Below are 72,089 nucleotides of genomic sequence, written 5' to 3'. Positions count from 1 at the left end.
GGTTCAAAATAGCATCGAAATGCTCGTACTCCCTGCCCCCCTCCACCATTTCTGAGGGTTAGAAGCTGGGGTCAGTGGGGAGTGACTCTGCAGTAGTGTCTCAATGTCCCCCTGGCCCCTCTGACTTTTCTCTACCAGACCACTGAAATGGGTGAAGGGGGTGACATCACCTGCAGCATCGGAGCTGAGGAAACAAACCAGTGGGGCCAGGAGAGGAGAAAAAGGCCAAGAAGAGATGAGGACTCTGCCCACTGCCCCATGCCGTCTGATCAGATGCAAATTCCTCAAGACTCTACCTTCTACCCTGCTCACACACTCACCTGTCTATCCCTTTATTCCAACGGCCTCCCACTGAGCTCCCCTCATCTGGCCCCTCTCCTCCCACCCCCAACGCCTTGGCTGCAGTGTTTCTCTTGCTCCCTTGCTTACCTCCTGTAAGACCAAGTCACGACTTGTGGGTTTAGCACCAAGGCCCTTCCCACACCATGGGTAAGGGTCCTGCTTACCCCTGCTTACCCCTGAGGCCTCAGCTCTCCCCACTGCTCACCCCACCTGCCCCCAGGGCTCCATCAGTGGAGCTTTTCTTAATTCCTCCACCAGCTCATGCTGGGCTTGAGACACCTTCTGTATCCAGCTAATTCACGTAGAATCACAAGTAGGTTTAAGCATCCCTTCTAGGAAAGCTTTTCCAGATTCTCTCCTTTATGACTGAATGAATAGGTCATTCAAAATTAGGTAGTTCAGAATTTAAGAAAGAAGTGTAAAATGGCATCCGTGAACAGTCCCTCCTTCCTCTTCTCCTGTATTCCTCCCTGGAGAAACCAATGTTAACTGTTTCTCACATGAGCTCTCAGAGATGTTTTATGCAGATACAAGTCAACACATATAAACATCCTCCCTCTTTTTACACAAATGGTAGCGCTTCATGCTGTTCTGAGCTTTGGTCTGGATTTCTTTTTTTTAACCTAGCTGGACTTCACTTACCTTTGGTGTCTACATGTACTCCTGAGCCTATAACCTTTCATTTTAAACTCTCCTTTAGTCTTCCATTTATTTATTTATTTATTTATTTTTTTGCGGTACGCGGGCCTCTCATTGTTGTGGCCTCTCCCGTTGCAGAGCACAGGCTCCGGACGCGCAGGCTCAGCAGCCATGGCTCACGGGCCCAGCCGCTCTGCGGCATGTGGGATCTTCCTGGACCGGGGCACGAACCCGTATCCCCTGCATCGGCAGGCGGACTCTCAACCACTGCACCACCAGGGAAGCCCCTAGTCTTCCATTTATTAGTCAAGTTTCAAGCTCCTTGAGGGCGAGGGGCAAATCTTTGATTTTTGTATTTCCAGCACCTAGAACATAGTAGGTGCTCAACAAATGGGTGTGAAATGACTGAGTGATTCCTCTTTATAGGCTTACTATGCGCCAGGCATTGTGTATTGAATATACACTATGTCATGTACAAATGAATAAACCAAAGATAATGAATGGACAGCCCTGGGAATCTAGCACAATGGAGGGGCCAGGCTAGGCACAGACCCGGCTTCCCTGAAGGTCCTGGTGTTCTGCCCTCTGCTGGTCACTCCAGGCAAGGACAACATCCTGCAGGCGCTACCTTCCTGACAATGCTGTCCCTGGGGGCCCTTCCGTGAAATAAACCCACGGTAGGGGCTCCTCAGACTGTTGGCAAGGAGGAGAGGTTCTCCCCTCAGCTACTGGGGATGGAAAAGGAAGGAAAGGTGGAGGGGGGTCTCAGAGAGAGAAGTCTCAGAGAAGCTGAGCTGGGAGGGGAAGGAAGAGGGGATGGCGGTGGGTTCAGAGCCATTAGTGAGTAGTTGTGAAATCACTTTAGTAGTTGTGACCAGATTTTTTTTTTTTTTAGTATTTATTTCTTTATTTATTATTTATTTATATTTATTTTGGCTGCGCCAGGCCTTAGTTGCAGCACACGGGATCTTCGTCGCGGCTCATGGGATCTTTAGTTGCGGCACGCAAACTCTTAGTTGTGGCATGCATGCAGGATCTAGTTCCCGAACAGGGATCAAACCTGGGCCCCGTGCATTGGGAGCGTGGAGTCTTACCCACTGGATCACCAGGGAAGTCCCGAGACCAACTTTAAAAAAATAAAAACATAGAAAATATCAGAGTGCAATTTACATAGAATAAAGGTGAATATTGTTTCTCAAACTTTTATTTCAGTTTTGTGTATGTGTGAACTGGTTTGTGGTGTAAAACAGATATCTTACTGAGGATCTTTGTACAAACAAACAAGCAAAAAATGGTGAAAGCCACTGGAGACAGGATGAGAAAGGTCCTGGGGAGTAAGTCCCGAGTGGGTGTGAGGATTCCCAGCAGAATCAAAGCTCAGAGAAAACCATAATTCAAAAAGACACATGCACCCCAATGTCCACTGCAGCACTATTTACAATAGCCAGGTCATGGAAGCAACCTAAATGCCCATCGACAGATGAATGGATAAAGAAGATGTGGTACATATATACAATGGAATATTACTCAGCCATAAAAAAGGAACGAAATTGGGTCATTTGTAGAGACGTGGATGGATCTAGAGACTGTCATACAGACTGAAGTAAGTCAGAAAGAGAAAATATCGTATATTACCGCATATATGTGGAACCTAGAAAAATGGTACAGATGAACCGGTTTGCAGGGCAGAAATTGGGACACAGATGTAGAGAACAAACGTATGGACACCAAGGGGGGAAAGTGGCAGGGGGGTGGGGATGGTGGTGTGATGAATTGGGAGATTGGGATTGACATGTATACACTGATGTGTATAAAATTGATGACTAATAAGGACCTGCTGTATAAAAAAATAAATAAAATTAAATTAAAAAATTAAAAAAAAAATCAAAGCTCAGGGCAGAAGGCAGGGCAACTTTTGTGGAGCTCATCCTCTATCTCAGTGCAGAAATCTTTCTACACCCCATGTGACAAAGACCTTTGACCTCCCTGACTCCAGACTTCCAGGCACCAGAAGCTCAAAATTTCTCAAGACTGTTCCATTGATGGACAGCTCAGACTGTTAGAAAGTTCTTCCCATTTGCCCCTCTAACTTCCAGAGACTCACAAGTCTCTGCCTCTGTTGCAACCAAGACTAGGAACAACTAGGCAAATAAATTGACCGCTAACAAGTGCTCTATAAGGTTTATTTTCCTTCCCATATAAGCATTTGTTTTTTTCTCAAGAATCTGACTTTCCATAGTCTTTATTATTCTGGTTATCTTTCTAGCAGTTAACATTATTGAGCCTATCATGGATGGGACACAGAGAAAAGGACTTTTTGCTTACTATTTTATTAAGTCTTACAGCACTGCCACGCAAAAGGCACCATTATTGTCATTTTACAGATGAGGCACAGAATTTTTTTTTCCAGCTTTATTGAGATGTAATTGATACATAACATTGTATAAGTTTTAGGTGTACAACATAATGATTTGATATACACGTATACATTGCCAAATGATTACCACAGTAAGTTTAGTTAACACATCCATCACCTCACATAGTTACAATTTCAGAACTTTTATATTGCTTACCCAAATGCACCCACCCAGTTAGTGGCAGGATGGAATTTATCAGTGTCTTTGTGTGATCCCTAGAATTGAACCTGATCCTCTGAATGTGGTTCGGCTGGCTCAGAATGGAGAGAGGATCTTTATCCTGACTCCCTCTCTGTGGACAACTTTTGATCTCAGATTTCTCATCTGTGACCATGGCAGAAACATGTCTCTAAGCAGGTACTTTTTGACTTTTGTTTGTTTGTTTTTTTGTTTGTTTTGCGGTACGCGGGCCTCTCACTGTTGTGGGCTTTCCCGTTGCACAGCACAGGCTCCGGACGCGCAGGCTCAGAGGCCATGGCTCACGGGCCCAGCCGCTCCACGGCATGTGGGACCCTCCCGGACCGGGGCATGAACCCGTGTCCCCTGCATCGGCAGGCAGACTCTCAACCACTGCGCCACGAGGAAAGCCCTGTTTTGCTTTTTTAACTTATTGAAGTATATTTGATTTACAATATTGTGTTAATTTCTGCTGTATAGCAAAGCGATTCAGTTACACATATATATATACATTCTTTTTCATAATCTTTTCCATTATGGTTTATCACAGGATATTAAATATAGTTCCCTGGGCTATACAGTAGGACCTTGTTGTTTATCACTTTTTGACTTTTTAAATTGACATTCAGAATAGCGCATACAACATAATGCACACTTTAACAAAATTTTGTAAAGTGAACAATCAATGTAACCTCCACCCAAGGACAAGAAATACAATAGTACCAGTACCCCTGGAAGACTGTTGCTGGCCCCTTTCTAGTCATGGCCCTCTCTCTTCCCCAAAGTATTCCATATCCTCACTTATATGTGAATTACTCCTTTGCTTTGTTGGATAATTTTACCATCTAAGTTTGCAGCTCTAGACAATATACAGTCGTTAGTTTTGCCTGTTTAGAAACTTTATTTTTTATTTTTAAAAATTTATTTATTTATTTTGTTTTTGGTTGCGTTGGGTCTTCATTGCTAAGTGCGGGCTTTGTCTAGTTGCAGCGAGAAGGGGGCTACTCTTTGTTGTGGTGCGTGGGCTTCTCATTGTGGTGGTTTCTCTTGTTGCGGAGAACGGGCTCTAGGTGCGCGGGCTTCAGCAGTTGTGGCTCACGGGCTCTAGAGCGCAGGCTCAGTAGTTGTGGCTCTCTGCGGCATGTGGGATGTGGGACCTTCCCGGACCAGGGCTCAAAGCTGTGACCCCTGCATTGGCAGGCAGATTCTTAACCACTGCGCCACCAGGGAAGTCCCAAGAAACTTTATACAAATGGAATAATTTATCATTTATCCTTTTGTATCTACCTTCTTCTGTTCAATACTTTAAAAAAAATTCACCCATTTCGTTACATGTAGTTGTCCATTTGTTTTGTTGCCGTGTAATATTCCATTGTGTGGCCTTACTGCAAATTATTTATCCATTCTACTGTAGGTGGACATTTGAGTTCCAATTTTTGGCTATTATGTTGCCCAAAACTCTTACACATGTCTCTAAGTGCACAAAAGCACACATTTCTGTGGGTATATGTACAAGAGTGAAATTGCTAGATCATAGGGTATGATATCTTCAACTTTAGTAGATATCAAACTGCTTTCCACCAATTTACGCTCCTTTGAGAATTCACATTATTCCATATTCTCGATAACATTCAGCATTGTCATTCTGGTGAGTGGTACCTCAATGGCATCTCATTTAGCATTTAATTTGCATTTTCCTGATGACTGATGTGTTGCATCTTTTCATGTGTACTGGTTATTTTGGATTTCCTTTTTTTTTATGAAGTGCCAGTCCCAGTCTTTTGTTATTTTCCATTAGGTTGTTTGTCTTTTTTCTTACTGAATTTTAGGAGCTTTTAACATACTCTGGATACAAGTTGTCAGTTATGCATTACAAATATCTTTTCCTGTTCTATGGCTTACTTTTCACTTCCTTATTGGGGTCTTCTGATAAGAAAAACATAGAATATCATATTAATATGGTGACATATATCAAACTTTTAGAACCTTTTGTGTCCTGCTTAAGAAGACTTTCCCTACCCTGAGGTCATGAAGATATTCTATGTTGTCTTCCAAAGCTTTATTGCTCTTTTTTTCTTTTTTTCACATAAAGGTCTATAATTCACATTCAATGTATTGCTGTGTTAGTGTAAACTGGGAGGAATTTGATCTCATATTTTTCCATATGGACACTCAACTGTCCCAGAATAATTTATTGAAAAAAAGGTCCTTTTCCCCACTGTTCTGTTGTGCTATATTTGTCATAAATCACTGGTCCAAGTATGTGTGCAGCTCTATCTGGGCTCTCTATTCTGTTCCATTGGTATGTTTGTCTTTCTTTTCACCAGTACCACACTGTCTTAACTCCTATAGTTAATAGTTGATAATAAGCTTTAATATGTTAGTGCAAGTCCTCCCACGTCTCATGTTTAGGTATTTTGGAAGCTGGGATCGCTCACACACACAAATTCATTCAAATGTTTAAGGAGTGTGTGGGGTGGGGTGGGGAGGAAGGGTGCTCAGGAGAGAGATGGGGAGAGCAGAGCGAGGATTCTGTTTCCATGGCATCCTCCTAAGGCGCCGGGCCGTATAACCACAGTGCCAGTCACCCTGTAGGGGGATCACAAATGCGTGAGCGGGCTCCCTCGTCACTTGTCCCCGAGAGACAGACAGCTCTCAAAACCCAGACACCAATCCAAAGAAGACAATACTCCGTGTACGTCTCTTTCCCGCTACCCCCAGAGGTAGAGCCTTTCCTGCAAATCACGTGCGCTTGGTCAGCACCCAAATCAGCGACCCTGGACAAATTCGCCAAAAGAGATTCGCTCAGCCCTGCGGGTGAACCCCATAGAGATTCCTATCGTCTGCTCGGGAGAAATAGCCCATCGATACGGCGAGAAACCGCCGCCAGAGATACCCTGAGCGGCTGAAACGGATTGAAGAGTGGATTCCTTGACTAAGGGATTTTTTTTTCCGACTGAAAGACAACCTCGCAGTCTACTGCCCGAGTAGCGGACAACCCAGACAGACACACTTCAGTATCTGGCCGACTTCCGGGCGGACGGACCCCCCAAACACACGCCCTCCTCCGCAGTCGGTTATTCCCTCCCGCTCCCCTCGGCTCCGTTGGGCCATTTCGTTCGCGGTTTCCAGAGCAGAAGTGTTTGGCCCTTCTGCATGTTAGCCAATGGGGAGAGGCATTCCCGGCAGCTTGCGGGGCAGGGGTGGCGGTGGCGGTGGCGTTTCCTAGACCAGAAGGCTGCCACTGTTCCCCGCCCGAAGCGGAATCCTCGGGATCCCTCGGGCACCTTCGGGCGTCCCCGGCAAAGCTAAAGTCACGCTCCAGCTCCCACAGACACTTACTTTTCCGCCCCGAGTCTCGCGCATGCGCACCGCGACCTTCAGGCAGGCTGTGAAATGAAAGCATCTTGAGAAAGAGGGAGGGACCCTAAATCTCGGTCAGGTAGGTCACGGGGTGGGACGCCGGCACAGCCTGAGATGGCCACTGCCGCCAGGGGCCTCCAAAACAGGAATTGTAGAACCAAAAGGTTTCGAGAGGTCCCACCGAGATTTGAACTCGGATCGCTGGATTCAAAGTCCAGAGTGCTAACCATTACACCATGGGACCTGCTCGCTGTTCTGGCCAGCCGGGAGCCTCCTGAAGCCACATAGCTGGCGCGCCGGGCTGCCTTTCGAAAACGGCAGTGGATGCCGGGTTTACCGGCTCTGGGTCCTGGGCTCTGGTCCCCAAGCCGAACTGGCAGGCAGGAACGGGGCAATGAGGGCTTCAGCGTCCCCGGCGTCCTATACGATCCCGGTCCCAGGGTGTCATTTCTTGCTGCCTCTCTCCCTGCTCTCCTCCAGGGGTCCTCACCGGGTTTGGGGAAGCCCGGGGGCGCGGCAGGCTGGCGGGGTCGGCCTTAGCGGGGCTAGGCACGCGATGCTGGGCCGGAGAAGGCCGGCTCCGACCCATAGACCCCGAGCAGGAGGCTCGGCGCTCGCATCCTGGGCTTCGTATTGTTTATTTATTTATTTACACAGCGACTACCCCGGATAGGTTATTTTGGCTGAGTGGGGAGGGAAGCTGACTGGCACGTCGAGGGACAGCCGTTCAAGGCCCAGGTGCCCCAAGCGCGAATCGCCGCTAGGAAGTGCGCCCCACCTGATTCCTTGGCGTTCCACGTAGCTAGAGCCACCGAGAAATCTGCCCAGAAAGTTCCGCTTCCATTTCCCTCTCCTACCTTAAACGCTACTTGGGGCATGGTTCCTTTTAACGTGTAGATTAGAATCAGATCAGTGAAAGAGACAATCCCTTTTGGACTTTCTCATAAGTTTTAGTGAAGGTGTAAAAGGATAATGTTTCTTCAGGTCAATCTGGCGACAGATAAAATTTTATATGCCGTTTGCTCAGCAATTGCACTTTTGGAAATTTATCCTAAGGGACTACTAGGACGAGTGCCAATTGGTCAAGGATGTTCTCAGCCGTGTGGTTTTTAATAGTAAAGAATAAAAATAAATGTCCATTGAGTGAAACTTGATTAAGTAAATACTGACAATATCTATACAATAAATACCGTGCAGGAATTTAGGGGGGAATTTATTGTATTGGCATGAAAAGATATACTGTCCTAAAGAAACCAAAACCAAAACAAAAATCTACTTGCCAATTAGTGTGTATAACAAAATCCAGCTTACACACAAACAGAAAAGCTGAATGAATACACATGTAATGAATATCTGCCACTTATTCGTCCTCGGCCATCTGATTGACTCCGTCTCTTGAGACTCAACATTGCATGGGACTGGGTGGTAGCAGAGCTGTGCCCCAAGGTAGACACGCTCACTCTCCAGGCTTTCGGCAGCCAGAGTGGAAATGTGTGTCCTTAACCTGGCCAATTGGATTTAGAATCCAGAAGCAGGAACGTTTTAGAACTTAGATGGCTGCCGGTGGTGGCTGTGCCATCCAGAGTCTCAGGGGCAGTGACGGCAGCCGTGCCATGTCCTCTGGCAGCAGAAGTGTCATCCTAACTAGACTGTCCAGGACCCTGACCTTGGCTGGGTTCCTGGTTGCCTGGTTCCCCTTCATTCTTGCCCATCTTTCTGAGTTTCCTTTCCCTCTGGTGCTGTGAACTATATGACGTCCTCCTAATAAGTTCCTTTTCTATGTAAGGTACCCAGTGTCCCTTTCGGTTGCATATAGTCAAGAACCTGCTTAGCCCAAATCCGAAAAGATCTGTTGATGACATTTATCTCCTGGGAGTACACTTATGAAGTCCTGTTTTTTTGTATTGCTTGAAAAAATCGTTTATAATTATTGTATATTGTCAGAAGAAACATTAATGATTCTCCATTTTGAAGTATGAACCAAATTCCCCTTCAGCTCCTATGAGATAAGGGTGTCCCTCTCTTAAGGCTGGAGTGACTTAATATCAAATTGACTTAACATCAAATGACTTTAGCAGCTCTGGACCTCAGCTTTCCCATCTATTTCCTTCTTACAAGGGTTCTGTACCGGCTAGAGGGTATCAAACTAAGTTTTCAAAAGCTACTGTAGAAAGCTACTAAAGGGTGATGATTATATCCTTTGAAAGTGTATGACAGTTTCTCTGTCCGGTGTGCGGGACAAGGAATGACTGCCCTCCTATTCCCACTCTCCCTACTCCACTCCCAGGTTCTTCTTTGCAGTTCCCTCCACTTTCTTTCTCAGCTTGAAAAAAATCTTACCAGCCCAAATGAAATCCTCCACTTGTTCATTCCTCAAGGAACGTAAAAGGACCATCTCCCTTACTGCTTTTGTCGTGACTCACTGGAATTATAAGAAATTGTGTTCTGCGGCTCAGTCTCTCCCATCTTCCCTCTCTCTTCCCCTTGGTTGGGCTGTGAATTCTTTGGGACTTGCTTATCTTTATGTGTGGCTAGTGCCTTAACAGACATGTTCCCTGAACCCCCTTAGAGGGCACAGGAGAACTTAGGAGGAAGAAACAACATTCTAATTTTGTGTTCAGAGACCCTTTAGAGCATCATATTCTATATATATATATTTAATGATAACAGAGAAAACGGAGACAATATGTAATCTCCCTGCCCCGGTGTGACTAGTTTCTTTTAATATAAATCCACTGCACATGACATCCCAAAGATGGCATCCCATGACGTCTTTGAGAACAGACTCTCAAGCTTCCAAAAGGTGGCTCCTGAAGCTGGGGGAGTCCAGGGCTCTGCTGGAGGTGGGGTTAGTGTGGCTTCAGCTGTGGCATCCTAGCTGAGGGCTGAACTGGGACAGAGTGTACCCCAGAAAGTACAATGAGGCCAAGGGTTAAGAAAAGAGGGCTGAAATCCAGGATTAGGGGCTTTAAAGATATTCTCCCAAGTTTCTTATGAGCCTGTAAATATATAGACAATGGAGTAGGGACAATAATGCTTTGAGGAGTCAACATGGAAAGTATTCATATTCACTCTCAAGGCTGTGTTCAGACAGTTTCCTGTATCCTGCTAGGCTGCTCACAGCTGGGATAGAATGGGCCTTGTTCTGTGTCCTCGCCACTCAGGATAAGTGAGATCTGGGCTTCCCTGGTGGCGCAGTGGATGAGAGGCCGCCTGCCAATGCAGGGGACACGGGTTCATGCCCCGGTCTGGGAAGATCCCACATAGCCTCGGAGTGGCTGGGCCCGAGAGCCATGGCCGCTGAGCCTGTGCATCCGGAGCCTGTGCTCCGCAACGGGAGAGGCCACAACAGTGAGAGGCCCGCGTACCACAAAAAAAAAATAAAATAAGTGAGATCTGCCACAAGTCCCTACTTCGCCTTGGGAGCACTGGTTTTGCCAGGCAAGCCACCACTTTGTGCAGGGTGACAGCTTGCCCCTACCCAATCACTCCAGTCCAGGCCCCCGCTCTGGGCCTGGCATTCCCCAGGGTCTGATGGGGAAATCTGACTGCTTAGTTTTGTTTTTTTTTAAATTGAAGTATAGTTGATTTACAATGTTGTGTTAGTTTCAGGTGTACAGCAAAGTGATCAGTTATATATAATATATACATATATATATTCTTTTTCAGATTCTTTTCCCTTATAGGTTATTACAAGATATTGAATATAGTTCCCTGTGCTATACAGTAGGTCCTTGTTTATCTATTTTATACATAGTAGTGTATATCTGTTAATCCCAAACTCCTAATGTATCCCTCCCAGGCCACTTACTTTTTTTGAACAACAAAAAAAAGCAGCATTCATCTTTTATCCTTTTCTTGAGTGTTTTCACTTTCTGTTTTTAAAATAACTATCTTGGGACTTCCCTGGTGGCACAGTGGTTAAGAATCTGCCTGCCAATGCAGGGGACACAGGTGCGATCCCTGGTCCAGGAAAAGCACACGTGCCGCAGAGCAACCAAGGCCAGTGTGCCACAACTACAGAGCCTGTGCTTTAGAGCCCATGAGCCACAACTACTGAGCCCGCGAGCCATAACTACTGGAGCCCGTGCTCCACAACAAGAGAAGCCACTGCAATGAAGATGGAAGGCAGCCAAAAATAAATAAATAAATTTAAAAAAGAATAAAACAATTATCTTTTCAGATTACAAGGTAAAACATTTATGGAAAATGTAGAAAATACAGTAAAGTAGAAGGAAGATTTTTAAATAACTGCAATTCCAACAAGCACTTTTACATTTGATATTTCATTTCCTTTTTTTAAATGCATTTTTAGTCTCACTGTATATATAATTTTATGTTCTGCTTTTGCACTTAACATAATTAAAATGTTAAAAATATTTAAATGGATAATACATGAGAATACAAAATTCAAAAGGTATAAAAGGAAAACACAGATAAATAAAACTTCCTGACTAAAATTTTTTTCTGATCTCAGAGGCAACTTCTGATATGGTCCTTCTAGAGATATTTCATTCTTACACAGATATACATGCATATGCATAATCCTTTTCTAGAAAAAGAAATCAAAACATTGTTCTGCACCTGGTTTTATTTATTTAGCACCATATCTTGAGCATTGTTCCGTAACAGTACATATGAAATATACCTCACTTTTTAAAAGGCATTTTATTTTGAGATATTATTTACATTAAGGAAAATGCACAAATCTTAACGGAATCAATTATTTTTTACAAATGTATACACTTGTGTGATCATCACCTAGATCAAGATATAGGGCATTTCCATCACTCCAGAAAGTTCCCTGGTGCCTTCTTCCAGTTTTTACTGAAATCACTACTCTGGTTTCTATCACCAGAAATTAGTTTTGCCTGTTATTACAGTATATGTATACTGTTTTGCAGTATCTATTGCGTGTGGCTTCTTTTGCTAAACATGTTTTCGAGATTCATCCATGTCACTATATATCAGCAGTATGTTTTTCATTGCTGAGAAGTACTCCACTGTATGAATATACCACAATTTGTTGGTCCATTCTTCAGTTGATGGACATTTGGGTTGTTTCCAGTTTGGGCCTAATATAAGTAAAATTCCTTTACAAACCTTTTTTGGTCTTGGGTATATGACTAGGAATGGAATTGCTGGGTCGTAGGGTAAGTGTACATTTACGTTTATTAGGAACTGCCAAACAGCTTTCCAAAGTGCTTGTGCTATTTTACACTCCCACCAGCAGTGTATGAGAGAGTTCCAGTTGCTTCACACCTTAGCTAACAAGTGGTATTATTAGTCGTTTAAATTTAGCCATTCTAGGAAGTGTATAATAATGTTTCCTTTTGCTTTTAATTTGCACTTCCCTAATGGTTAATGATGTTGAACATACTTTTTTACATGCTCACTAGCGATTTGAATATCTTCTTTTCTAAGTGCTTCAAGTATTTTGCCCATTTAGAAAAAAACAACTGTCTTTATCTTATTGATTTATAAGAATTATATATTTATACATACTTATATATATATATATATATATGGACCCATTATGGATATATATATGATAATTATATATATGGATCCTTTATCAAATATTTGTACTGCAGATATTTTCTTCCAGTCTGTGGCTTGTCTTTTCTTTTTTTTTTTTAATTTTGCTAATTTAAAAAAGTATATTTATTTATTTGGTTGTAGTGGGTCTTAGTTGTGGTAGGCAGGCTCCTTCGTTGCGGCATACATGCGGGATCTAGTTCCCCGACCAGGGATCAAACCCGGGACCCCTACATTGGGAGTGCAGAGTCTTAACCACTGTGCCACCAGGGAAGTTTCTTCACTCTCTCTTTTTTTTTTTTTTGCAGTACGCGGGCCTCTCACTGCTGCGGCCTCTCCCTTTGCAGAGCACAGGCTTTGGACGTGCAGGCCCAGGGGCCCAGCCACTCCGCGGCACGTGGGATCCTCCCGGACCGGGGCATGAACCCGTGAACTCTGCATCGGCAGGCGGACTCTCAATCACTGCACCACTAGGGAAGCCCTCTTCACTCTCTTAATAGTGTCTTTTGATTAGCAGGTTTTAATTTCAATCAAGTCAAATTTATCTTTTTTCTTTCCTTTTATGATTAATGCCTCTGTGTTCTTGCATGCAGAGATCTGGGATATTTCCAAGCACACAGGATAGAAGAGGGGCTTGTGCAGTTAATACAGATTACTCAGTTATACAATGAAAACTTTGATAATCTCTTGGTAAAATTTCAAGAGGGATGTAGGTTTGGTTTTTTTTTGTTGTTTTACTTATTTAATTTTTAAATTTTATTTATTTATTTTTTATACAGCAGGTTCTTATGAGGGATGTAGGTGTTATATGGGAGAGTTGTCTGAAACTGGAGCAGGGAGGCTGAAGGGCGGAAAGGTAGCTGGAGCATCCAGGCAAAGGATTAAGGAAAAGAGCCGTATATAGACATGAATACTGTGAGGGTCATTAGATGTAGGTTTGAGCAGAAGAAATGGGGTAGAGAGCAGAGACTTGCTGGGAAGCTGGTGATCCTGAAGTTGTTACTGGTGTCTGAAACACAAACTATGGGCCTATCAAGACTGTAGAATATCAAGAATGGGAAATGGTAGGAAAAAATCAGGATGTTGACATGTGTTAGTCTTCATGTTGGTCCTATGAGAGAGAGAAGTTTTAGGCTGAGGCAGCCTGTTTTAAAGCAGGTGTAATATGGTTTTGCTGAGAGTGTCTTGCAATCCACGTTTACTGGATGTCCTATGACTTGGAGGCTTGCAGGACCAGAAAAGCTAAAACCTCCAACCCAAGAGAACGCACTGGCAGAAGCAGCACACTTCGCAGACCAGTTTGAGTCAAAGCCCAGCCGACTACACTGCGATGCTTTAAACATTTTCGGCCCATTAAGAGGAAAAACCCGGGGGCAAAGAGCAAATTGTAGATGGTCTTTCTGTACCTTAGATGACTGTTTTGAAGAGCATCAAGGCAGAGGCCAGGTGCAGAGACCTGTGGGCTTGGAATCCCTAATACATATTCCTGTCGGTCATAGGACACCTGTGCTCTGCCCTACCTCTGGGCTTCAACCTATATATGACAGTTTAAGACAGTTTGGGTCAAGTTTCTGGTACTTGCAGACAAATGCATTCTCATAGGTACACTTGGTAGTGGCTTGTATATGTTGTTAGTCCTATCAACAATCAAAAAACAGTTGGGGAGGTACCTTCCTGAGTCAGGGAGAGACTATCCAGAATGAGGCGGACCCCAGTCCCATTTCCACTTCAGCCACAGGAACTGGACACGCCCATGCACACACAAAAAAGGCCACTAGCCCAGTAGCCAATAGGATCCCTCCTTTCTGAAAGTCTTAGGGATTTTCCTTTCCTGAGCAGGAGGGTGGGACTAAGTAGAGGGGAAACAGAGAGTGGACTTGAGCTCCCCCTGGAGGCCCACACGATTATCTGCACCAAGTTGTCCAGGAATTAGGAGTTTAGCCGCAAGTATCAGAGGCCCTTCACTGTCCTGGAAGGATACCTTTGTCATTGGTTTGGTCCAGGCTGCTCAGTTGTGTCTGAAATTGAAGGTTGGAGGGAGGCCTGTGCGGCAGTTATTTTCTGTGATCTGATTTTTGCTTCCAAACCACCCAAAGAGAAAACCTTTTATTTATGCCTTTCTGTTTTGAAGACACACAGACACACAGAATGGTTGTATTATTTAGGACACTTTGCTTATAAGTCACAGGAGCCGACTGAAATTCGATTAAGCAAAAAAGGAGAATTATAAGGGTATAGTGTTTCACAAAACCCCAGGGAAGGAGTACAGCCAGACCCCAGGAAAGATCCAGAAGGCCACCAAGGAGTCTCTCATTTCAGCTCCTTTTTGTGCTTATGTCGAATTCTTTTTTTATTTTTAAAATTTATTTATTTATTTATTTATTTTTGCTGTGTTGGGTCTTCGTTTCTGTGCGAGGGCTTCCTCTAGTTGTGGCAAGCGGGGACCACTCTTCATCGCGGTGCGCGGGCCTCTCACTGTCGCGGCCTCTCTTGTTGAGGAGCACAGGCTCCAGAACACGCAGGCTCAGTAGTTGTGGCTCACGGGCCTAGTTGCTCCGCGGCGTGTGGGATCTTCCCAGACCAGGGCTCGAACCTGTGTCCCCTGCATTGGCAGGCAGATTCTCAACCACTGCGCCACCAGGGAAGTCCATATGTCAAATTCTTTTCTCACTGCAGACTGGCTTTCTCTGCTCCCGGGTCTGCACCGTAAGGGGCTGCCCCGCTGCTCCAGAGTGTGACGCCTGCCATCCAGCCACCCACAGAGCCCCACTGGATGTTCTCAGGCCCAATTCAAATTCCAAGAGAGACAATCTGCTTGGCTCTTGGTACAGCTTCTCTTAATCCAATATATTTGGACTAGGGAATGGAGGCACACACTCTCTGGGTAGTTGATCTATTCCTGGAGAAGAATTCTTGGAGAACTGGCTCACAGTTTAGGCAAACACCCTCCATTTTAAGAACTCCTCCCTGCTGGAGTAGAAGGTTCCAGTTCTTGGGACAGGGAAGAGGATTTTCCTGGAACTTACCGATGGTAACCACAGCACATCACAACAGTCCCTGCTGGGGGATGTTTTAGGATGCTACAATTGCCATGAAAGCACACACCTGTATCTCCCTGTCTCAGGAATGCAAGAAATTCACCAGGAAGGCAGACATTTTTTTTTGGAACCAGGCCTGGGACAAATTAAATATTTGTCTAAATATTTAATTTACATTTTAGCTATGTTTATATATTTAAATATTTAAAAGCTATTTTAACAAATTGTTAAAATAAATGTTCTATCCTCTTACCTTGACAAATATATCTTTAAAAAGGCAAAATCCAAAATATTGTAAAGCTGTGATTTTTGTAGTTATTTTATTATCCCCCCTTTTTTTAAAAAAAGGTTTCTTTTTTGGCCGTGCCCTGAGGCATGTGGTATCTTAGTGCCCCAACCAGGGATTGAACCTGGGCCCCCTTCACTGGGAGCATGGAGTCTTAACCCCTGGACCACCAGGGAAGTCCCTTTTGTAGTTACTTTAATTTTTAAAAATTTAAGCCATTAAATATTTTTATAAAAATAATTACAATTTTTGCATTCAATAACCACTTAATTCCCAGTGTAAAGAATTGGTATTGGAACTTCCCTGGTGGCACAGCAGTTAAGAACCCACCTGCCAATGCAAGGGACGTGGGTTCGTGCCCTGGTCCGGGAAGATCCCACGTGCCGCAGAGCAACTAAGCCCAAGCGCCACAACTACCGAGCCTGCGCTCTCACCCCGCGCACCTAGAACCTGTGCTCCACAAGAGAAACCACTGCAATGAGAAGCGCGTGCACCGCAATGAAGAGCACCCCCGCCCCCCCCACAACTAGAGAAAGCCCACGCGCAGCAATTAAGACCCAATGCAGCCAAAAATAAATAAATAAATAAATAAGAATTGGTATCACACTTCAAGCATGATACATCTAGAACTACATGTATAAAAATCAGAGTAATAGGGCCTCCCTGGTGGCGCAGTGGTTGAGAGTCCGCCTGCCGATGCAGGGGATACGGGTTCGTGCCCCGGTCCGGGAGGATCCCATATGCCGCGGAGCGGCTGGGCCCGTGAGCCATGGCCGCTGGGCCTGCGCATCCGGAGCCTGTGCTCCGCAACGGGAGAGGCCACAACAGCGCGAAGCCCACATACCGCAAAAAGAAAAAAAAAAAAAAAAATCAGAGTAATAAAAATTGCTTCTATTTTTATTTTTTTAAACTATCCAATTTAGGATGTTTATTTTTGGCACGAGGCATTGAGGACTCTTTTACATTAAAAATTAAGGTAGGGCTTCCCTGGTGGCGCAGTGGTTGAGAGTCTGCCTGCCGACGCGGGGCACACGGGTTCGTGTCCCGGTCCGGGAAGATCCCACATGCTGCGGAGCGGCTGGGCCCGTGAGCCATGGCCGCTGAGCCTGCGCGTCTGGAGCCTGTGCTCCGCAATGGGAGAGGCCACAACAGTGAGAGGCCCGCGTACCGCAAAAAAAAAAAAAAAAAAAAAAAAAATTAAGGTAAGATCTTACTCCAATAAAGATCTATTAAAAAAACAAAACAAAATGTCTCATAGTATGTTGTTCAGAGATCTTTCTTTACTATTTTTAAATGTTCTTAAGCCACACGTGCAATTGTTGTGAACAGCACACTAATTTTCTAGTACTTTTGGAACCATGAATTGAATGGCAAGAAAATAAACACTAGGTAGTGGGCAAGACTCTATTGCTATTTATGTTATCAGAGAGGAAGAATTTGACAAATTTAAAAATGTGTCTTTTTCTTTTACCTAAGCACTTTGCTGCTCAAATCTTAGCAGCATTCCAAAGCACTGTCCACAGACAGTGATGCTGGAGATGATCTGTGATATAATTTCCACCAAATAACCCTCAAGGACCCAGCAGCCATCTTTTTGACTGAGGATACCAACCCATCATATACTCTTTCGTGTGAGATGAAATGAGATAATGTGAGATACTATATGTACACATGTTTCATAAATGGTAAGACATCATACAAACAGTAATGAATACAGTCTCCATTGCCCTGATCAGTGATTGGTCCATTTCTAATGACCCACAGCTTTTGATTGATATTTCCAGTACCTGAGCCAGACCCATCTGCCCTGTCCGTCTTATCTGGAGTTCAAATTTTGATAGCCCATCCACCAGTTCCTCTGTTTTAGATACCTGCCACCAGTCAGCATAGCGCTTTTCCGGTGCCCGGACAACCTTTATGTGGTACATTGGAGATGGTTCTTAAAGTAGTGGAGAGCCAACTTGAACTGGATCTGAGCTTTGGTGTTGGTCCGGTATACGTTGTAGCTCCTCTCCAGGGCTGCCAGCTCTGGGTCCGCCGCTGGAGAACGGGGCTGGTGACCTATAATCACATTTGAGCAGGACCCCACAAGCAGGCTCCCGAGCCCATCAATAAAGAACTCTGCCAAGAGAGGGAAAGTGCAAGAAGGACATGTGAGCTTCCGCCAGAGACCCAGGGCCATGCTGCAGGTCTGGGAGGAGAGTCAGGGGGAGGGGACATAATTTATACCCCTGGGGAGCTTCCCCCCCTGTGAAGCCACCTGCCCAGGCTACTGAGTTGGAAGGACAGACAGTGATATGGGTAGAGAGACACAGATTGGCTTCCAACTGGACGGAACTGTGGACTCCAGGACTGAGGGGAATGAGAGGGAAGGTCACCAGCTGCAGTTACACAGGACAGGATGTCTGGCAAAGGAGCGGGTGGGAAAAGAGGGAGGGGCCAGAGCTGTAGGCAAAGGAAGGGGAAGGGTGTCTTGGAGAAGCAGAACAGCCTGGGGGAGGCAAGAAGGCAGAGAGAGTGGAGGGAGGCAAGAGAGACCATGAGGTCTCCATTTTAGGGAGAAAGGGTGAGCTCCCCATTTTGGGGAGAAAGAAAGCTCCCCTGAGCAGTGGCACACGGCCCTCCCTCCTTGGGCAAAAACAGGCTTCTGAGAACAGTCCACAGCACAGCTCCCTTCCTCACTCTCCAGCCTCCCCACCTGAGTGAGCCACTCGCTGCAGGCGGGGGTCGAAGCCAACTCTTTGGAGCCGCTCTGTGTGGGCCAGGAAGAAGTTGACAACACCACTGGTCACCACGCAGCTGGGGAAGCCGTCCAGGGGCCGGAAAGACCCTGATCGCCGGTGGAGACAGTCCCCATTCTCACTGTGCTCCAGGAAGAGCTTAAACTGGAACAAGTTTCCAAGCACACTGCCGCCTACCTAGCCGGTGGGCAGAGAAATCCACATTAGAGAATAGACTCAATATCCATGTAGCCGCTGTCAAGAAGCCTTACTGGACCGAACCTCGGTTATGACAAGAATCACACCCTTTATCTACCCTTCATACTACACTTACACCTAGTGCAAAGGGCAGACATCTCTGCTCCGATTACCCTCCAGTGAGCTCACTCCTTCCAGAAGGTGACTCACTCCCTTCCAGTACAAGGAGTGGTGTTTAGAGGCAAGCAAGAGGCAGCCTGCTCGTGCAGGGGTCCCTGTGTGGACTTCCTGCAGCCAGTAGTTATTCTCAAGCTGCCTTCCTTCCATTCTCTGCTCCCGGCTCACCTGTCTGGGCTGCCTGTCCCTGCACTCGTGGGAGATGCATGCTTCTAGCTGTTGGAGCCCGAGCAAAACAGGACAAGCAATTATATCTATTCCTGAACCATCATCATCACCCAGGGTGGCACAGCAGTCTGATTGTCTGCCATCACCTGTTCCTTCCCTCCCCAGTTAGTAAATGAACCCTCTTGAGTTTTAACTGGATTAAATTAAAGTCTAGCCAATTACCCCACTAAAGATGAAATTTTCCCACTTCCCTTGCAAGGTCTGACCATGTGTCTAAGTCCTGGCTGAAAGGAGGTGATCCAGAACAGATGTCTGCAACTTTTATAAAGATCTCAATCTTAAAAGAGAACTTCTTGTCCTACACTTCCCCTCTCCCCATTTCTTCCGACTGTGCAGCTGAGGACCACCAAGATGGACAATGGGGAAGGAAGCTGGTCCAGGATGACCCTGGAAGGAGAGTCGAGTGCCAGCTTGCATTCTTACACGGGTGGGAACTGCGCTTTCTATGTCATTTACGCTATTGTGATTGGGTCTCTAGAGACATCTTAGTCAAGCCAGATGCTTTGGGGACTGTCCATCTGGAGTATGAAGTAACTGTGGTCACTGTGTTACTTCTTATACATTTTCTTTCTTTTTAACAGCTTTATTGAGATATCTTTGACATATTAAAATTGTATATATTTAAGGTGTACAGCTTGATATTTTGATATATGTATACATTGTGAAAAGATGACCATACTCAAGCTAATTAACAAATCCATCACCTCTACCTAGTAATCTCTGCAAATTTCAAGAATACAACACAGCATTATTAATTATTGTCACCTTTTTCTTCTCTTTTCTATATGTGGCTTGACTTTTGATGTTTTTGTTATTTTTTTAATGTCCTTAAGGCCACACAGTCTTTTACAGCCTTGTGCCATTTTCATTTTTGTAATGGTGTGTGACACTGCCAGAGCCCCGCTTGCTTTCTCCGGCCACTCCAGGGAGGAAGGTACAAGTAATAAACACACCATTTTAAAAACAGAACAACGGTGAGTTTTGCGCGTGGGTGTTGGTGTAATTTGCTCAAAGAAAAGTAAGAACAGACGCAGAAGCAGAACTCGCGTGTCTGATTTCCCGTGTGATGGTCTCAACCCCAGAGCGGTGCTGCATCGCCTCCTGCACCGGGACCTCCCCCGCCCCTTCCGCCCTCCCTTCTCTCTTTCCCTCCTCTTCTTTTGAATACTTTCCTCTCTTCCTTTCTCCTCCCCTTCCCCTCTCACTTGTCAGATTGCAATGGGGTAGAACCAGCAACTCTCCCTTACCACGTCCAGTTCCGTCTTCTCTAGGACATCCACCAGCACCTCAATCTTGGTCTTGTCGTTGAAGAGAAAGTCATCGTCCACCCAGAGAACGTATTTGGTTGTGACCTGAGATATGGCCAGGTTCCTACCAGCAAACCAACCCTGTGAGTAGAGTGAGGTTAGATGGTGGTTGCCTGCCCTGCTACATATCAGCGTCACCTGGGAGCTTTCTCAGTTCCCAACAACCAGGCTGCACCACAAACAGTGGCTGAGAACCTCGGGGTTAAAGGGAGTCCATGTCTCAGAGACACTGGGAGAAGGACAGGGACTCTCTGGATCAAAGACTGAGACAAAGGCAGAAAGTCCTTCCTTGGCCCTGTGGCTAATATGGACAAATGGAAGTCCCCTTTCACCCGAGAGAGTCTCTGTGGCTCTCCCGCCCTTTCCCCTCATGCAGCCTGGACGGTGTTGGAGGGGGGACACTCTGGTACGTATAATATCCACTATTCACTTCCTCCTGTGTGTGCTTGAAAGATGGTGCATGGGGGAGAGAGACGCTCCAGCGAGGGGGGAATTATAGGGATGAGAGGTTTCTCTGCTGTTGGACCTGCATGTCAGGAAACCTTAGACGGTCAGACACCTCAAGTCACTTAGAAGGCCCTCAATCAATTTCCACACCAAGTGTGAGGAGAGGCAGATTAACCACCCTGTTAATGCAGAAAAGGGAGGGTGGCCTGATTTCTCTGTGAATTGGGTATCAGCAAGGGGACACCCCTCCCATGCCAGGACCCTGCTGCCTTGGGAGGGCCGCTGAAGCAGCCCCATTCAGGGCAGAACCTGACGGTGGGCCCTCTTGTCCCGGGAACCAGGTGTCTCCCCATCTGGGAGGGACGTACCTTCCCATAAGGCATGGTGTAATACTCCACATGGCTGTCATTAATTTTCAGGGGCTCCTTGCTGTCATCAGCCACGATCACGGTCAAGTCTGGGTAATACTCACGAATGCTCTGGAGCATGGTCATGAGCTTGTGGGGACGGAGGAAAGTTTTGGTGGCAATGGTCACCAGGTCTCTGAGCTTCCTCTCTGAGCAAGAAAGGGTAGATGTCAGAGCTCTGTCTTCAGGAAGCCTCACTGTCCTGACTTGCATCATTCCGGGGGCACGTGGGTCGTCTGGTGCGGTGGGGTCACATGAAGTGAACGCATGCTGAAAGCTACACCCTCACCTGTTGTTTGTGGGTGAAGGAAACAGAGCCCGACTGCAGAGCCACTTCCCAGAATGACAGAAATCAGAAACCATTCCATACACCCTTGTCTGTACATGCTGCAGCATTACCCGGCTTCTCCTGAGCCTGTGGGAGTGAGTGGGAAGGACACAGGGAGCCAAGAGCACAGCCATTGTGGGAAAAGACCGATCTGGGGTAAACAAACCTTGCAAACTAAAGAACAAAGGCCCTGGGGGCCTGAGTCCCAGAGGAAAAAAACCAGACTCACAGGAATAAAAGATTCACTTTATCTCTGTGCCACTAAGAGTATACTTAGTTGCCACAAGACAAGAAGCTCAACTGTGAATTTTATACCAATCTGTTCCTGGGCTTTCTTACAGAACATTCTCATGCATTTCTTCCCCTCACAGAAGCACTCCCTATTCCTGACAGCCAACATGGAGCCACCTGCTGCTGACAAAGAAGTTGGATGATTTCTGGAAATTATCCGTGATCATGAGACAAACCTCCCTTTTGTTATAAAAGCAACTCTTGAGGCTTCCCTGGTGGCGCAGTGGTTGAGAGTCCGCCTGCACATGCAGGGGACACGGGTTCGTGACCCGGTCCGGGAGGATCCCACATGCCGCGGAGCGGCTGGGCCCGTGAGCCATGGCCGCTGAGCCTGTGCGTCCAGAGCCTGTGCTCCGCAACGGGAGAGGCCACAGTACGGCAAAAAAAAAAAAAGCAATTCTCCCCTTCTACTCAGGGAGCTGGCACTTTTTTCCCGCCTTCTCTCTCTCTCTCTCTCTTTTAAAATTTTTGAATTTTATTTTATTTTATTTTTTATACAGAAGGTTCTTATTAGTTATCCATTTTATACATATTAGTGTATACATGTCAATCCCAATCTCCCCATTCATCCCACCACCACCACCACCCCGCCACTTGGTGTCCATACATTCGTTCTCTACATCTGTGTCTCTATTTCTGCCCTGCAAACCGATTCATCTATACCATTCTTCTAGGTTCCAAATCTATGCATTAATATACAATATTTGTTTTTCTTTCTGACTTACTTCACTCTGTATGACAGTCTCTAGATCCATCCACATCTCTACAAATGACCCAATTTCGTTCCTTTCTATGGCTGAGTAATATTGCATTGTATATATGTACCACATCTTCTTTATCCATTCATCTGTCGATGGACACTTAGGTTGCTTCCATGTCCTGGCTATTGTAAATAGAGCTGCAATGAACATTGTGGTACATGACTCCTTTTGAATTATGGTTTTCTCTGGGTATATGCCCAGTAGTGGGATTGCTGGGTTGTATGGTAGTTCTATTTTTTAGTTTTTTAAGGAACCTCCATACTGTTCTCCATAGTGGCTGTATCAATTTACATTCCCACCAACAGTGCAAGAGGGTTCCCTTTTCTCCACACCCTCTCCAGCATTTGTTGTTTGTAGATTTTTTGATGATACCCATTCTAACTGGTGTGAGGTGATACCTCATTGTAGTTTTGATTTGCATTTCTCTAAAAATTAGTGATCTTGAGCAGCTTTGCATGTGCATCTTGGCCATCTGTATGTGTTCTTTGGAGAAATGTCTATTTAGGTCTTCTGCCCATTTTTGAATTGGGTTGTTTGTTTTTTTAATATTGAGCTGCATGAGCTATTTATATATTTTGGAGATTAATCCTTTGTCTGTTGATTTGTTTTGCAAATACTTTCTCCCATTCTGAGGGTTGTCTTTTCGTCTTGTTTATGGTTTCCTTTGCTGTGCAAAAGCTTTGAAGTTTCATTAGGTCCCATCTGTTTATTTTTGTTTTTATTTCCATTACTCTAGGAGGTGAGTCAAAAAAGATCTTGCTGTGATTTATGTCAAAGAGTGTTCTGCCTATGTTCTCCTCTAAGAGTTTTATACGGGAATAAAGACACAGACCTACTTGAGAATGGACTTGAGGATATGGGGAGGGGGAAGGGTAAGCTGTGACAAAGCCAAAGAGAGGCATGGACATATATACACTACCAAACGTAAGGTAGATAGATAGTGGGAAGCAGCCACAGAGCACAGGGAGATCAGCTCGGTGCTTTGTGACCGCCTGGAGGGGTGGGATGGGGAGGGTGGGAGGGAGGGAGATGCATGAGGGAAGGGATGTGGGAACAGATGTATATGTATGACTGACTCACTTTGTTATAAAGCAGAAACTAATTAAAAAAAAAAAAAAGAGTTTTATAGTGTCCGGTCTTACATTTAGGTCTCTAATCCATTTTGAGTTTATTTCTGTGTATGGTGTTAGGGAGTGTTCTAATTTCATTCTTTTACATGTAGCTGTCCAGTTTTCCCAGCATCACTTATCGAAGAGACCGTCTTTTCCATTGTATATCCTTGCCTCCTTTGTCATAGATTAGTTGACCATAGGTGCGTGGGTTTATCTCTGGGCTTTCTATCCTGTTCCATTGATCTATATTTCTGTTTTTGTGCCAGTACCATATTATCTTGGTTACTGTAGCTTTGTAGTATAGTCTGAAGTCAGGGAGTCTGATTCCTTTAGCTCCGTTTTTTTCTCTCAAGACCACTTTGGCTATTTGGGGCCTTTTGGGTCTCCATACAAATTTTAAGATTTTTTTGTTCTAGTTCTGTAAAAAATGCCATTGGTAATTTGATAGGGATTGCATTGAATCTGTTGATTGCTTTGGGTAGTACAGTCATTTTCACAATATTGATTCTTCCAATCCAAGAACATGGTATACCTTTCCATCTGTTTGTATCATCTTTAATTTCTCTCATCAGTATCTTATAGTTTTCTGCATACAGGTCTTTTGTCTCCATAGGTAGGTTTATTCCTAGGTATTTTATTCTTTTTGTTGCAATGGTAAATGGGAGTGTTTCCTTAATTTCTCTTTCAGATTTTTCATCATTAGTGTATAGGAATGCAAGAGATTTCTGTGCATTAATTTTGTATCCTGCAACTTTACCAAATTTATTGATTAGCTCTAGTAGTTTTCTGGTGGCATCTTTAGGATTCTCTATGTATAGTATCATGTCGTCTGCAAACAGTGACAGTTTTACTTCTTCTTTTCCAACTTGAATTCCTTTTATTTCTTTTTCTTCTCTGATTGCCATGGCTAGGACTTCAAAAACTATGTTGAATAACAGTGGTGAGAGTGGACATCCTTGTCTTCTTCCTGATCTTAGAGAAAAATGCTTTCAGTTTTTCACCATTGAGAATGATGGTTGCTGTGGGTTTTCGTATATGGCTTTTATTATGTTGAGGTAGGTTCCCTCTATGCCCACTTTCTGGAGAGTTTTTATCACAACTGGGTGTTGAATTTTGTCAAAAGCTTTTTCTGCATCTATTGAGATGATCATATGGTTTTTATTCTTCAATTTGTTAATACGGTTTATCACACTGATTGATTTGCGTATATTGAAGAATCCTTGCATCCCTCGGATAAATCCCACTTGATCATGGCGTATGATCCTTTTAATGTGTTGTTGGACTCTGTTTGCTAGTATTTTGTTGAGGATTTTTGCGTCTATATTCATCAGTGATATTGGTCTGTAATTTTCTTTTTTTGTAGTATCTTTGTCTGGTTTTGGTATCAGGGTGATGGTGGCCTCATAGAATGAGTTTGGGAGTGTTCCTTCCTCTGTAATATTTGGAAGAGCTTGAGAAGGATGGGTATTAGCTCTTCTCTAAATGTTTGATAGAATTCACCTGTGAAGCCATCTGGTCCTGGTCTTTTGTTTGTTGGAAGATTTTTAATCACAGTTTCAATTTCATTACTTGTGATTGGTCTGTTCATATTTTCCATTTCTTCCTAGTTTGGTCTTGGAAGGTTATACCTTTCTAAGAATTTGTCCATTTCTTCCAGGTTGTCCATTTTATTGGCATACAGTTGCTTGTTGTAGTCTCTGAGGATGCTTTGTATTTCTGCAGTGTCTGCTGTAACTTCTCCTTTTTCATTTCTAATTTTATTGATTTGAGTCCTCTCCCTCTTTTTCTTGATGAGTCTGGCTAATGGTTTGTCAATTTGGTTTATCTTCTCAAAGAACCAGCTTTTAGTTTTATTGATCTTTGCTATTGTCTTCTTTGTTTGTACTTCATTTATTTCTGCTCTGATCTTTATGATTTCTTTCCTTCTGCTAACTTGGGTTTTGTTTGTTCTTCTTTCTCTAGTTGCTTTAGGTGCAAGGTTAGATTGTTTATTTGAGATTTTTCTTGTTTCCTGAGGTAGGCTTGTATCGCTATAAACTTCCCTCTCAGAACTGCTTTTTCTGTATCCCATAGGTTTTGGATCATCATGTTTTCATTGTCATTTGTCTCTAGGTATTTTTTGATTTCCTCTTTGATTTCTTCAGTGATCTCTTGGTTATTTAGTAACATATAGTTTAGCCTCCATGTGTTTTGTGGGTTTTTTACATTTTTTCCCTGTAATTGATTTCTAATCTCATAGCGTTGTGGTCAGAAAAGATGCTTGATATGATTTCAGTTTTCTTAACTTTACTGAGGCTTGATTTGTGACCCAAGATGTGCTCTATCCTGGAGAATGTTCCATGTGCGCTTGAGAAGAAAGTGTAATCTGCTGTTTTTGGATGGAATGTCTTATAAATATCAATTAAATTATCTGGTATGTTGTGTCATTTAAAACTTGTGTTTCCTTATTAAATTTCTGTTTGGATGATCTGTCCATTGGTATAAGTGAGGTGTTAAAGTCCCCCACTATTATTGTGTAACTGTCGATTTCCTCTTTTATAGCTGTTAGCAGTTGCCTTGTGTATTGAGGTGCGCCTATGTTGGGTGCATATATATTTATAATTGTTACATCTCCTTCTTGGATTGATCCCTTGATCATTATGTAGTGTCCTTTCTTGTTTCTTGTAACATTCTTTATTTTAAAGTCTATTTTGTCTGATATGAGTATTGCTACTCCAGCTTTCTTTTGATTTCCATTTGCATGGAGTATCTTTTTCCATCCCCTCACCTTCAGTCTGTATGTGTCCCTAGGTCTGAAGTGGGTCTCTTGTAGACAGCATATATATATATGGGTCTTGTTTTCGTATCCATTCAGCGAGCCTGTGTCTTTTGCTTGGAGCATTTAAGCCATTCATGTTTAAGGTAATTATCGATATGCATGTTCCTATGACCATTTTCTTAATGGTTATGGGTTTGTTTTTGTAGGTCCTTTTCTTCCCTTGTGTTTCCCACTTAGAGAAGTTCCTTTAGCATTTGTTGTAGAGCTGGTTTGGTGGTGCTGAATTCTTTTAGCTTTTGCATGTCTGTAAAGCTTTTGAATTCTCTGTCGTATCTGAATGAGATCCTTGCCGGGTAGAGCAATCTTGGTTGTAGGTTCTTCCCGTTCATCATTTTAAATGTATCCTGCCACTCTCTTCTGGCTTATAGAGTTTCTGCTGAGAAATCAGATGTTAACCTTATGGGAGTTCCCTTGTATGTTATTTGTCATTTTTCCCTTGCTACTTTCAATAATTTTTCTTTGTCTTTAATCTTTGTCAATTTGGTTACTATGTGCCTCGGCATGTTTCTCCTTGGGTTTATCCTGTATGGGACTCTCTGCGCTTCCTGGACTTGGGTGGCTATTTCCTTTCCCATGTAAGGGAGGTTTTCGACTATAATCTCTTCAAATATTTTCTCGGGTCCTTTCTCTCTCTCTTCTCCTTCTGGGACCCCTATAATGCGAATGTTGTTGCATTTAGTGTTGTTCCAGAGGTCTCTTAGGTTGTCTTCAGTTCTTTTCATTCTTTTTTCTTTATTCTGTTCTGCAGCAGTGAATTCCACCATTCTGTCTTCCAGGTCACGTATCCGTTCTTCTGTCTCTGTTATCCTGCTCTTGATTCCTTCTGGTGTAGTTTTCATTTCAGTTATTGTATTGCTCATCTCTGTTTGTTTGTTCTTTACTTCTTCTAGGTCTTTATTAAACATTTCTTGCATCTTCTCGATCTTTGCCTCCATTCTTTTTCTGAGGTCCTGGATCATCTTCACTATCATTATTCTGAATTCTTTTTCTGGAAGGTTGCCTATCTCCACTTCATTTAATTGTTTTTCTGGGGTTTTATCTTGTTCCTTCATCTGGTACATAGCCCTCTGCATTTTCATTTTGTCTATCTTTCTATGAATATGGTTTTCATTCCACAGGCTACAGGATTGTAGTTCTTCTTGCTTCTGCTGTCTGCCCTCTGGTGGATAAGGCTGTCCAAGAGGCTTGTCTCCTGCCTTCTCTCTTGTGCACAAACTATCTCTTTTAATAAAAAGCTCTGCGTGCCTAAGAGTCTTGCAGAAGCAATATTCATTTCTGTGGTATTGCTGATGCCCAAGAATCTGGAAAGGGCTCAGTAACAGAAAGTGTCAAGTAAATCATGTTCAAGAGCATGGCAAATGAATCCTCTCCTACCTTTTCTCTTCTCAAGCCACATGATAAGTTTGGTTCTTTTGTTATAGTAAAGAGAGAATCAGGGGCCTGAATTACCATAGGAGGTCGTCAAGGTAGGGGACTCCCAGCCAAGTTGGTGGTATAGAATTTTGCTTTGAAATTCCATATTGTTCCAAACACATAGCAATGATAAAGAAAAATGCAGACATAGCCGTGCTCAAAAATAGACAACATTTCTTCCAAGAACATATATCAACAGCTGTGAGCAGAGCTGGAGCTGGGCTTGCAGCAATCTGAGGTCAGAACAGCAGAGGAGGCTGGGAGGCCAAGTCTGAGTGTTTTAGTGGAATAAAAGTGTCTCATAAGGTATGTGGGTCCACAGCCAGGCTTTTTGCTAGAAGCCACGGACTGAAGCCAGGCTGCACTCCCTCCATCTCTCACCACATACTACCTGCTGGGCAAGGAACCCCAAGCATCCATCATCCCTGTACACAACTCTGGGTGCAGAGATGACACCACATCACAGCCAAGCCCTGTGCCAAGCCACCCTCAGGCCCAGCAACTGGCTCTTCAGTGACGCCAATATCACTAGGGGACAGTATACATTTCATACTCCAGTATGAAATGATGGACTAGGAATCTTGGGCTACTGGGAGTAGAAGCAATTGTAAAGCTGTGAGATGGGAACAAATCAGGAGAGAGAGAGCGGAAAGAGGGAGAAAGAGGGAGAGAGGAGAAAACGAAACAGACAAGCAAAAGCCTCCTCCTCAAGATGAGCCACCAGCAAAAATTCCAAGACACTCAAAGAAAACTACAGCCAGCAAATCTACCCTGCACAGTGTGCATCTACCACTCTAGATAGACAAAATAATAGAGGAAACTGAAAAGGATTCAAAATGAGAATGTTTAAAATCTTTAAAGTGACAAATCACAGAATCACCTATATGAAAAAGAAAATATGGAACAAAAACAGGCATAAATGAAACGAGAAATTTAGATATGAAACCAACTTAAAATTATGGAAGATAAATGTAAAGAACCTATGGGAACAGATGCATATGTATAACTGATTCACTTTATTATAAAGCAGAAACTAACACACCATTGTGAAGCAATTATACTCCAATAAAGTTGTTTAAAAAATGTAAAGAACCAAAAGGGAGACCTGACTTCAGATATTTAAAATTTTTTAGCAAACATAAGAGAATGCTATGAACAGCTCTATGACAAAAAAAAAATAAAGGTAATTTACATCAAATTTAAGACAACTTTACAGAAACATTTAAAAAATTGACTCAATGTACATACAGATCAAAAACCATTAAAGACACAGAACTGATAGTTTTAAATTTCTCCCCTTTCTCTCACTCCTTCCCATCCACACTCACACATCCTTAACCACCGTCCCCAAAACTTGGACCAAAAAAAAAAAAAAAAAGACATAAGGATCAGATAAGTTGTAATAAAACTCCAAGAGATGTATTATTCCTATTTTATTACAATTCACTTCAGCAAACAGCGAAAAAAGGAAAGCTATCCAACTTGTCTTACGGGACTTGTATAATATTGATAACAAAACTGGGCAAGGACATTACAGGAAAAAATAGTCTCAGTTTTGAATGCAGATGCAAGAACACTATATAAAATTGCTTCAAATTTAATTCAGCATTTAATCAACTAATACATTGCAATCAAGATGGGTTTATTCCAGAAATACAGGAAAAATTTCAACAGCAGGAAATCAATCAATGTAAGTCACTACATAAACCCAATTAAAGGAGAAAAATTATTTCAATGGGTACAGACAATTTATCTGATAAAATTCAATACTCGTTCATATAGAAACTCTATGCAAGGAAATAAAAGTAGAAATAGAAAAATTCTTAGCAGCAGTAATAGAAGGAAAGGGACTTCCCTGGTGGTCCAGAGGTTAAGACTTCGCCTTCCAATGCAAGGGGTGCAGGTTCAATCCCTAGTCGAGGAGCTAAGACCCACACATGCCTCGCAGCCAAAAAACCAAAACATAAAACAGAAGCAATATGGTGACAAATTCAATAAAGACTTTTAAAAAATGGTCCACATCAGAAATAGAAGGAAAGAAGGAAACTTGCTGACCCTGACACATCTACCACACTCCTACCCAGCAAACATGAATGGTAGAGCATTCGAATGTTCTTAAAGTCAGGAACAAGCAAAAGTGCCTGCTACCACTGCTATTATTCAACACTGTACCAGAGATTTTAGCAAAATGCAGTAAGACAAGAAAACTAAACAAATGATAAGAACTGGAAAAGAAGAGGTAAAAATTATTCTCTGTTCAAGAGACTCTATGTTAAAAACAATCACTAATATGAGTGCAAGAACGATGCTGCTTGTGTAAGTTCAACATTCAAAAATCACTAATGTCTTATATACCAACAGCAACCAATTAAAATGTAGAAGAAGAAGATCCAATTTATAAAAGCAATAAGAAATATAAAGTACCTAAGACTACATCCAGTAAAGTGTGCAATTCCTTTACAAATAAAACTAGGAAATAAATTATTGAAGAACCTATGAAGAGACTATGACTTGGAGATTGTAACATGGAGAGGTACCAGGTTCACGGCTGGGGCTATTCAACTTCATAAAGCTGTCAGTTTATCTCCAATTAATCTGCAAATTCTGTGAAATTCTCATCAAAATCTCAAGGGATTTTGGAGGACCTTGATGAGCTGATGCCAAAACTCTAATGAAAAAGTAAAAGACCAAGAAGGGCTGAGAACATCTTGCCAAGTGAAATGCAGTCATCCTGAAGTATAGAATTTATCCCCACTAGATACAAAACCTGTTATAAAGTGTATGGAAACATTGTGGAATGAGCCCAAGGATAAACAGATCAACGTGACCTAAGAAAGGTTCAGACCCCCGCATGCATGAACGTGGGTGGGTGTGTGAGGGGCCGGCTGTACGAGCAGGAGGTGGCTGCAGCAGTAGGTCTGTGGTGGTGGGACAACAGGCTCCCCATATACAAACAATTAGGCCCTCTTCACATGCCACACGTAAGGATCTAAACGTAAGAACCAAACAGGTGCAACGTTTGAAAGAAATACAGGAGAGTATCTTTACGGCCCCAATGTAGGGAAGAATTTCTTCAATAAGGCACAAAAAGCAAAAGCTAGAAAAAAACCAACGAATCAATTTTATTAAAGGATAAAGCTTTATAATAACAAAAGACCCCGAAGCAAAATCAAAAGACAAGCCATGGGCTGACAAAAGGTCAGAAACTAGAACTTCATGCCATACAATGTAACTTTTATGAGAAGTTCAAAAATGCATTGTACCACACTGTATATGCTGTGTGTGTGTACACATGTGTAAGAATAGAAATCTACATATTAAAATGTACAAAAACAGGGAAAAGAGAGATCATGACTGCTGGAAGAAGGGAGGGGAATAAGACTGGGGTGATTTCCATTTTATCGGTAACACTTTATCTTTAAAACAAATCTGAAGCCAAAAAAGGTTTTTGGTGAACTCCTTGTACTTATTTCTTCTAGTTTGAGAGAGTTATGATGTTAAGCCCATACTTTAAATCCCTCTCCATAGATATTTAATAATGTTACTTTAAAATAACAATTTATATTTTGAAAATAATCTATTTGAATAGATTACATTTTGAATATATAGGTAATACAGTAAAAAAATGTCAACTGTTCAAAATCCTAAATGTATTATTGAAAGTTATACCATGAAAATACTTCTTCCCATCCCTGTTCCCAACTACTCGGTTTCTTCCCAGGAGTTTACCAGTATTACTAATTTCTTGTTTATTTTTCTGTAATCAAGCAGTTATGTCTTCTTTCCCCCTTTCTTTTTTTTTTTTTTTTTTTTTTTTTTTTGCGGTACGCGGGCCTCTCACTGTTGTGGCTTCTCCCGTTGCGGAGCACAGGCTCCGGACGTGCAGGCTCAGCGGCCATGGCTCACGGGCCCAGCCGCTCCGCGGCATGTGGGATCTTCCCGGACCGGGGCACGAACCCGCATCCCCTGCATCGGCAGGCGGACTCTCAACCACTGCGCCACCAGGGAAGCCCTCCCCCTTTCTTTTTACAGAAAAGGTAGCTTACTCCTTACTCTTTTCTGTACATCTTGGAAAGCATTTTGTATCAGAATAAAAACCTTCCTGCTCCTGTTTTCCTCTTCCGTCCTTCTGAATGGCACTGCGTGGCATTTCATTATACCGATGGACCACACTTGATTTAACCAGTGCCTCCCACTTTTAAGGTTTTTGTCACTGCAAACAATGCTGCAATAAATACCTTCAAACAAATGTCATTTCACACAGATGTAAGCATCTTAGGATAATTTCTAGAAGCCACATGATAAGTGGCTGGACCAAAGCACATATACATTTAAAATGCTGATAGGACTTCCCTGGCGGTGCAGTGGTTAAGAATCTGCACTTCCACTGCAGGGGGCGTGGGTTCCATCCCTGGTCAGGGAACTAAGATACCGCTCGCAGTTTATGCTTCCCCACTCCTCCAATACAATATGAATGTAGTTTTCATTTGCACTTTTCTTAGCATGAAATTGAGCATATACTTTAATGGCTAAAAGTATTCTTGAATTTAATTTTTTGTGAACTGGCTTATTCTTTTCTTATTGTTCTTTTCTTATTGATGTTCTTTTCTTATTGATTCACAAGTGCTCTTAAGTAAAATTAGACCTTTGACTTTAATGTTTGTTGAAGATATTTTTTCCCAATTTGTCCTTTGTCATTTGACTTTGCATATGGTAAGTTTCTGTCATAAAAACATTAAAAATTGTTATGTATTTTATGTTTTTAGTCTTTTCCTTATGGCCCGTGGGTTTTGTGTCATATTTAGAAAAGCCTTATATGCCAAAGATTTTATTTATTTATTTATTTATTTACTTGGCTGCGCCGCACGGCATGCGGGATCTTAGTTCCCGGACCAGGGATTGAACTCATGCTCCCTGCAATGGAAACACGGAATCCTAACCACTGGACCACCAGGGAAGTCCCTCCAAAGTTTTTTGGGTTTTTTGGGCTTTTTTTTTTTTTTTTTGCGGTACGCGGGCCTCTCACTGCCGTGGCCTCTCCCGCCGCGGAGCACAGGCTCCAGACGCGCAGGCCCAGCGGCCATGGCTCACGGACCCAGCCGCTCCACGGCATGTGGGATCCTCCCGGACCGGGACACGAACCCGTGTGCCCTGCATCGGCAGGCGGACCCCCAACCACTGCGCCACCAGGGAAGCCCCAAAGTTATTTTTAAACTCCATGTTTTTTTCTAGTACTTAAAAAAAAATAGATATTTGCCTATTTGGAATTTATCTTGGTATGAGCTGGGAGATAGATTCAACTTGTTCTTTTCCACATAGTTACACAGTTATCCTGCATGATTTCTTGAATAATCCATCTTTTCTCCCTTTAATTTGAAAAGATACCTTTATCACATGGTAAAATATCAACAGGTCTATTTCTGGATTTCTAATTTGATTCCATTGATGTATATATTCCTGCTCTAGTACCACTCTATCTTTGTAATTTTTCTCCTCCCCCACCTCAGATGGGATCCCTTCTGAATTTCACCAATATTCTATAGGACCCACCATGAAGCCCCAGGGACAAGGGCCTTACCTGGTCCAGGGTCATATAACTTGGGCATAACAGGAAGGCGGATGGTCACCGGAAACTTGGCCACTGAGGACTTGGACTCCAGACTCACTGGAGAGAGAAATAAGGCCAGGGTGGGTGCACTGTGTCTGGGTCACTCCCCACGCTGCCCGGGAAGCTGCCGGGATGTGGGAGTGGACTGGTGGAGCGAGACTGAGGACCGCAGAGTCTATGGCAGTGTGACTCATAACCTGCTGTGCATCCCTGGGGCAACCTGCTGATCACCTCCAAAACTCACATTTCCTCCCCGTAAGAATCTGTCGGGTAAAGTGGGCTTGGAATCAGAGGGATGGATTAAGTTTGACTTTGCCTTGTTATCTGAAATTCCTTGGGTAAATCACTTCACCTCCTTCTCTATCTACAAAACCAGGATAATACTACCTGCCCCATTTTATACCTCACAGGGTCATTTTATGATAAGAAATGTTTGAAAATCTGAAGGTGAAGAGAACTCTGCCTCTAGTTTGTGCTCTTGGGAAATCTGTCCCACACTTCATTTTTTCTGTTGGTGTCCTGGGAATGCATCCTGTGCAGCTGCTCAAAATGGGAACGGGTGCCTTTAATTCATCCAGAAAGAAACTGGGGCTGCCCTGCCGGTGGCAGGAGTTGTTCTCCCAGGAACTCTGGGGACGGGAATGGGGACTGGGATGGGAGGATGAAGACAAAGCCACTGACCTGGGGGCTTCTAGTTCCCCACATCCCTTTTTCCTGTTAGTGCCCAGGACAAGATACTGATGCATAGACTGCCTCCCATCTACTGCAGCCAAAATCTTCAGGTTTGCTTGCTACTGAGAATGAGGAAGAGACTGGATGGTTTCTAGGGACACAGCATGAATGATCTGTCTTCATGGAGAGTCGAGCAGGCATTTTGCCTGTCCTTTCCTTCGAGTCACTCTATGTGGTCAATGGCAACGTGGGGGATAGCACTGGGTACAGTAATTGGGAAGTTAGGTGTTTAGAGATAGAAACAGGAGCCAGAGAGGCAGGCTTCCTGGAGGAGGAAGACTTTGAGGGCCTGGTGGTGTTTTTCTGGATCCCTAAGCATTTTGGACAGGTCCCTAAGCATCCAAGGACAGCCTCTCACCTACATCCACCCTGCAGCGCTGATACTCTGTGCTTGTGTATGTCACGTGCTGGAGTATGAAATTCAAAAGCTTCCGGTTACTGGTCGAAATGTTCAGCTGCTTCTGGCCTCTGCCCTGCACCACACTGTCTGGGATGTCAGCGAGGGTGTTCAGTGTACCCAGAGAAGCTGTCAGGGTGACCTAGGGTGGATGAGATAGAAAGACAAAATGCAAAGAACAGCACATACCCAGAATGGTCAGCAGGGGGCAGAGCGCATAAACACGAGAGGATAAGGATCACGGGTGCCCCTGAAACCTAGGGTCTGGCTCTGCGGTTGCTGCCCCAGCCCCAGTGAAGAATAATCAAGTCCTAGGACCTGGTGTGTTCAAGAGCCATTTCTGAAGCATTCTTAACTCTTGTCTTGCAGGATGCCATTCTTAAAGATTTCTTCCTACCCCGGCTGCTCCTCTCTCTCTCTCTCTTTATTTATTTAAATTTATTTATTTATGGCTGCGTTGGGTCTTCGTTGCTGCGCGCGGGCTTTCCCTAGTTGTGGTGAGGGGTCTACTCTTTGTTGCAGCACAGGCTTCTCATTTCTCATTTCAGTGGCTTCTCTTGTTGCTGAGCATGGACTCTAGGCGTGCAGGCTTCAGTAGTTGCGGCACATATGGGCTCAGTAGTTGTGCCGCAAGGGCTTAGTTGCTCCGCGGCATGTGGGATCTTCCCAGACCAGGGATTGAACCTGTGCCCCCTGCACTGGCAGGCAGATTCTTAACCACTGCACCACCAGGGAAGCCCCATGGCTGCTCCCTCTGAATTCCGTTTGCCAGCTCCTCCTTGTCTATCTGACTCCACAGAGAGCTGTTCAGGGTTGGTTCTGCGTCCTCTTCCCTTCTTATCTACACCTTTTCACTAGAGGAGGCAGCAGCTTTAAATACGATTCATATGCTGATGGTTTAAAAATGTACATCTTCAGGGACTTCCCTGCTGGGGCAGTGGTTAAGAATACGCCTGCCAGTGCAGGGGACAAGGATTCCATCCCTGGTCTGGAAGATCCCACATGCTGTGGAGCAACTAAGGCTGTGCACCGCAACTACTGAGCCTGTGCTCTAGAACCTGTGAGCCACAACTACTGAGCCCACGCACCACAACTACTGAAGCCCGCACACCTAGAGCCTGTGCTCTGCAACAAGGGAAGCCACCGCAGTGAGATGCCTGCACACCGCAACGATGAGTAGCCCCCGCTTGCCGCAACTAGAGAAAGCCCGCAAAGACCCAGCGCAGCCAAAAATAAATAAATAAAATTAAAAAAAAATTTTTTTTAAAGTACATCTTCATCTCCTATCTTTCTGAGATCCAGCTGCCTGGTTAGTTGCTCTGCTGGGAAGTTTCACAAGCAGCTCAAACTGATATCTTCAAAACTGAACTACGTTTTTTTCTCGATAAACCTGTTTTCCACCCTGTCCCTGGCTCTCCTTGCCTTGTGAATGGCACCTCCACCCACTCAGCGGTTCCAGTCCCCAAGTGAAGTCATCTTGTCCTGCTCTTTCCCCAACACCTACAGCCAATCCATGAGTGAGTCCGGCCCGGTCCACCTTCAACATGTAGCTAGAATCCGACTGCTTCTCTCCATCCCCACTGCTACTCTCTTCCCTTGCCTTCTTGTCTTTTGCAACAGCCAGTTATCTTTAGGAAAAGTAACCTAGATTATGTCATTCCTGCTGAAAACACTTTAGTCATTCGAGAGATACTTTCTGAGATCCAAACTACAGGCACTGGGAAAAGAGCAGTGAATAAGACAGACTCCCTGCCCTCAAGAAGCTTATAGTCTAGTGAGGAAGAGTGGCAATAAGCATATCATGACACATATAAAGTAATTCAGGTATGATAAGTGCCATGAAGAAGTTAACACACACACACAAAAAAAAGAAGGTAACACAGGGCTTCCCTGGTGGCGCACTGGTTGAGAATCTGCCTGCCAATGCAGGGGACATGGGTTCGAGCCCTGGTCTGGGAAGATCCCACATGCTGCAGAGCAACTGGGCCCATGAGCCACAACTACTGAGCCTGCACATCTGGAGCCTGTGCACCGCAACAGGAGAGGCCGCGACAGTGAGAGGCCCACGCACAGCGATGAAGAGTGGCCCCTGCTCGCCGCAACCAGAGAAAGCCCTCGCACAGAAACGAAGACCCAACGCAGCCAAATAAATAAATAAATAAAGTGAATTTATTTAAAAAAAAAAAAAGATTTTAAAAGAAGGTAGGGGCCTCCCTGGTGGCGCAGTGGTTGAGAGTCCGCCTGCCGATGCAGGGGATACGGGTTCGTGCCCCGGTCTGGGAGGATCCCATATGCCGCGGAGCGGCTGGGCCCGTGAGCCATGGCCGCTGGGCCTGCGTGTCCGGAGCCTGTGCTCCGCAACGGGAGAGGCCACAACAGTGAGAGGCCCGCATACCGCAAAAAAATAAAAATAAAAAAAAAATAAAAAAAAAAAAAAAAAAAAGAAGGTAACACAGAGTAGAGAAAAAGTGACAAAGGTGTAGGGGGCAGCGGCGGTGAGGGTAGTTGTGGGGGAGGTGGCCAGAGGCGCCCTCTGGAGGACAGAGCAGCTTTGCTCAATCACCACCCATTACAGACTCGTGTGGCATGCAGAAGGGGGAAAACTAAAACTATATTTCCCAGACTCCTTTTCAGTTAGGGTTCTGGATGTGATTTACACCCCACCCGTTAGACATACTTGCATAGACCGTAATTTGGAGTTATGTTAAGTGGGAAAGAAGGGCAGGCCACAGAGCACCCGCCTTGCTGGCGCTGACCCGAACAGAGGCAACACAGCCCGGCTGTGGCGGCAGCTTCCTCTCGTAGCTGAAGGCAGCAGGGCCCTTGGTGGCCCAGTCCTCTGGAAGTCCTCCCTGGAGCTCCAGCTACCCCGCGGCTGGAAAATTCATGACTTCTAGAGACACCCTTCCCCCTCTCCCCACCATGGACTCACGTCTAATATTTAATCAAGATAGAGACTCTGTCAAAATCAGAAACCAGCTACCATGGGGGGAAGAGGGCACAGGCAGTGAGCCAAAGACAGGATGCCAAGTGCAAAAGGGAGCTGGGAAGGGGACTCTTGCCTCATAGATGGGAGCATCTGGTCCTTCAAACTGGAGACCTGGAGAACACAGGAAAAAGGACGAAAAACAACATTTGAGAGGATGCCAAGGACTCCCTGATGCTCTCACCTTCCTGGCCAAATCCTACACATCCCTCCAGAGTCCCTTTAAGTGTCACCTATCCAGGGAGTTTGCTGACCACTCCCTTCTCCCCAGGGTTCTATTAGATGGTGTCCCATGGTCCTTCTCAAATTCCAGCAGTTCTAAAGCCTCCAATGCCCACCCTCAGTTTTGGATGGGTGCTGTGAATTAATCCAGTCCCTTCCAGGTATCTCTGTTACTAAAGGGAAGGAAGCAATAGATGAATAATGAATCATCCTTATATGAGTTTCCTGAAATAGTCAAATTCATAGAGACAGAAAACAGAATGGTGGTTGCCAGGGACTGGGAGGAAAAGGGAGTTACTGTTACATGGGTGCAGAGTTTCAGTTGGAAAGATGAAAAAGTTCTAGAGATGGTTGCTGGTGATGGTTGCAGAACAATGTGAATGTACTTAATGCCACAGAACTAGATACTTAAAAATGGTTAAAATGGTAAATTTTATGTCATGTGTGTTTTACCATAATAAAAAAAAGAACTACCCAAAGTGGCAAATCATTTTGTAAATGACTATTCAAAAACACTGACAATTCATCCCAAATGATGTTATTCTGGAATCTATCTCTGTTCTTATAATATGATCAATTCAAGCTCTAATTCAGACATAGTCTTCTTATGTGGCCTTAGATAACTCTGTGAAGTTGGCAAAATAATAGTTACCTCACAGGGATGTGATGCTGAACTAAAAGAGTGTGTAAACTTCCCTCGTAGAGGAGCTTTAACTGGCATAAATATCCTTTGCCATATGCACTCCCTGGAGATGGGCTCATGCTTTGCCTGCTCCCATGATGCTGGAGGCCACCAAAAAGCCAATTATGTCCCAAGATTCCTCAATGCACATAGATGTCTGTCCTCTTCTCTGTTATCTCGGATACCCAGGGAGGTCACAGCTACTCAGGGCGATTCCCAGTGGTGGAAAGGGTGAGACTAATGAAATGGTTTCATTTCATTAAATGAAACCATGTCCAGCCTCAGTGTGCTGGGTACACAGCAGGTACCCAATGAATGACTGTTCCCTTCTGCTTCCTTCTTTTGTTTAAGAAGGAATAAGAAAGTTGCTCAGGTCTTTTCTGAACGGAGATGTACCTACCTGGGATGGGAACCATGTGCAGGGGCATCACTTCCACCCCGTGGACAGGGTACCCAAAGGGCAGGTTGGGCTGAGCCAGCAGGGGCGGTGGGCGAGGCAGCCCTTCTCTGCAGAGAAACAAAACCATTGGCAGCTGCTTTGACGCCTGTCCCTAGTTAGTTCTTAAAGTGATGTTTGTACCCAGAGCTTTGTGCTGCCAATGGTGAGAAACTGAAAGTAGACTGGCCCCATCTGCCCTCCATTTTCTCTCCTCCTTTATTCCTGCCCCTCCCTCCAGCCGCTAATTCCACAAAGGAATTGAAGCAGATTACAACAAAGTACATTCAAAATCAAAACCACAACCAACTAAAAAGAAGAAACAAAATAATCAGACCATATCGGCCAACCCAGCAGCAGCTGCTAAACACCAAAGACACATCTGAACTTCCTGGTAGCCAAGGTACAAAGTAATTGATAACCAATACACTGGACAAAGGGCAAAGCAGACCAACTCCTGAACAGTGGTAAAACTTATCTTGTCACTGAACAAATAAAATATATAAAACTTTATCTAGGGGCTTCCCTGGTGGTGCAGTGGTTGAGAGTCCACCTGCCGATGCAGGGGATACGGGTTCGTGCCCCGGTCCGGGAAGATCCCACATGCCGCGGAGAGGCTGGGCCCGTGAGCCATGGCCGCTGAGCCTGCACGTCCGGAGCCTGTGCTCCGCAACGGGAGAAGCCGTAACAGTGAGAGGCCCGCGAACCGCAAAAAAAAAAAAAAAACTTTATCTAGGAGTGGATGTTGTCTCAATATTTTTACAGCAAACACATGACCATTTCCAGATGGCTTTGTTGTTGTTAACAACCTTCAGTCAAAGGCATAACACAATCCAGTGATATTGACTGTTTGAGGGACTAAGGTAATACGGTTGATAAGTAGGCTTCAGGGATCCGTTTAACCATGGAAATCATTTAGATTACCTGGAAGAAAGATTAGACTACTGAAGTATTTACGGGAACATGAAAAGGACAAAATATTAAAATGGAAAAAGGTACAGAAATAGGCAATTAACAGAAGAGGAAATACAAATGGCTAATAAATACATGAAACACACTCAGCTGCAATATTAATCAGGGAAATGCAACTTTAAAAACAATGAAAAAAACAATGATACCTTTTCCTTGAAGTTTTAAAATTGTATGATAGCAAGTGCTGATTAGGTGGAGTATGTAAATAAGGTACTACACTTACCGACTCTTCATGAAAGTGTGAAGTAATATGGGTCCTCTTGAAGGCAATCTGGCCATATTTATTAAAAGCAGAAATAAGCATATCCTACGATTGAGCAATTCAGATGCTAGGTAAGGGGAGAAACTTGTGGTTGTCAACAGTAGGACATGCATAAGGAGGTTTGTTTCAGCATTGCCTGAAGTGAACATCCTTACACACATCTTAATAAATGAAAGAAAGAATGTAAGTATAATGTAATATTAGTATAAATTATGTAAATATAATAATGAAAAATTTGCAAAAATCTGAATATCTTTCAATAGGGGAATGGCTTAATAAAATTCATTGCATTCATATTCATAGCTGTATAGCAATTAAAAGGAATGTGCTGGATGTATCGAACGCTCTTAAAAATATATCATTGAGGCTCTTGGTGTCGCTTGAGTGCTCATTTGGTGCAGACCTGGTACCTCTTTTGTGAAATGGCAGCTGAGGAGACTCCGCCGCTCGGATGACGGACAAAAAGCCCAAGGAAGGAGTCAAGACTGAGAATGGTTATCACGTGACTTGAAGGGGGCGGGGTAGGATGATTCCGCCGCGCAGTTTCAGACGAAGAGGCACACACCACTTAGCAAGCGGACGGAAGCCTGTGTGACCAGCAGGGTTTGTCCATGAGGCAGATCCGATTCCGATTTGATGGGCAGCCAATCAATGAGAAAGACACACCCACACAGTTGGAAATGGAGGCTGGAGATACCACTGATGTGTCCCAGCAGCAGACAGGAGGTATCCACTAAAAAGAGAACCTGCTACTTTGTTCCTCCAGACCAAGGAGACATTCTCAGAAGACCACAATTTGGTTCCACCACATCTTAACAACTACAGTATCGTTTTCTCTGTTCTTTCATTTTCCCCTTCCCCATTCCTGGTGTGTGTGACAAGTGTATGTGCACAAACATATTGCTTGCTTGCTTTCTGGCTGCACAGCGCTCCTACCAGAGATGGAACCCGGGCCATGGAAGTGGAAACTTGGGGTTTTAACCACTGGACTGCCAGGGAATTCTCACGTGTTGCATTTTTAAAAACTAAATAGCCAGTGGTATGTTTTGATTGGCATCAAATGGAGATGGGATGGGGGAACACTGGTTTTGAGAAAATACCCCCTGCTCCATTAGCAACAGCTCACTCGGCTCTTGTCTTCATATTCAGTAAGTTATTTTGCTCTCACTGTTTAACACAAGAATACCAAGATAAAAAAATCCTTGCACGGCTTCCCTGGTGGCGCAGTGGTTAAGGATCTGCCTGCCAATGCAAGGGACACAGGTTTGAGCCCTGGTCCGGGAAGATCCCACATGCCGCGGAGTAGCTGGGCCCGTGTGCCACAACTACTGAGCCTGCGCTCTTGAGCCCGTGAGCCACAACTACTGAAGCCCGTGTGCCACAACTACTGAAGCCTGCCTGCCTAGAGCCTGTGCTCCACAGCAAGAGAGGCCATTGCAATGAAAAGTCCTCGCACAACAACGAAGAGTAGCCCTCGCTCGCCGCAACTAGAGAAAGCCAGCGCACAGCAACGGAAGACCCAATGCAGCCAAAAATAAATAAATAAAATAAATAAATTTATTTAAAAAAATCCTTGCATACCTTGTTCTATTGGAGAATTTTAATGTTTTTCATTGATCTTTGTAAAACCAAGGACAATTTTATAACCCTCTTGCACGTAGCTGTTACAGGTAAAGCAATCTGTATTTAAGGAGGTATAAATTCCTCGAAAAGAAATGCATCCTGGATAGTTTTTCCCTTCAAGTCAAACATCTTGTTGTTTAAATAAACTTCTTGTTTAAAATGGAAAAAAAAAAAGGGACTTCCCTGGTGGCACCGTGGTTAAGACTCCGCGCTCCCAATGCAGGGGGCCTGGGTTTGATCCCTGGTCAGGGAACTAGATCCCACATGCATGCCACAACTAGAGTTCACATGCTACAACTAAGGAGCCCACCTGCCGCAACTAAGACCTGGTGCAATCCAATAAATAAATAAATAAATATTTTAAAAACATAATAAAACGAAAAAAATCATTGAATGAAAGCAAATTTCAGAGTCATTTGTTCTTATGGTACCAATTACATTAAAAAATATACACACAAGGTACTTCCCTGGTGGTGCAGCGGTTAAGAATCCGCCTGCCAATGCAGGGGACGTGGGTTCGAGCCCTGGTCTGGGAAGATCCCACATGGCTCAGAGCAACTAAGCCCATGCGCCACAACTACTGAGCCTGTGCTGTAGAGCCCGCATGCCACAACTACTGAGCCTGCGTGCTGCAACTACTGAAGCTCGTGAGCCTAGAGCCCGTGCTCTGCTACAAGAAAAGCCATGGCAGTGAGACGCCCGCGCACCGCAGCGAAGAGTAGCCCCCGCTCGCCGCAACCAGAGAAAGCCCGCGTGCAGCAACAAAGACCCAACGCAGCCAAAAACTAACTAAATAAATTTACATATAAAAATATATATATACACATAAACGCCAGTAGTATATGTTTATATGGATATATATATAAACACATAAATATGTGTGTGATTATGTGTGTTCGTCTGTGTGTAACAGTATAAAAATTAGTGTGGAATAACATCCCTTTTACTACCCAGGCCCCCCACCACCCCCAGAAGAATCTCTACTTGCTGTTACCAAGAAGTTCCCCCAGGTGTGCTGGGACAGAAAATCTTTTGGGAGCCACTGATCTGGGCCAATCAAGTTTGTACTTGCTGAGCTGAGATAGGCAGGTTTCTAGCCTGAAGATGCCAAATGAAACAGGGGAAGAGTATGTGAAAGAGAATGTGGAAACAATCCTGTTGACTGATGCGTTTTGCTAAGAACAGCGCTAGGAGGATCTGGGCAGGGACATTGTTAGGCTCCGAGAGTGTCGGTGTCCAGCCTCCTGGCCTGAGAGCTGTCTGGTCCCGCTCAGCTGATACTGGGATGCGGTACCCAAGCTCTGATAGCTTGGCTTACACCTGTATTGCCAGATAAAAACCCAGGTCTGGGGCTTCCCTGGTGGCGCAGTGGTTGAGAGTCCGCCTGCCGATGCAGGGGACACGGGTTCGTGCCCCGGTCTGGGAGGATCCCACATGCCGCGGAGCGGTTGGGCCCGTGAGCCATGGCCGTTGAGCCTGCGCGTCCGGAGCCTGTGCTCCGCAGCGGGAGAGGCCACAGCAGTGAGAGGCCCGCGTACCGCAAAAAAAAAAAAAAAAAAAAAAAAAAAAAAAAAAACCAGGTCTGAGTCCTACCCATCCCACAAGTTCCAGACCTGGCCCATACCAGCAAGAAGCCACTGGACTGTCAGCGGTGAGCCGGCAGATGGAGTTTGTGCATCTGAGTGTAGTTTACCCAGAGTGTAATTACAACTGGGCGGGGTGGGGGGGCGTCCCTCAGACCGCAGGGGAAAATGTGAAGATCTTGAGCCCTTGAAGGACTGAGGTGAGGAGAAAGACACCATTAGCCCCAAGCAGGATCTTCCTTCCTGAGCATGGGGGACTGACTAGCAGAAAAATTTCCCAGAGCCGGGCCTCTTGGATACCCCTAAATTGGTAGCCAGCGTATCAGCCATTGAAAGCAGGTGCCTCAATGACTTGGCCCAGCCCGCTGTCCCCTGGAAAGCTTGGACACTGTGTGTGAAAGGGGCTTGCTTACTCACTTGCCTGCCACCAAGGGACACAGCCATTGATACTCATGTGTAATAGTGGTGTGTGAGATCTGGTTGTACTGACACAGGAGAGTCAATTGTTGAATTTTCAGGAACTTTGAAAGCCAGCTTTTAAACACAGCCAGTAATAAAAATTAAATTATATACATTTAAAATTAAATACAATGGGAACGCAGGTAATAAATACTCAAAATTCTCCACTTCCAAATTATTTTACTACATTTTCCTATTATTCTGCTCTTGAGCTTATTTTCATCTATTGTATCTGTATGGTGGAGATATTTTATAACTGGAATTCAGTGATATCTTGTCTGTAGCTTGAAATCAGCCACAGTGTGATTATTAAACCACAGAAATTGGCAAACACTACAAGCCACTATCTAAAGCCCATTGTTAAACATTTACACCCCTGTTCATACTTCTCCCCCCAACATACATAAACACACCTCTACACATGCATGCAACCACACAAATGTCCACCCCTCTTCTAAAAACACAAACTAATACACTGTACAAACTTTCTGCACCTTGATGCAGAAAGGTGCAGATTTACTTCACCTTCTAAAGGTGCAGCGGGATCTACTTCATTCCTTTTTAATGCCTGAAGCTTTATCCTCCAAACTGCTCCTCTTCCCTCAGGAAGTGAATCACACCCAGAGCTCTGTCCAGAGTCACACATCACCCCATGCCTCTTATTCATTCATTTCTTGACTTGCCCGGCACAGTGCTAAACTGAGGACAAAGAGATCAATAAAGTCCCTTTCCTGGAAGGGTGAGAACCCAGAGCCAGACTCCAAAAGCTAGAATACAAAGTCATCTGTTCAGTAACAGAGGTCAGGCCAGCTCTGAATGTCACCTTTTTCTTGAATGTTCCTTTTTCAATTCTCAGAGCTAGATGCTGCTCTCCCTCTTAAAACCTACCACATCCCTCCCTCTGACTGCTATTATAACATTGAGCTTGGCATTGAACTCTTGAGTTCCATGCAATTTGCTGAAAACACTCCCTGGGCCACAGACTGCCCATGTGCTCTGTGATGATGGTGGCGCAGGGAGGCTGTGATGGGGAGAGTGGCCACTTGACCCCGGGGGGGAGGTCTCTATTATACTGTAATTTTATATACTGTAATATTATACTGTAAACTCATTGAGAGATGTTGTCTAGATCAGATTGATCTTTGTACCTTGTACCTTTGTACCTCAGTGCCTTGCTCAGTGCCACAAGTCTCCCTGCCCAGCTACTTCCTTAATGGCCTGAGACCCAATTCATGTCAATTATCATTACTGGACTCTGTTTTTGTTCATACCCGGATTGCCAGGTATAATCCCAAGAGAGTTGGGCATTTCCAACAGGTGAAGAGGGGGCAAGTGCGAACATGGCCCGTCTTCGGACTTCCCAGTTTGGAATCTGTTCCTTCTTGTAATTCCTTCTGCCCAGCTCCCTCCAGACCAGTCCCCACTCCCAGCTAGTACCTCCTCTTATCCCTCCCTGCCTCCCAGCCCACTTGCTCCAATCTCTCCAAAGCTCCCTCCTTGCTCTCCCTTCCCCCACCGTGCACCTCCTGCCAGGTGCACACCTGAGGCACTCCCTGCTGGGGACGGCCGTGACTTCTCTCCCTCTGCAGCCCGGTGCCACCCAGGATACAGACAGAGCCATGTTCCCTCATAAACGTGCTCCCGTGTTTCCCCTCCCACCATCCACTTATTCTACAGACGCCTGTTAGCCCTGCTCTGTGCCAAGCACCTCAAGTCCCCGAGCACAGGGACCTCACAGACAGTGGCAAAGGGAGACCAGGAGGCAAACGGTGGGAACCATCCTGGCAGGAAGCAGGCAGACGGTGTTACAGGGGCACATGGCCGGGGCAAAGGTTCTGCTTGGTGTAAGAGCTTACCGTATCATCTGTCTATCTATATATTTTTCTTACCTCCTCTACTATCCTATAACTTCACTGAGGCTATAAAGGCCTTCCTTGGATCAACTTACTAAACGCCAACCCGAGGGACTATTATCATCCCCACAGCACAGAGGAGGTTAAGCTGCTTGCCCAGGGTCACCTAGCTGAGACGTGGAGGAGGCAGCCAGTCTGTTCCCTGGCAGCACTGTTAGCCACTGAGCCCCACGCTCCTTGCACAGCCACAAGGGGCCAGGGCTCACACCTCCGCCAGGATCATCAGCACACTGCACTGGCTTCCTGATCTCCAACGCTCCCACCTGCTGCTGTTCCCTCTTCTGGGGAGTCTTGCATTTGTATGGAGTCTGGGGTAGTGACTGATTCCCACAACCAAACCTGGAGGGGCCTGACTGCCCCTTTCCCTTCTTTAATTCAAGACTTAGGCTCAGTCAACTGAGCAGTAAGGCAGTGGCCTAGGGACCGTTCATCAAAGAGGCACAGACAACGTCCGTCGCGGCAGCAGAAGGAAAGTTTACCTTCCCCCCAACAGCTCCTCAACAGGTCTCCCTGCCTTCCCTTGCCTTCCCCCCAGGTTATCCTCCATAGAAAAGCCAGAGTGATATTTTATATATGAAAGTATCTCATAGAATAATTTGCCTCTTTTTAAAACTGTTCAATTCTTTGCGTCACCCAGAAAGCAAAATGCACACTCCTCCTGCTGGCTTACCAGGGCCGTCACCACTGGCCCCTCTGGACTCATACTGCCAGCCTCCAGCTGATGCACTAGGCGGCAACGGCTATGGCCTGCTTTCGTGTCATGCAGCCATCAAGAAAGGCCCACTCTGGCTTTGGGCCCTGTGTTAACTCTTCCTTCTAGGATGCTCTTCTGGGATGGAGGATTGTGGGAGACTCCTGCTTGATATACAAATCAGAGTTCAAGGTCACCTTCTTTCATTGTACCATTAAATTTTATGCCATCAACCACAATATTTTTTTTTTTTTTTTGCGGTACGCGGGCCTCTCACTGTTGCGGCTTCTCCCATTGCGGAGCACAGGCTCCGGACGCGCAGGCTCAGCGGCCATGGCTCACGGGCCCAGCCGCTCCGCGGCATGTGGGATCTTCTCGGACCGGGTCACGAACCTGTGTCCCCTGCATCGGCAGGCAGGACTCTCAACCACTGCGCCACCAGGGAAGCCCCACGATATTTTAATTTACCTCTCCACATAGCACTTATAACGATCTACTATTTAGGTGATTTATGTATTTCTTTTCTCTCTCTTTTTTTTTTTTTTGGCCGCACTGCACAGTATGCGGATCTTAGTTCCCCAATCAGGGATCGAACTTGCACCCCCTGCAGTGGAAGCGCAGAGTCTTAACCACTGGACCACCAGGGAAGTCCCTCTTAATGTATTATGTATTGCCTGTGAAGAACTATAAGAATGATAACGTTAATAATAAACCACAACAATGACAGTAGGTAATATTTCTGCAGTGCTTCTATATGTCAGGCCCTTTATGAGTTACTAGCCTTTTGTATGTTAACACAATGTTCCTTACAATAAACCTATGAAGGAGGTATCTCTGTTACAGTTTTTCATATGAAGACACTGAAGTACCATGAGGCTAAGGAACTTGCCATCCAGCCTGTTCCAGAGTTCAAGTCCTTAATCACAATGTTATTACTTAGTACAGCACGCTTTCCACTGAAACTCAAATGATTGCTAGGAGGGGAAAAAATGGGAAAAGACCTGCTCAGCCATTCCGTGCTCCCCTGGTTCTTGACTTCCCAGCCTGGTCATCCTACCACCTATGGATTTGGGGGAAGTGCCAACATCCTTCCTACAAATTCCCTCTTGATATGAGCCAGACACAATCCATCCCTGCTCTTTTCAACTGACAATCCTGGCCGATACACCCAGAAGGTTTAACTCCGGGCTTTGCACATGGCAGAGGGACAGTACATTCTTAACATATAAATGAATAAGAGAGTGCAACATGATGAGACTCTAAAGGTACGTGCTCTGATGGCCTGGGTGCATGAAGACTGTGCCACCAACACCGCACTGATGTTTCAAAGTCTCTTCACTCCTTTGCTCTTTCTTTATTATGCAATGCTTGAGACATGTCACGTGTGGTGGGTTTTTTGTTTTGTTTTGTTTTTGCCACGCAGCATGGCTTGCAGGCTCTTAGTTCCCCAGCCAGCGATCAAACCCAGGCCCCTGGCAATGAAAGCGCCAAGTACTAACACTAGACCTCCAGGGAATTCCCGAGTTTTAGAAATCTGTATTGAAGGACTATTTCCTCAGTTCTCCTTACTTGGTTTACTCCTAATAGTTCCTTCCAGGGACCCTGACAGAGCGGGAGTGCCTTCCTTCTCTCCCTGGACCCACACCCTCCGGAGACAGTAGGAGAGCTTCTGTCCCACCTCAGGGCCCAAGAGCCCTCAGAGTCTGCGTTACCTCCTCTGAAAGTGTTCAAATTCAGCCTGTCTCCTCACTTTCACCGCAGGGAGGTCGCTCTGGCCATAGGCATCCTCAAAGTTATAGCTTCCCTGACGTTCCGAGGCTTCACATTTGCACTGGTTTTTCGGGAAGAGCCTAGAACAAGATGAGGACTAAGATCACGGATTGGGTGGGTGGGCTGGTGGGTAAGGCGGGGCCTGAAGCCTAACCCAGTGTGTTGCTCCCCTCAGACTCTCCTTTCCCATAGACACCATCTGGGTTGGGTTGAGACTCTAGAATGCCAGCAGTGGCTGTTCCCAAAGACACAGGGAGGGGAAGAAAGGGGAAAGGGCAAGAAGGCCCCCCTCTCAAAACCAACGTTATGGCCACCAAAGGGGAAACGTGGGGGGAGGGATAAATTAGGAGCTTGGGATTAACATAGACACACTACTATAGATAAAATAGATAACCAACAAGGACCTACTGTATAGCACAGGGAACTCTACACAATATTCTGTATATAACTGAACCACTTTGCTGTACACCTAAAACTAACACAACATTGTAAATCAACTAGACTCCAATAAAATAATAAAAAATAAATTTTATAATCCCCCCCAAAAAAAGGCCGCCTCTCTTGAGTCATCTCCGGCACCAAACTTCTGCCACACTGCGTGGCTTGTGTGATCTTAGTTCCCCGACCAGGAATCTAGCCCAGGCCCGGCAGTGAAAGCTCAGAGTCCTAACCACTGGACAGCCAGGGAATTCCCCAAGCTTCTTTAAACTTGAGAGTCGCAGGAATGTCCGTGGCATCTCAGCACCCCCGACCAGAAGAGGAGGCCAGAGGGACAGAAAGGCAACATCTTTCCTGTAGTTTGGGTTAAACAGGCCCTCCAAAATCACAAGGGACTTCGCTGGGAACAGAGTCCGTGCCCTGCAGACCAAGCCCTTTCCTGGTTCTGTGGTTTGGAATCACGTTCGCAATCAACACAGGTGCAGGAAGGTAGGGAACTGGCTGTAAAGTGGGCACAACAGGACACTGTGAGACACAGGAATGAAAGGTCAGACCAAGGTGGAATAACTTGCTAACTCACCAGATTCCATCATAGGTAAAGAGGCTCCTGACACGTTCCTCAGGTAGAAGCTTCAGCATCCTGGCAGCCAGAGTAGGGTGAGGGAGCTGTGGTTTGTGGTTACTGGACTGAGTATAAAGGTATCCACTTCTGAACATAAATAACACAATGCCCAGGGCCAAGAGTAAGACCGACATCTTGAGGATCCACAGACATCTGGAGCTGTTGGGACACAAAGAGTAAAGGCTGTTAAAGTTATTTTTCTTGATTATGTAAACAAAAAAGACTTGATTGTGTAATATAGACGGGAACAGTAACTGGAGGAAAAATGTCAGTTAAACCTGTATCTTACACTACTTAGCAAGATTGATTTCTGTTAAATAGAAGAGTAAAGAATCAATTTGCAACAGAGAGACTCAATAAAAAATCACAAATAAAAGAATAGGCAAAAAGAGCCCAAGGGGAAATAAAGAGTAAGTTTTGCAATAATATTAATGTCGGCACAGTTGAATTCGAGACAAAAAAATTATTAAGTGGGACCAAAAGGATCATGATCACATGCATGATCCACAAAACAGATGTAAAGGTCATGAACTTTATCCATTAAATAATAGCATTAAAGCACACAAAGCAAAGAATGGCAGGATATGGAAGGAGAAGGACTACAAATACAAAGATAGTCATAGATTCTAACATTCTCACATCTAACACTCTAAAATCACAGTTCTTAACGGATCAAGTCTCAAAAATATATAAAGCAATAGAGCAACTAAATTATAGAACTCATATTCTGTTAAAGAGCTTTTAGAGGGCTTTCCTGGTGGCGCAGCAGTTGAGAGTCCGCCTGCCGATGCAGGGGACATGGGTTCGTGCCCCGGTCCGGGAAGATTCCACACGCCATGGAGCGGCTGGGCCCGTGAGCCATGGCCGCTGAGCCTGTGTGTCCGGAGCCTTTGCTCCGCGATGGGAGAGGCCACAACAGTGAGAGGCCCGCGTACCACGAAAAAAAAAAAGCTACAAATAGAACTACCATACGATCCAGCAATCCCACTACTGGGCATATACCCTGAGAAAACCATAATTCAAAAAGAGTCATGCACCAAAATGTTCATTGCAGCTCTATTTACAATAGCCAGGACATGGAAGCAACCTAAGTGTCCATCAACAGATGAATGCATAAGGAAGATATGGCACATATATACAGTGGAATATGACTCAGCCATAAAAAGAAACGAAATTGAGTTATTTGTAGTGAGGTGGATAGACCTAGAGTCTGTCATACGGAGTGAAGTAAGTCAGAAGGAGAAAAACAAATACCGTATGTTAATACATATATATGGAATCTAAGAAAAAAAAATGTCATGAAGAACCTAGGGTAAGACAGGAATATAGACACAGCTACTAGAGCATGGACTTGAGGATATGGGGAGGGGGAAGGGTAAGCTGTGACAAAGTGAGACAGTGGCATGGACATATATACACTACCAACGTAAGGTAGATAGCTAGTGGGAAGCAGCCACAGAGCACAGGGAGATCAGCTCGGTGCTTTGTGACCACCTAGAGGGGTGGGATAGGGAGGGTGGGAGGGAGGGAGACGCAAGAGGGAAGAGATATGGGGACATATGTATATGTATAACTGATTCACTTTGTTATAAAGCAGAAACTAACACACCATTGTAAAGCAATTATACTCCAATAAAGATGTTTAAAAAAAATAATAAGTAAATAAATAAATAATTTTAAAAAAGGTTAGCAGCAGTGTGGAATCTGAAACCGTATCAATGAATTTTTTGTACATTGTTACATTAAAATCCACTGGTATGACTTGGACTTTGAATGGATCTTTTACCTACTCATGATTTTATTACACTATGCATTAGTCATATGGAAAATATTGGTTAATTGAGTTACACTGATCCCCCAAATGCTTATTTATTTATTTATTTATTAGCTGTGTTGGGTCTTTGTTGCTGTGCACCAGCTTTCTCTAGTTGCGATGAGCGGGGGCTACTCTTCATGGTGGTGTGTGAGCTTCTCATTGCGGTGGCTTCTCTTGTTGCAGAGCACGGGCTCTAGGCGTGAGGGCTTCAGTAGTTGCAGCACGTGAGCTCAGTAGTTGTGGCGCACAGGCTTAGTTGGTCCGCGGCATGTGGGATCTTCCTGGACCAGGGCTCGAACCCGTGTCCCCTACATTGGCAGGCGGATTCTTAACCACTGCACCACCAGGGAAGCCCTGCTGATGTATTTTTAATGCAATATCGAGAATTCACATTCATTAATATCAACACCAATCTCATCAGAAAAGTCTCTAAATATTAAGACTGTCAAACTCATTGCGGTGGAAATAAGTTTTACAAAGTTCTAATTTTCTGGAAAGCTTGAACTTTATGATTGGCAACGAATACTGGTAACTGGCAGATCACTTGGTCCATGTTCTGAGAAGACATCTACCCTGTACAGAAGTCTGAACAACCGGCTTATTCTTATTCATTCTTATTCTTTCAAGCAAAAAACATTTCCTTTAAAAAGCAGCTACTTCAGGGGCTTCCCTGGTGGCACAGTGGTTAGGAATCCGCCTGCCAGTGCAGGGCACATGGGTTTGAGCCCTGGTCCGGGAAGATCCCACATGTCGCGGAGCAGCTAAGCCTGTGCTCCACATCTACTGAGCCTGCGCTCTAGAGCCCGCGAGCCACAACTACTGAAGCCTGCGCTCTACAGCCAGTGCTCCGCAACAAGAGAAGCCACGGCAATAAGAAGCCCGCGCACTGCAACAAAGAGTAGTCCCCACTCACTGCAACTAGAGGAGGACTGGGTGCAGCAACAAAGACCCAACGCAGCCAAAAATAAATAAATAAATAAATAAAAAGAAAAAAAGAGATTTCTATTAAAAAGCAGCTACTTCACGGTCTTCCCTGGTGGTGCAGTGGTTAAGGATCCACCTGCCAGTGCGGGGGACACGGGTTAGAGCCCTGATCCAGGAAGATCCCACATACCGTGGAAAAACTAAACCCGTGTGCCACAACTACTGAAGACCGCACACCTAGAGCCCGTGCCCGCGAGCCACAACTACGGAGCCCACATGCCACAACTACTGAAGCCTACGCGCCTAGAGCCCGTGCTCCACAACAAGAGAAGCCACCGCAATGAGAAGCTCACACACCACCATGAAGAGTAGCCCCCCGCTCGCCACAACTAAAGAAAGCCCGCCTGCAGCAATGAAGACCCAACACAGCCAAAAGTAAATAAGTTTATAAAAAAAAGAAAAGCAGCTACTTCAGCTCACTACTCAAATTGCACAAGCACTTTTTCTTGAGACAACAATCGCAGCACTTCAGTCTCTGGCAGGAATGTTTTACGTGTACCTTTCATCAAAAAATCTACTTAAAATTGACACTTAAAAAAATCAATTGATTTTACTGTTTCATCAAGGATATTCTGAAGTAAACTGGCTTTTTTCCCTGAGTGTGGTGGGAAAGTACACCTCCCACCAGTTCAGGCTAAGGTACCAGCAGTTTTGCCCATCACTGCCTTTGCATCATCAGTGCAAATGTCAGCACAGTGAAAAAAGCAAATAGCATCCTACTATTATCATGAAAAAGTTTTCACCTTGCAGACTCCCTGAGGGGTCACTGGGACCCTCAGGAGTCTACGGCCCACAATTGGAGAAGCCCTGCTCTAGCTCATTCTTCTACAGGCTTTTCCTTCCCTAATTTTAGAAGCTCTTGATGTATAGAGATATTCACCTTTTGTCTGTGGTGTAAATAGCTAAGGTTGTCTTTCCCAATTTGTCACTTGTCTTTTTTCTTTTAAAAAAAATGTTTAATTGTGGGAATAAACATAAAGTTTAGCACCTTAACCATTTCTAAGTGTACAGCTCAGTAACGTTAAGTATATTGTTCACATTGTTGTACAATGGATCTCCAGAACTTTTCCTTTTTTTCTTTGCTTGTATTTTTGCATGCAAATATATTTTATCAATTTTTCTGTAATTGAAATCTTAATCTTTTATCAGTTTTTCTGTAATTGAAATCCTAATCTTCCATTGAAGAAAAAAAGCCCCTCTTTACAAAAACATGAAAATTAATGTATGTAGGAGAAATGATAGAATTAGAGAAATAAATCACCACTTTGCTACCACCAATGTAATAAATGATTCTGGCCAGGACCATCAATGTACGTTAAAACCATCGGGTGGAAGGCTGTTGGGGAGCAGGATATTGAATGGTGCCAACGTCCAGATTGCTTACTATTTACAAAGAGAAAAAAACTCACCTTTACAATGGAATGATCAGGTAGTCACTACCTTAACCACGTGATCCAAATGAGCGTCACTAATAATGAGACAGCCTAACAAAATGTCCCCCTGATATGATGTGATATGAAGCACACAAATCACTTATGGAGTATTAATGCCAAAAATGTTGAATCAAAATGTAATCAAGACTCAGGGACCTCACTACCAGTTTGTAGGAAATAACAGCAGATAAAGAAGCAAACTGAATAACACCATCAACAACTATCAGACACATCAGGATGTGGAACGTTCTGTAAGACAACTGGCCTGGGCTCTTCAAAAAGACAATGCTATGAAAAGAGAAAAAAGAAAAAAGTGGAGGGATGGGATAGCTTTTGATAGTTTAAGGAGACTAAAAAGATCAAACAACAAAATGCAATGTGTGAACTTTGACTGGATCATTGTTTCAAAAAACAGTTTTGAAAGACGTTTAGCACTAATTATTAGATAAATGCAAATCAAAACTACAGTGAGGTACCATCTCACTTAGTCAGAATGGCCATAATTTAAAAATCTACAAATAACAAATGCTGCAGAGGGTGTGAAGAAAACAGAACCCTTCTACATTTTTGGTTGAGATGTAAATTGGTGCAGCCGCTACGGAAAACAGTATGGAGGTTCCTCAAACTAAAAATAGAGTTGCCATATGATCCTGCAATCCCACTCCTGGGCAAATATCCGGAGAAAACTATAATTTGAGAAGACACATGCACCACAATGTTCACTGCAGCACTATTTACAATAGCCAAGACATGGATGCAATCTAAATGTCTATCGATAGATAAATGGATAAAAGAAGATGTGGTATATATGTATATAACACACACACACACACACACAATGGAATACTACTTGGCCACAAACAAGAATGAAATAATGCCATTTGCAGCATGTTGACTGGACCTAGAGATTATCACACTAAGTGAAGTAAGTCAGACAGAAAAAAATATCATACGACAATCACTTATATGTAGAATCTAAAATATGACACAAATGAACTTATCTACAAAACAGAAACAGACTCACAGGGGAGTTCCCTGGTGGCCTAATGGTCAGGATTCTCTGCTTTCACTGCCATGGCCTCAGTTCAATCCCTAGTCATGGAACTGAGATCCCACAAGGCCGCGCAGAGCAATCAAAAGAAAAAAACACTCACAGACATAGAGAACAGACTTGTGGTTGCCAAGGAGGAGGGGGGTGGAGGAGGGAAGGATTGGGAGTTTGGGATTAGAAGATGCAAACTATTATATATAGAATGGATAAGCAACAAGGTCCTACTGTATAGCACAGGGAACTATATTCAATATCCTGTGATAAACCATAATGGGAAAGAATATGAAAAAGAATGTACATATGTGCGTAACTGAATCATTTTGCTATACAATAGAAATTAACACATCACTGTAAATCAACTATACTTCAATAAAATAAATTTAAAAAGCCATTTAGGGGACAACTGTGAATATTTGAGCATGGGCTGAATGTTAGATCATGTTAGGGGATTGTTCATTTTTTTAAGGTGAGATCATTATATTATGATTATATAGGAGAATGCTGTTATTCTTAGAAGTATGCTCGAGTATTTAAGGGTGAAGTGTTAACATGTCTGAAAATTCTTTTCAATGGTTCAGCCATTTGAAAGAAGGGGTGAGAGATAAAGCAAATGTGGTAAAATATTAATCTAGGTGGATCTAGGTGCAGGGTGTATGAGTGTATTCAGTAACATTGTTTCGAGCTTTCTTTAGTTTGACAATTTTAAAAATAAAACTTTGGGATTTATAAACAATTAAGTAAAAATTCCTCAGGTAAAATAAGAATAGGGGGATGCTTTCTTAACATGGCAAAAGATTTACCTTTCAAGCCAAAGCCAGCATTATGCAAAACTCCATTATATCCAGGAACAAGATAAGAATGCCCACTGCTATTATTTAATATTATCATGAAAGTATTAATAAATGCAATAAAATTAGCTTATGGACTAAAATGATATAACTAAAAGGGTAATTAAAAACATAATTATTTACAAGATGTAATAATTGCATATTTGGAAAAACTAAAATGTTTTAAATGGGAAACTATTAGAAACTGAGATTTTAGTAGGGTAGCTAATTACAAAATAAATTTTTTTTTCTTTTTTTTTCTTTTTTTTTTTTTTTGTGGTACGCGGGTCTCTCACTGCTGTGGCCTCTCCCGTTGCGGAGCACAGGCTCTGGATGCGCAGGTTCAGCAGCCATGGCTCATGGGCCCAGCCGCTCCGCGGCATGTGGGATCCTCCCGGACCGGGGCACGAACCCATGTCCTCTGCATCGGCAGGCGGACTCTTAAACTGTGCCACCAGGGAAGCCCCAAAATAAATATTTTAAAAATAATAATAATTATAGTTATAATCTAATGACCACGTACTATGTCTTACCCCTCTGCCAAGATCTTTGTGTGTATCATCTCATTTAATTCTCACAACAACATAATAAAGACGTTCCATTACTCCACCCAATTAACAGATGAATTAGCTGAGGGCGAAAGCAACTTGCACAGTTGGTTGGTGTTAGATGCAGGATTCAAAACCAGACCACACTTTTAAACACTACATTACCCAGTTTTCTATAAGCCAACAACCATGAGTCAAAACGTAATGAAAGGGATTTCCCTGGTGGCGCAGTGGTTAAGAATCCGCCTGCCAATGCAGGGGACACGGGTTCTATCCCTGGTCCAGGAAGATCCCACACGCCGGGGAGCAACTAAGCCTGTGAGCCACACTACTGAGCCCACACGCTGCAACTACTGAGCCTGCTGGCTGCACTACTGAAGCCCACGCCTAGAGCCCGTGCTCCGCAACAATAGAAGCCACCGGAATGACAAGCCAGCGCACCGCAATGAAGAGTAGCCCCCGCTCTGTGCAACTAGAGAAAGCCAGTGCACAGCAACAAAGACCCAACACAGCTAATAAATTAATAAATTAATTAATTAATTAAAAGAATTAAGAAAAACCAGTATATTAGGGAAGTACAAATAAATGGAGATGATAAATTTCTTATTATTGACTAGACTAATTCCACATTGTGAAAATGGAACTTCTCCCTATATTAATGTATAAATTCAATACAATAACTACATAAATGAACCCACAACAAAATTTTTTTTTCATTTGTCAAAATGACTCTAACTGGAAGTAACACATGAGAATAGCAAGGAAGATATTATACATAAGGAGAGCCATACTACTAGAGAACAAAATTATTGTAAAGCTAGAGTTAACTAAAAGCATGTTATTGATTCAAGAATAAGCATATAGGTAAATGGAATAAACCAAAGTAAGCCAAAGTCCAGAAATACTTGGGACTTCCCTGGTGGTCCAGTGGTTAAGAATCTGCCTTCCAATGCAGGGGAAGCAGGTTTGATCCCTGGTTGGGGAACTAAGATCTCACATGCCAAGGGGCAACTAAGCCCACACACTGCAACTAAGCCTCTGCGCAGCAACTAGAGAGCTCGCCGTGCCACATCTACTGAGCCCGAGCACTCTAGAGCCCAAGCACCACATCTAGAGAGAAGCCCACATGCCGCAACAAAAGATATCGTGTGCCGCGGCTAAGACCCGATGCAGCCAAATAAATATTAAAAACAAACAAACAAAGTCCAGAAATACTTGAGTGGAATTTTATGTGGAATTTTCACTATTTTGTTATATATTTCTGTAACATCTGAATTTTCTAAAATGGCATTCAGAACAAGATAGATATATTTAAACTATTCAAGTTATAGACATGCCTGCAGAAAAAAGGCCTTTACTTCCTCTTAGTCAAGTTCAACCATCTGATCAGACCCCTCTCAGCTTGGAGTTTTGATTTACCAAAGCTGGTTCCAGCTAGGGACAGCATTTTGTGATGCAGTCATTAATAGGAATTGTTCGGTAGGAGATTCCTAATAAAATGTTCAACAGCCGAATTTTTAACAGACGACTACAAACGTTCTACACTGTTAAAATCACAGTTTATGTGCTTACGTGGGGATATTAAAATTATAATTGTATGGGTCTGCTATTCTGGTTGGACCATATTTGAGAAACATTCGAAAAAGGACCATAATCCAGTTTATAAAGTCAGTGAGAAATAAGGAAATGAGCTTGTCATGTGTATCAGCTGATGGCAACTTGTCCCTTCAAGCCAGGTGAGGCTGTTGAGCTTTGGGACCAGGCAGAAACTAGAGAAGCAGCCTGAGTCCTGAGTCAAAGGTGGTGACCCTCATTGCCCCAAAGCACTCTTGTACCCGAGCAAGTAGGGTCTGATGTTAAGCTGTCTCTGCAGACAGTAGACACCGATTAGTCAAGATTTTCCTTTTGCCTAAAAAAGTAGTCTCATGATTCTGTGCGCTTTATTACAATAATCCCTTTGTGAACCATGACACTTTGACAGCATAGAAACATCTGCAAAGAGAAAGATTTAAATACTTAAAGATGCATCAGAACTTTTTAAAATGTCTGCACAGTGGAAAAAAAACTGAAATCAAAATGGTAGCATTGGGGCTTCCCTGGTGGAGCAGTGATTGAGGGTCCGCCTGCCGATGCAGGGGACACGGGCTCGTGCCCTGGTCCGGGAAGATCCCACATGCCGCGGAGCGGCTGGGCCCGTGAGCCATGGCCGCTGAGCCGGCGCGTCTGGAGCCTGTGCTCCGCACTGGGAGAGGCCACAACAGTGAGAGGCCCGCGTACCGCAAAAAAAAAAAAAAATGGTAGCATTGGACTACTGAAATGGTTCCTAACAAATATGAGAGCAAAGGTTTAATCTTAATTTACCTATGAGAAAAACACCAAGACACCAAGTAATAAATGGGCACAGAGTATGAAGAAATGACTGACCAAAGGATAAGTACATTTAGTAGGTGAACACACAGGAAAATATTTGTTCTCACCTGTAAGTTAAAAAGATTGATATTGAAAATAACACTGAAGTAGCATTTTATGCCTATTAAGTTAATAACTAAAAAGGGTGGGACTTCCCTGGTGGCGCAGTGGTTAAGAATCCGCCTGCCAATGCAGGGGACACTGGTTCGAGCCCTGGTCAGGGAAGATCCCACATGCCACAGAGCAACTAAGCCCGAGCACCACAACTATTGAGCCTGCACTCTAGAGCCCGTGAGCCACAACCACTGAGCCCACGTGTCACGACTACTGAAGCCCGTGCGCCTAGAGCCCGTGCTCCGCAACAAGAGAAGCCACTGCAGTGAGAAGCCCACGCACCACAACGAAGAGTAACCCCCGCTCGCTGCAACTAGAGAAAGCCCACGTGCAGCAATGAAGACCCAACGTAGCCAAATAAATAAAATAAATATATTAATTAATTAATTATAAATAAGGTTTGGTGAAATTGTGGGCAAAGGTGATATATACACGCTACTTTTAAATATTTTAGTCAGGAATTTTTGGTTGCAAGTAACAGAAACTTAGTCAAATTATTTACATAATAACTATGAGTTATTATGTAATTATATAATACCTATGAATTGCTTCACTATATTAAGAACACAGATAACATTATCTTTTATTTCCTTGAACTAAGTTAGGATTGGCTATACCCCATCCTCTACTGTGATTGGTAGAAAGTCAGAAAAACATTCTGATGGAGCTCCTGCCTCCTCTACTGGCTAGTCTAAGAGCCTGAGAGGCAAAAGAGACTTCTGCCTCCAATAACAATGGACTAGGCAACTCAGACCAACTTTCTCACTGATGACAACTAGAAAAGCTGAACAACAACAACAACAACAAATCTGCCTGAAAGGATCAGATGGCTACCAAGACAGTGAAGAATTACTGGGACTGGATTCAAGAGATAACGGAGGCTAAGGATGGAGGTTACTTTTTCCTCTGGATGTGTTTGCTGATTCCTAAGTGGGCAGCTCACAGGCTGTGCATGTTTATCTCAGCCCCTTGGGGTTAAGGGAATAAACGTTAAGAGTCCAAGATCCATCGTGAGTGGAGATGGGCGGCAGGGGTGGGGGGCGGGGGTTTCCTGGTGAATCCCCTTTGCTTTGCATTGGAACTCCAATGGCTTACACCTCGGAGGAGTGAACCAGAATCGGACAGGAATTCCCAGGCATGGCCACAAGGCTTCCCGTCATCTCTTGAAGTTGGATTGAGGCAATCCCTCATTGCTAGTGAACCCAGTGCCTAGCAGAACGAAACATAAATCATCTCTGGCAGAAGTTATCCTAGGTCTCAGATTATTTTCACGAACTATTTTGTAAAGACACTGTTTGGCACATGCGGAGATAGCGTTTTTAAAAAGAGGAAAATAAGGCAATAAAAACACAGGGCTTCAGATACTGGAGTTATCAGACATATATTGTGAAGTAAATAGACTTAGTATTAAAGAACTATAAATTAATTATTGAGAATTTTAACACAAAATTGGAGAATACAAAAAGAAACAGACAGAAATTTTAGAAATACAAAATAAAATAACACTATTGAAAAGTTAAGTGGATGAATTTAACAGACAATTAGACAAGACTGGAAGATAAGTCAGACTATAACTGCCAAGGCGGGCGGAGGGGCGGGAGGAATAAATTAGGAATTTGAGATTAACAGATATACACTGCTATATATAAAGCAGATAAACAACAAGGACCTACCGTACAGCACAAGGAACTATATTCAGTGTCTTGTAATAACCTATTATGGAAAAGAAACTGAAAAAGAATAGATATAAATATATGTATATATATAACTGAATCACTTTGCTGTACACCTGAAACATTGTAAATCAACTATATTTCAATAAAAAAATAAAATAAGAGCATTAGACGGAGTGGGCGCTGCCGCCTGAGACCGAGGCCTGAAGAGACCTGAGACGCGCCCCAGGAGCACAGTTAGGAGTTGAAACTCGCCCGGGTTTCGTGCAGAAGGCCGGAGCAAGGGCGTAGAGAAGTGGGGCGCAGGCGAGGGGGTCTGCAGTCCGTCCGGGGTCGGGCGCGCGCGGGTCCGGCGGACTGTAGTCGGAGCACGCAGCCCGCCCGGGCGAGTTACGCTGCAGGCGGAGTATTGAACACTAAGTAATGGCTATGCAGGTGCAGCTTGAAGCAAATGCAGATACTTCAGTGGAAGAAGAGAGCTTTGGCCCACAGCCTATTTCTCGATTACAGCAATGTGGCATACATGCCAATGATGTGAAGAAATTGGAAGAAGCTGGATTCCATACTGTGGAGGCTGTTGCCTATGCACCAAAGAAGGAGCTAATAAATATTAAGAGAATTAGTGAAGCCAAAGCTGATAAAATTCTGAGGCAGCTAAATTAGTTCCAATGGGTTTCACCACTGCAACCGAGTTCCACCAAAGGCGGTCTGAGATCATACAGATTACTTCTGGCTCCAAAGAGCTTGACAAACTACTTCAAGGAGGAATTGAGACTGGATCCATCACAGACATGTTTGGAGAATTCCGAACTGGGAAGACCCAGATCTGTCATACGTTGGCTGTAACATGCCAGCTTCCCATTGACCGAGGTGGAGGTGAAGGAAAGGCCATGTACATTGACACCGAGGGTACCTTTAGGCCAGAACGGCTGCTAGCAGTGGCTGAGAGATATGGCCTCTCTGGCAGTGATGTCCTTGATAATGTAGCATATGCTCGAGGGTTCAACACAGACCACCAGACCCAGCTCCTTTATCAAGCATCAGCCATGATGGTAGAGTCCAGGTATGCACTGCTAATTGTAGACAGTGCCACCGCCCTCTACAGAACAGACTATTCGGGTCAAGGTGAGCTTTCAGCCAGGCAGATGCACTTGGCCAGGTTTCTGCGGATGCTTCTGCGACTTGCTGATGAGTTTGGTGTAGCAGTGGTAGCCCAAGTGGATGGAGCAGCCATGTTTGCTGCAGATCCTAAAAAACCTATTGGAGGAAATATCATTGCTTATGCCTCAACGACAAGGCTGAGAAAAGGAAGAGGGGAAACCAGAATCTGCAGAATCTATGACTCTCCTTGTCTTCCTGAAGCTGAAGCTATGTTTGCCATCAATGCAGATGGAGTAGGAGATGCCAAGGACTGAATCGTTGGCTTTTTTCCTGAGATAAACCTTAAGTGCTGCAGCCTAATGGAGAGGACTGCTCCCTGAGGTTCTTCACAGGCCTCTTCCTGTTGTGACCTGCCAGGAAAACAGCTATTATATCGGCTTTTCTTATGGTATAAACACGAGACAGGTCAGTAGTCACAAGCTGATCTGAAACGTTTATTCCTTCTAGAGTGTATTAATCTCTATGTGAATTCTTTGGTTTGCGGGTGTAGGTATGAAGTACCTTTGATATCATAGTGCCTTGGGGTTGTCTCAGGACTAACTGCTATTGGCCAATCTTATGTCTCTAAGAGAACTAACTGAAACTGGAGAGACCTGACTTCTCTCACTGTCTGAATAATGTTGGGGAAAAAATGCCTGAGCTATGTGGCAAAGGGAGTGGGTCTCCTCACAGGTTTGTTTTTTTCTCTGTCAGTAAAACTCTTAAATCAGAAGCAGGTAAAGTTTGTGTGTCTGAATTAGCTTATATAAGAATGTTTTTTCAGATAAGGGGTATCGAGTAGGCCTGCTGGGCTACCGGCCCTTCACCATCTACTCTTTTTTAATGCTAAGAGCAATTCAAGATAGTTCTGGAACGTTAAACACTTCAGAAGCTCTTCAAGTAAGTAGATTTAATGTGGGACTGCTAATAAAGTAGTTATTTGTAATGAATGTGCTGTTTATAGGAGTTATTCTGGTACAAGCTGAATATTTCAGGATAGGGCCTTCATAATATAATTTTGGCTCTGGGTAGGGTGATCAGTTTCTATTGCTTTAAAATTGAAAATTTAAAAGGGAAGTCCCACATTCAGATGATTCATTTTATACTCCTTTAACCTAACAGAAGATCTCACAAGATGGCTACACCATGGCTTTCCTGTGGCCTTTGTTTTTATTCTTTAAGTTTTGTATTGTATAGGGCTGGTTCTTGCCCAGATTATTCTACTTCAGGGGTTTGAGATACTCCTTCCTCTTCAAACTTCTACTCAGGATGGGTTCTAACCAACTCTTCCAATTTCAAAGGGCCTCTCAGCTAGTATTAGGAGGAGAGGCAGTGCAAATCTCTGCTGTTGCCTGTGTTGATCCTACTGTATGTACGGAGATAGGATGACACAATTTAATGCAACTTTGTTTTAAAAACAGTTCTGTTCCCTGACTTTATAGAACAGAGTACCTCCTAGGCCTTCTTTCATTTCTACATTACAGAACAAACCTGAGATGAAATAATAAAGCCACAGTAACAGAAAAAAAATCATAAACAAAATATATATATATATATAAAATAAGAAGATTAACTGCCAAAATGAATGACAGAGGCACAAAAGATCTCAAATTACTGAAAAGAATTAAGGACACAGAGGATACAGTGAGCACTGGAGTATTAGAGGAGAGAGAACGGGGCAGAGTAATACGTGAAGAAAAAAAATGATTGAAAACTTTCCAAATTAATGAAGGAGTTTTCAAGAAATTCTATTTAAGCCACAAGGAAGAAAATTTAAAAATAAATACGCACCAAAGAACATTATATCAGTAGTAAAAATTAAAATACAAGGAGAATCGAGGCTAGTCACACTTGGGTATCAGCTATCGCCTTAATGTGCTAGAGTCCTCCAAGAGTAACTGCTGACGTTACTCACTGGCTGTGGCCCTCATGGCATAGTCAGTCACCAGGTTAGTGACATGTGTCAGATTGACTCACACAACTGTTAGATCCACTTATGCCCACAAATTAGGGGAATGTTTAGGAGACCTCTGTTATAGGAGTGTGTAGAAGCTGTCAAGTGACCTAAATTCTAGTCTTGGCACTGACTTTCTCAGTGACTTATTCTGGTTCCATGAAAAGGCTAGTCCTTCCCATCTGATAGTCTTCGGTGGCTTTTTGTTTTACATTTTATTTTTATTATTTATTTATTTATTTTGGCTGCACCGGGTCTTAGATGCAGCACATGGGATCTTTAGTTGTGGCATGCAGACTTCTTAGTTGTGGCATGCATGTGGGATCTAGTTCCCTGACCCGGGATCAAACCCGAGCCCCCTGCATTGGGAACGCGGAGTCTTACCCACTGGACCGCCAGGGAAGTCCCTGGTGGCTTTTTAAAGATTTGTTTTATTCAACAAGTGGAGTACCTGCTATGTCACTCTTCTGCAAGAGTGAACAACTTTTACACTGTAATGGGGGGAGATGGACTGTGAAGATGATAAACATAGCTTTTTAATTGGAGTGAGGTAATGAAAATGGTTGCCTTCTCTCCCCAGTCACCGAGGATACTTTGGGAAAGTTGATAGGAGGCATTACCACTTAAAGAAGAACCAGAGCTTCTGCCCAGCTGTCAACCTTGATAAATTGTGGAACCTTGGTCAGTGAGCAGACACGAGTAAATGCCACCAAGAACAAGACTGGAGCGGCTCCTGTCACTGATGTGGTGCCATCAGGCTACTACAAAGTTCTGGGGAAGAGAAAGCTCCCAAAGCAGCCTGTCAACTGAAGGCCAAATTCTTCAGCAGAAGAGCTGAGATTAAGGGTGTGGGTGGGGCATGTGTCCTGGTAGCTTGAACCCACATGGTGGGAGATTAATTAAATGTTAACAAGTGCTTTTCAATAAATAAATAAATAAAATACAAGGAGAACAGCCAGAAGAGAAAAGATTACCTTTAAAAGAGATTGCTAGTTAACTTTCCAGCAGATTATACGGGAAGCCAGAGACACTGAAATATCTTCTATACCGTCAGAACTATTCAAAAATCAAGGTGCCCATAAAGGCATTTTCAGACAAGCAACATTTGAGGGAATCTGTCACCAGTATACTTGCACTAAAGTAACTACTAAAGGCACATTACTCCAGAAGGAAGATCATAAGGAAAGAAGGAAGAGAAATAAAAATGACAAATAAGTGGGTAAGTCTAGATGACTACTGACTGTATAAAATAATACTGTTTTGTTCCTAAACAAAACAGTAAAAAAAATTATAAAGCACAATATAACCAAAAAAGGGTAACGTAATGACATGTAAATCAGGAAAGGCAGCAAACAGACTAAAATTGTTCCAAGGTCTTTGCATTGTCTAGGAAGAAGATTAAAAATACCAAGTAATTTTAGACTATGATAGGTCAAGAATATGTTATAATCTATAGAGTAACTACTATAGAAATAGTACAAATAAGAAATAATATTCAATAGGAAAATGGGATAATAAAAAAAAAGAACACAAAATAACACAAGAAAAGAGAAGAACATAGATCAGGTAGAACAAATAGAAAGGACTTATTGAAAGGTAGATAGATAGTGGGAAGCAGCCACAGAGCACAGGGAGATCAGCTCGGTGCTTTGTGACCGCCTGGAGGGGTGGGATGGGGAGGGTGGGAGAGAGGGAGATGCATGAGGGAAGGGATGTGGGAACAGATGTATATGTATGACTGATTCACTTTGTTATAAAGCAGAAACTAATTAAAAAATTAAAAAAAAAAAAGAAAGGACTTATTGAGATGTTAGATTTAAACCAATTGTATCAATAATTACATAAATGTAAATTGATTAAATGCTCCAATTAAAACATAAAGTAATCAGACTGGATGGAAAAAAGAAGCCCAGTTATACACGGTTTGCAGGAGACATATCTAAAACAGTGATATAGAAACTGAGAGTAAAAAGGAAGATAAATATGCCAAGTGTAACGAAGATAAAGTTGATATCTCTATATTAATATCAAATGAAGTAGACTTTTAAGACAAAAAGTCAAAACCACAGATAAATACCTCAAGTTATAAAATATTCAGTTCACAGGAAGAGATAACAATTCTTTATTCTAATAACATAGCCTCAAAATACATAAAGCAAAATCCTGAAAGAATTAAAAGGAGAAATAGACATATCCACAATCATGGTGTGAGATTTTAACATACTACCTGGCTCAGCAACATAGGTTCCTTTCAAGAGTAAACTTGCAATCAGAGTAAATACGTAACATTCAGAATTGTTCAGGCTGGCTTGGGGAGAAGTTTGTGTCCCTAACCTAGGGGGCACTACTCATTCCTCCATCTACGCAATAGATGTGAAATAAACACTAACAGCACAGTGATTTTAAAGATGAAACCAAGCATCAGTTACTTCAATTCGGCCATTAGTGTGACTGACCACTTTGAGTTTTTCATTAGTGTTTAAAATTTAAAACAGTGCAAACTGCCAAGTATATTTTGTCTGGTAAGTGTGAATGTACCACTTATGGATTAATTCATACATAAAATATTTTACCCAGTTGCATACCTTTAAAAATTGTAGTTTTGAAAAATTGTCTTCAAATGAAAAGAAAGCAAGACAACAGTAATTATCATTGGTATTACATATTATTACTGAAAATAATTCTGTCCTATAGAGAAGGGGAGTATTAATACATGATCAGCTGATGATGTCAAATATGCTAGAGTCGTTAACTTCTCCAAGAGGTCGTGTCTGTTGTATTCCCAGTACCTAGTACGATGCCTCGCACGTGGTAGGATTATCAAACTTTTGTGGAATGAAATATTATGAATAGAATGTCCCACACAATCAAAAAAATATTGGCTTTATCCCCAAATGGTGTTGGATTCCAACCTGCTCCTTCCATTGCAGTCCTTGGGCAAACTTCATTTCATTCTCCATTTCCACAACTATGGCATGGACATAATTCTTCAAAGAGTGCTTCGGTGAGCACTAGTGGCACAATCTAGAACAGGGCCTATACGTAACAAATAAGAGCTCCACACTGAAGGAAATGAAATGAATTTACCAACTAACAGCCCTCTTGTCTGTATTTCCCATCAGTCTGAAAACTGTTTTTGGAGATACCCTGCTCAACATAACGCTGCTTTATTTTCCCTGACTCATATGCCACATGCTGCATTTGCTGATGAAGGTCCTGCAGTATTACCAAAGAATAAAAAACATGAAAACCTAGATTATTCCTGCCAGCTAGCCTAAGTCACTGGCATTTTAGTTTTAAAAAAAGCTTACTAATATGCAAAAAAAACCCCTAACATTTACTGAGTTTACTGCATGCTACTGTAGTGATCATTTCCTGGGTTGGTAGGGTGTGTTGGAGTCAACTAGCCTATCTCAGAGGGACAAAAATCAGAAATACCTATTTCAAAGCCAGATACTTTTTTTTTTTTTCTTTTTTGCGGTACGCGGGCCTTTCACTGTAGTGGCCTCTCCCGTTGCGGAGCACAGGCTCCGGACGCACAGGCTCAGCGGCCATGGCTCCGGTGGGGGCACGAACCCGTGTCCCCTGCATCGGCAGGCAGACTCTCAACCAGTGCGCCACCAGGGAAGCCCCAAAGCCAGATACTTTTTAATAAAAAAAGAAAACTAAAAAGGCAAAGAAAAGTTTAAAAGAAATAGTTTCTTCGGAGGAAGAAACGTTAGTTCCCCAAGGCCACAAAGGCCAGCCGCCTTAAGATCATAGAGATGTAAATTAAACAGCAACAACATCATTTAAAACCCAGACCTTTTGTTCACGATTCCAGCTGTCCATATGTGAAAGGAAAGTCAAGTTTGCCGAGGACTTGCCAGCTTTAAATTCGTTGGCACCAGTTTGGAGCCTGGTGCCAGGACTCCTCATCACTCATTAAGGGCAGGGTGTGGGAATGAGAAAGGTGCTGGAACGAAAGCCTTAGCCAGGGATTTTCAGCGACACAAGGGCTGCCTCCTTCCCCTCACTCCGCCACAGCCTCTGTACAACGTGTGCTTCATTTTAATGCTCATAAAACAACATCTGACCAACACGTTTTTGCATTGTCGGGAGACACCTTCCTTGTTAGCGTTAAATGATCGTCCTAGTTTTGAAAAATAAAAAGTAAACTTTGGGGATAAAAAGGCACAAAATGTATTTCTGATCCTTCTTCCTGGTTTATAAAAACTAAATGAGCCCTCCAAGTCTACTTTTCCCCCGTTAATTATTATGCTATTCCTTAGAGTCTTTAGCGCCCGGAGCCCCAAAACAGACTCTCACTCTGCCTCGAGGCTGTCACCTGAACCTGAAAACCTACTTTTCGAAACCCCTGACTCCAAAACCCTGAGCTGTTTTCTGAAGCTGCGTAAGAAGGAGCAGCCTCGGTTTCCCGACTGCCCAGAGCCCGCGGTCCGGACCCACATCACCAGGGACCCACATGTCCAGCCCTGGTCAGAGCGTCCGGGTTCCAGGCCGCCCCCCACGCTCGGCACCACCGCGCTACGCACTCCAAGCACGAGAGGCAACCTCCACGTCGAATTTTCCACCTCGAAAACCAGTGTTCCCTGGAGCGCAGCGCTGGATAACAAGCAGGGCCTCTCAATACCGTCCCCAGGTACTGTCTCCTCGCTGCCCCACCTACGCAGGGGACCGGTTGGACTTAATTTAGAGGCCGGCTGCCCCCTCCCTCGGCCCTGGCTGCCGCGGCCCCCGCACCTGGCCGTTACCCGACGGCGCGTCCGGCTGGCCAAGTCTGACCTCCCGCTTTTCTCTGCTTCGGGGACACTCACCCGCACGAAGTCATCCCGAAACCCACCGCCTCGCACGTTCCCAGGTGGTGGAGCCGGGCAGCCACCCCGCCGATTGTCCCGCCCTCGGCACCGACCCGGGGTAGAGGAAGCCGCGAGAACTTGGGTCGGACCCGTCCACGTCACCACCAACCCCCGCCCACCGCCTGGGTCTTGCCTTCCGCCCAGCTTGGCGCCAGTCCGTCCCGGCATCTTTGTGGTCCTTTGGGGACGACCGCACCTTGCAGGATCTTAGTTCCCGGACCAGGGATCGAACCCAGTGCCCCGTGCAGTGGACGCCCTGAGTCCTAACCACTGGACCGCCAGGGAATTGCCGAAAAGGTGACAGTAATGACCACAGCCCCTGCTTGTGATAGATACCAGGCAAGGGCTTGGGGGCTAAACGCTTTATTTACGTTGTACCATTTATTCGTCCCAACAGCCCCAAGAGACGAGTGCTGTTATTAGCCCCACTTTTAGGACGGGGAAGCTGAGGAGAAGTGGGGTGATCAGCTAGTAGGTGGAAGAGCTGGGAATCCAAGTGAGTCTGGGTGACTCGGAAGCCCCGGGCGAGTGGTGCAGTTTGTGTCCCTTGTACGCGGAACCCCCACGCTGGCCAGACGCCACCTTGTTGGTGGTCCGAGGTGAAAAAGGGGGCCTTTCTGCGGAGAACCGCGTGGACCCGGCGTTTTACCCCGCGGCACCCGCGCTTCCCTTCTCCCGGCCGGGTCACCCGCCCTAGGCTGTCGGAGCCCGTCCTCGCAGCGCTCTTCGAACGCGTAGCGCACCCTACCCAAGGGCTGCAGTCCCGCTCCCGCGCTTCTCTCCCAACTTCCCAGCCTCGGTCTGGGACCACTTCTCCCGCTCGTGTGTAAACGGAGTTTCCGCTGCACCTTAAGGAGTAACAAAATCCCCGCGCCCACCTCTAGCCTCCCTACTATCGCGGCCTCTCGCTTTCCTTCCCTTAGAAACCGTATCCACCTGTCCGCGAGCCTCACTGCCTCCCGCGCAGCTCGCGCTTGAGTTCCGCCTTTGCCCCGCCTCCACCTCGCTCCGCACCCCACACCCCACCGGAACAGTTCCGGCAAAAGACGCAGGGCAGGAAAACTGGAGTGGGTTGAATCCCTCTAACAGCCCCTTACAGCCGCTTAATGCCTCTGTGTCTGGAAGAGTCTGGTGAATTTCACATGAAATTAGCCTTTGCCGGACCCTTTTCATAAGCCAGGTGCGGTGCTGGGCGGCTTCCTGTGGTTCATCTCAAGTGCGATTGTATTTTACTATATTCACTGTATTTGACCCAGCTTAAGTCACAAACATAACCTTGCTTTTTTTTTTTTTTTTTTTTTTTTTTTTGCGGTACGTGGGCCTCTCACTGTTGTGGCCTCTCCCGTTGCGGAGCAAAGGCTCCGGACGCGCAGGCTCAGCGGCCATGGCTCACGGGCCCAGCCGCTCCGCGGCATGTGGGATCTTCCCCGGACGAGGGCACGAATTCGTGTCCCCTGCATCGGCAGGCGGACTCTCAACCACTACGCCATCAGGGAAGCCCCATAACCTTGCTTTAAACTAGACAAAACGGTGTCATTGGGCTTGCCAGGTGGCACCGTGGTTAAGAATCTGCCTGCCAATGCAGGGAACACGGGTTCGAGCCCTTGTCCGGGAAGATCCCACATGCCACGGAGCAACTGAGCCCCTGCGCCACAGCTACTGAGCCTGCGCTCTAGAGTCTGCGAGCCACAACTAATGAGCCCACGCGCCACAACTACTGAAGCCCGTGTGCCTAGAGCCCATTTTCTGCAACAAGAGAAGCCACCACAGTGAGAAGCCCGAATACCCCAACAAAGAGTAGCCCCAGATCGCCACAACTAGAGAAAGCCCCAGCGCAGCAACAAAGACCCAACACAGCCAAAAATAAATAAATAAAATAAATAAATTTATTTTAAAAAATAAAGGCATTTAAAATGCTTTTGCAAAATGACCGGTGTTTCTATGTGTATATACTGCGTACTTAACTTATACCCTGCCGTGTCCCAAAAAGGAATTTAAGACAGAGACATAAAATAGAATGTCGTGCAAATAAAAGAGAAAAATGACAGACAATCAATCAAACCAAATAAGTCTGGAAAGAGACCTGCTACCAGAGGGATCTATGACCTTGCTGCAGGTGAGTCCCAAATTCGGCTCAGAGCTTCTCAGCAGTCAGCAGAATAGAGAAACCCTGCTGGAGAGAGTTCTGAAGTAGCTATTATAGGTAACTATTTTCTAGGAATAGCTGTGAAAGGGATGCTATGTTTCCTGGGCAAGACTAATCAGCAAAGCGTTGTACCTTGTACTATTTGCCACTTACATGTAATAAAAACACCTCATCGTTTACCAAGGGCTTTCACATGCATTGTCCTCCTTAATTTAACGGATAATAAAGCTATGAACCGCTTCGCAGATGTGAAGACCCAGCCTGTGAGAGATTTCATGACTTGTTCAAATCTTTGTGGCCAGCCTCGAGCTAGGACTTGCACCCAGGAGTTGTGTCTCTAAGGCCAGTGCTGACTCCACTCTACCGCCCCCCGCCCCCCAGCTCTATCTAAATGGGGAGCTCTTCTTGTGACTTGGAAGTGGGACTGGATTAATTCAGCCAGATTAACTCTTGCCTCACAGAAGTATTGTTGAACCGAGAAGGACCCTGTGGGGTCCTCCTGGGCACAAAAGCTTTTTGGGTGTCCCCTATTTCTTTTCTTTTTTTTACTTTCTTTTTTTGAAACTTTTTATTTTTTTTAAATCTTATTGAAGTATAGTTGATCAGGTCCCCCATTTCGTATTTGCACGATAAAGGCTTCAGCCTTCTAAACCTTCCCTGAGTACCAAAGGGCAGATTCAAATAGGGAAATAGGGAATGCAGAAACAAAGGAGGAACTATCAAGAAACTATAGTGCAGCGATGGGGCAAGATCCTGGTTCCTCCTCAGGGAATATACATAACAATACCTTTGAGTTCTTCTACAGGAAGTAAGGCCCCCACCCAAGCGGAGGTGGTAACTTCAGGCTGAACACAAGATTCTGTTGCTGACCAGGGTTCTTGGTCTTCCCCCATCAATAGAAATTGATTAAGAGGCCAAACAAGAAATTCAGGCAAGGCTTTATTGGGGCCCCTGCTGCAGCAGGGAGGGGGAGCGAAAACAAGTAACAGGTTCCCTTGCTGGCTCCAGAGTAGAGACGGGGCGGGGGATGAGCTGGTCCCTTACAGGGGGTGAGGGTAGGGGGTGTGTCCAGGGGTCAAGCCAAAGGGGTGGCTTAGGAGGTTTACCCAACCTTTTGGCTGTGTTGAGTGCAGGGGGCATGCGCAGTACCCTGCTTTTGCTCCTGACACCCTGGTATTTGCTCCCGCTCTTCAGAAATGGCAGCTGGGGTTTTTTTTCGTCTTTTTGTATCTTGTCCATAATTTGCCCCAACTGCGCATGGACGCAGTTGTTTTTAGTCTCTTATAGTTTCCTTGTATTTTGTTGCTTGAGGAGACTTTTGTCCAGGTGCAAGCACTGCAGCAAAGTGTCCCAGGTCCCAAATCCCAGCCTGTCTCAATTCCTGGAACACCAACCATTACCTCACTACCAGCCAATCAGAAGAAAGTCACACACACTGCAGCCCTCACCCCAAATTTTGCCTATAAAATCTTCTCCCCCAAAACCATTCCGGAGTTAGGGGTTTTTGAGCATGAGCCACCCATTCTCCTTGCTTAGCTCTGAAATAAACCTTTCTCTGCTCCAAACTCTGAAGCCTCAGCTTGGCCTCATTGTGCATTGGACACAGAACTTTTCTTCAGTAACATTGTGACTTGTGATTTTGGTTCCAGGGTGCATTCTTTGTGATTGGCAGGAAGGGAAAGTTAGCTAATTGAGGATGTTTGCTGTTTTTCAGCTTGATTAGCCAGGGGTT

At 44.3% G+C, this 72,089-nt stretch overlaps 2 protein-coding genes and 1 pseudogene across 5 annotated transcripts; 2 read left to right on the top strand and 1 right to left on the bottom strand.

Moving 5' to 3' along the window:
* Positions 1-16,684: 16,684 nt before the first annotated feature.
* B4GALNT2 (beta-1,4-N-acetyl-galactosaminyltransferase 2 (SID blood group)) lies at positions 16,685-68,262 on the bottom strand. Of its 3 annotated transcripts, none has more exons than XM_081218289.1 (11): positions 68,170-68,262; positions 49,362-49,562; positions 48,286-48,423; positions 39,035-39,141; positions 37,807-37,844; positions 34,706-34,886; positions 33,586-33,672; positions 21,246-21,433; positions 20,371-20,511; positions 18,499-18,718; positions 16,685-17,921 (listed from the first exon to the last, which is right to left on the bottom strand). In XM_081218289.1, exons 1-11 carry the CDS (start codon positions 68,181-68,183, stop codon positions 17,716-17,718), a joined length of 1,521 nt encoding a protein of 506 aa, XP_081074415.1. In that variant the 5' UTR covers positions 68,184-68,262; the 3' UTR covers positions 16,685-17,715. The 3 variants fall into 3 exon arrangements, 2 of the variants coding, with proteins under 2 accessions (XP_081074415.1, XP_081074416.1); XM_081218290.1 differs by lacking the exon at positions 68,170-68,262 and adding an exon at positions 68,096-68,136; XR_014013912.1 differs by having other exon boundaries at positions 17,791-17,921; positions 18,499-18,714.
* LOC308607674 (small ubiquitin-related modifier 2-like) lies at positions 40,756-41,041 on the top strand (annotated as a pseudogene). Its single transcript has one exon. The product of its transcript is annotated as a small ubiquitin-related modifier 2-like (transcript).
* LOC308607453 (DNA repair protein RAD51 homolog 1-like) lies at positions 60,492-61,673 on the top strand (the record flags this gene model as incomplete). Its single annotated transcript, XM_081219342.1, is given in 2 exon segments — positions 60,492-60,901; positions 60,904-61,673. Coding segments are annotated over 2 exon segments (990 nt in total). The 5' UTR covers positions 60,492-60,681.
* Positions 68,263-72,089: the final 3,827 nt, after the last annotated feature.

Source organism: Mesoplodon bidens, assembly GCF_964165515.1.
Source record: "Mesoplodon bidens genome assembly, chromosome: 19".
In the NCBI taxonomy this organism is placed as follows: Eukaryota; Metazoa; Chordata; class Mammalia; order Artiodactyla; family Ziphiidae; genus Mesoplodon; species Mesoplodon bidens.
This window is presented reverse-complemented; position numbering and strand designations above follow the sequence as displayed.

Bases quoted from the DNA above. Each gene is read 5' to 3' on its own strand.
- B4GALNT2 (XM_081218289.1), bottom strand. The intron at 37,845-39,034 runs GTAGGTACATCT...TGTGTTCTCCAG, and splicing joins GCACATGGTTCCCATCCCAG to GTCTCCAGTTTGAAGGACCA. The intron at 18,719-20,370 runs GTAAGGGAGAGT...CCCACCGGCTAG, and splicing joins AGAAGACGGAACTGGACGTG to GTAGGCGGCAGTGTGCTTGG.